The sequence below is a fragment of the Diospyros lotus genome, chromosome 4, assembly GCF_014633365.1.
Source record: "Diospyros lotus cultivar Yz01 chromosome 4, ASM1463336v1, whole genome shotgun sequence".
In the NCBI taxonomy this organism is placed as follows: domain Eukaryota; kingdom Viridiplantae; phylum Streptophyta; class Magnoliopsida; order Ericales; family Ebenaceae; genus Diospyros; species Diospyros lotus.
In genome coordinates, this window is record NC_068341.1 from 12,790,815 (window position 1) to 12,842,825 (window position 52,011).

Genomic DNA, 52,011 nt, shown 5'->3' on the forward strand with positions numbered 1-52,011 from the left:
TGAGCTATTCCAACTATCAATTTGCCTTTCGGACTTCTACCCAATCATTTCAAATCACACCATTTCATGTGGCATGCCTTGTCTAAGGCACATTAAATATGCACATTTCTCGTGGCCGTTTAACCATTATGCTCATGGGCCATATAACTTTACGTGTCATCGTTAGACAATACACACAAAATTTAGAGTGGTTAAACACAATTCGGTTTACTCTGTTAACTTGGCTATCTGTCAAAGATTTTTAGAAAATCTACTATCAACTGTTTATTTAAAAAGGCAAATATTATCTTTTATTATAGTAACTTTTGTTAGGCTCAGTTACAACTTTTTTCAAGCACTTTATAAGAATTAGGCGTTAACTTTTACAATAGTTTGAGAAAAGATAATTAGAAGTAGAAACTCAAAAGATAAACAGTCCTACAAAAAAATATGTAAGGAATATCAAGAGGGATTTCAAAAATACAAAAAAAGTACAAACGATAAAATGGGTAAAGGCTCTCCATTCTCTAAACACGAAGACTTGAATGTAAAAGAAATCACTTAAGATGAAGGATTTGATCAGTTAAAGATTAGGTTATTTTCATTTTTTAATTTTTAATTTTGAGTTTTGAATTTATTTTTAATTTTTTATTTTAATAATTTATTTTTTAAAAAATTAAAAACGTGTTCTCTTTGTCATTTTGAAATACTATTTCTTAAAATAAAAAATAGAAAACGTGTTCTCTTTGAAATTTTGAAAATAAGTTTTTAATGATATTTTATTAAATAAATTTAATTATTCAATAAATTAGAAATATTTAATGTTAATATATTATTAAAAAATATATAAATTTTAAAGTTGATAAATTTTGTAATATCTTTTTCTATTACAATAATAAAATATAAATAAATAAATGCGTTTTGAGTTTATTTTGAATAAAAACATTCAAAATAATTTTTTGTTATTTTGAGCTTTCTGTATAATTTTTTTTTTTGTTTTCAAAATGTATTTTTAAAAATAGTAAGGAGAACGTATTTTTATTATTTTAAGAAATTAAAAATTAAAAATAATTTAAAAACAGTAAAGAGAATGCAAATTTAGCTTCTTTTTTTTTGGATAAATTATATGAAATCTTCATACACTTAGGATCATGTGCAACTTACCTCCTATGCTTTTGATTGTATCAAATAACCCTCTTACACTTTCAAAATGTTGCAATTAGCCACAATTTGTTATTATTTTACATAATTTTATGCAATCTATTGGTTAATTAATGTAAAATTTTATATTTTTTGATATATTAAAATTTTATATGTAAAATTATGTATTTTGTATGTAAATTATTATACAAAATTATGTAAAATAACAACAAATTGTGGTTAATTGCAATATTTTGAAAGTGTAAGGGGGTTATTTGATATAATTGAAAGCATAAAAGGGTAAGTTACACATGACCCTAAATGCAATGGTTTCATATAATTTACTTTTTTATTATTTTTTTTAATCAAAAACCAGGCAATCACACTTGTCTCGTGCGTTCAGTTTTTGTACTTGTAGTTGCTTGAATTTTGAATTTAACCTTAAAAGGCACTCGCAATCCCCAACAACTCTTTTGAAAAACTTTATGGTCAAATCAACTTTTTACACACACAAATATATATATGTATATATATATATATGGGTAGTAATGTGTAATCTCAATTGAAGCAATCATATGTTTAAGAGAAATATGTCTTGCTTCTGTTTGGACAGCATTAAAGGCAGTTAGACACTTTGATTTATGTTTCAAAATTTATATTTTTTAAATTCTTGAGACTACTATTCGAGTAAGAATAAGTGTTAATCTAATAATTTTAATACTTAATCAATTAAGTAATATATTACATGACTAAATAATTTTACTTGATTAAGCTTATCAGATACATAAATTATTACTCGACTATTTAAAGTTGTAACTCAACAAAAATGAATAATACTCGATTAATAATAATTTTTAGTCAATTAATCTTTCTTAATAACTTTCAATCCAAAAATATTACTCGATTAAACGATCATGTTATTTAACTAAAAAAAATAATACTCAATTAAGAATATATGTTAGTCGATTAAATATTTAAATATCATTCTGCTGACTAATTATTATTCAATTAAGAAATTAGTTTACTTGACTAAGTAAAATATTACTCGATTATTGAATAATTCTTAGTTAATTAATTCTTTGAGTCTTTTTTTATTTCAATAATTATTACTTGATTAAAAAATCCTATTATTCAACTAAGTAAGATGTTGCTCAAAAGACTAACTCGTGTAATTTTTTCCATCTTTTTTGAATTGTCTCTCTTTTCTTTTTTTCTTTTTTTTTATCTTTTTTTTCTTTTCTTCTGACGCATGCATAACATGTGCCTTACCTTACGTGTGTTTCATGCACACTTGGGGTGTGTGCTGCCCACCCAGCATCCCCTCCCTGCCTCGGGTCGTCTTTGTATTTTCTTCATTTTCTCTCTCTTCCTCTCTTTTACCTCTTCTCTTTCATTTTCCTTTCTTGCAAATTTTGATCAGAAGAGATTTTAAATAAAAAAGATAATTAAATATAATTTTTATATTTTTTTAATAAAAAGATATTACACAACTGATAATATGGTCATCAATTACAACTCTCACTATTGTTGTTAGGATTTGTGATTCAAAATGATTTGAATTGGGCTTGCTTATTTAAAGCCCAACAAACCCAAGCATGTGTCTTGCTCACTTTCTTGTTATTCTCATTCATGTCCCTTGCCTTATGTATATAAAGCAATAAATTGGGGGAAATCAGCAAGCAACATTCACACGAACGAATGCTTTAATCGAGCAAGAAAAAGAACAGTGCACGCGAACAGCAGGATCGAAGATCGGACGAAGGCGCTTGACAATCAGAACAGACGAACGAGCCGCAAGGCATTTCCAATCTTGTCTCACGATTAGTATGTATCACTTGGGGTGGTTTTTGTAAGAGATTGGTGAGCTATGAGTGCTGGGTTGCTCGAGTTTTGAGCATTGTACTCTGTTGTATTTCTCGTTGTTATAGTTTTTGATTTGTGAGTTGTTGAGATAATCTTGTGCGTATATGTATTATGTAAATCCCTTAAATATATGTATTATGTAAATCCCTTGATTATTCTAGTAGATTGACTAGAGGCAGAGCCTATGCCATGAGTAGGATTCTTTCGAATCCAAACAAGTATATGAGCTGTTTATTTTCTGTTCTTGCGTGTGTGCGTTGTGTTCTTCGTTTTCTTTCATTTAGTGTGGTTATGTTATGGGTATTTTTCGCTCTACTCTTTATGAGCTGGGCTCAACTCAACCGACCGGCCCAATCACATGAGGCTTAGTAAACCTCGAGCTGAACTCGTTGAAGCAAGCTCGCACATTGCTGGGGCCTGAGCTCGGATCGCAGGCCAAGCGAGCTCCCAACAATGCCTCAAGCGAGCTCCCAACAATGCCTCTAGCTCGCCAGCCTATCTGAGCGAACTCCCAACTACACTTCGAGCAAAATCTAGCGACTCTTGTTGTTCGTCGGCCTAGCCAATTAACTCGCATAATGAGAAGGTCATGTGCCAGAGAATATTAATGGGCTAGGGGTCGTCCCAGCTAGGCCATCCAACCCAATCTGGCCCTATCTTCTCGGCCCATTTGATCGGTCCATGACAGTCCCATCTTGGCCCCTTGCAACAACATCATTACAGTCGCGTCTGGATTTTCGCGCGTCCACCTTAGATCTCATCCTCATTAATGACGGATCTCATCTACATTAATGAGGGTCCCATCAGCACCTTGCTGCAGCATGGGCATTTCTGCCGGTGCCGGATATTTTGTCCCATCACCTTGCAGACGTACAACACATGCAGGAGGACATCTTCTCCTCCCACATATCAACCAATTCTTTCAAGAGCCCTGGTATGTTTTTCTGCCAACTTGCTGATACTCTGCATTTACTTACTCGTTTACTCACTTGAGCATCGGAGTACTCTGCAAGTACTAGCCGACGGGTCAACAAACCGAATCAGATAACCCATTCTCTCTCTCTCAAATTCATTATACCAGTATGGGCCAACGAATCACGGTTGAGCAATTCCAAACGTCGACAGGTTATTTGTGGATCTTGACACTTCTCTTGATCTTGGCTGTGTAACTATGTGATTGTTTTTACATGCGAGATTTCTCAACAATTAATTTTTTTTACTTGCTAAGCATCAAAAAAACCCTAAAAATATACTATTTTCTTTCTATTTTCTCCTAATCCAACTCTCTTAAACTTTGAAACAAAAATCACTAAATTCATTTAATGAGTGTTTTTTTAATTTTCTCTAGGACTAACATGCCAACTGAGCTTCATGCATTTAAAGTAATTTATTAAATATATTTAATAGAATTTACAAAAAATATTTATATAAATAAATTCATTTATTAGTGTCATTTTATTTTTCATATCTATTATTGGAATGAACTAAATTAATTGAATTTGTAAAATTTTATTAACTCAAATAAATTCATTTAATGATTGTTATTTTATTGTTTTATTTCTGTTAGTGAAAGGAGATTGAAGAGTTTAAAATAATTTAACAGAATTTTCAAATTTTACTAATATAAATAAATTTATTTAATGGGATAACACTTCATTTCTTTTTATTTTTGTTATTTAAAGGAATTTGTAAATTATAAATAAATTGAATTATTATTATTATTATTATTATTATTATTATTATTATTATTGTTATTATGAGCTTCTTTCTCTAAAAAATATGAAAATATTAAAGATATTAGAAGGGTCTAATTTAATGGAAAAGGAAAAAAATTATTTGATTGTTCAAACCCTTAAAATATGACTCTTAAAATTCTACATCGAATTTGAATATATTAATATAAAGGTACATAATTGATAAACATTTTTTTGCATGGAATTGGAGTTTTTTTTTATCTTTTTTTATCTTTACTATAAAATTGTAGATTTTAATAATTTTAACTGAACTTTTTAAGTTTTTAGTAATCTAAATAAATTCAGTTAAGAAGTGTTATTTCATTTTGCCATTTTTCTTATTAAATGAAATATGTATTGTTTAAATAAAGTCATTATCATTTTTAAAATTTTATGCATGCAGATAAATTGATTTAATGGGTGCTCTTTTATTTTTACTTTTTTATTGACAAAATTGTAAGATTCAATAAAATTTGTAAAATTTATTAATATGAACAAATGAGTGTCATTTCATTGTAAATAAGGTCATTTATGAGTGTTATTTTATTTTTTAGTTTTTCGTTTTTCAAAAGGAACTAAATGAATAGAATTTTTGAAATTTTATATTTCTAAAGGAATAAAGTATCTTGTTGGAAAACAAGTCACGTCTATTGCTACTTAACCATTAGTTTAAGAATTTGTAAATTTAAATCAATTTAATAGAATTTGTAAACTTTATTAATACAAATAAATTTAGTCAGCTAGAGAATCCTTTTATTTTTTATGTTTTCTTTTATTAACACAAAATTTAAAGGTTTAAATATATTCAATAAAATTGTAAATTTATAATCTAAATAAGTTCATTTAGTAGATATAGAGAAAGATTATGTTACTAATTAATTATTTAAATAAAATTATTAATGGTGTATAATGCATTTTATGTATATTTCTAAATATATGAATATATAGATATGTAATTAATGAATAATGTTATAGGGTTAATCTTTACATATATATATATATATATATCAATACATCCAAAATAGTACAATAAAATATTACCAACAATACAACAATCCAATTGCATATAGTGATTCGTAGATCCTTTTTATAATAATAATAATAATAATAATAATAATAATAATAAATCTCAGCGAGAGAAGGCAAGCAAATTCCATAAATTGACTTGGAAGAGTAAATTCACACGGCATCTCAGTTCTTAAATGAGTTTCAGAGTTTTAAAAAAACAGGGTGGGTCAAATACTCATTGTTTGATGCCTGCTGCCTGCCGTCTGCCGTCTGCTCTCTGCTGATTGTTTCCCACAAGTTATTGCCAATTTACTCCCTTTCACTACGAAGCACCAACCCAACACCATGACCCACTACTGGCCACTGCCTAAAACATGAAACTATAACAGCAGTCAACTATCATTTTCAGCTGTATCCATCCATGCTGGAAAATCTTCATACTCTCTTCAGTTTCTTCACAATGCTTTCTGCATCAGACATTCTATCATATCTGAAATATCAACAATGGCCTTGTTCTGAAAACTATATATTAAAAAAATGTATTCCAGTGCACAAGACTCCCGCTGTGCCAAAACTGTAATTGTATGCAACCATCAACCCCCCCCAAAAGAAGTTGTTACCACAATTCAAACTCTGTAATCTTTCGATCACAAAAGAATAACTTTTAACATTGCTACCAATGTTACTATCACATGGAAATGAAAAGGTGCCTGATTCCTATATGACAAAACACCATAACTTCGGTCATGTGTACTGGAAGTTAGGTGTCACTTGTGTTGATTGGCTGATCTGGGAACTGTATGAAATTATTCCCTTCAAAGGCGACCTGAACGAAGTTGCTTCCCATATCATGGAGTCCTCACACCATCTAAAGAAAGATATAATGACTATGGTTGTGGTCGACTCTCCAGCTACCAAAGCAGGTATCTAATATTCGAATGCCAAACAAGTGTTTGCACGTATCACAGCCATGGATTTACTAAAATATCAATGTTTTCAAGCGTACAACCTTCCTTTCAAATCTCAGAGTATCTCAATATCTGTCCATGAATCTTTGAACTGTATTTACTAGTTCAGAAGTCAGTAACCAAATCACGATTACTGAAGCATATCTCAGTATATGATGCACAAAAGTTATCCCCCCCATCAATCACATAGCCTGTCCTTGTTAGAGTGCAATCCCATGTGTGCCAAGAAGAAAGGATGTAAAGAAACTCAATTTTCCAAGGGCAAATCTACGGGTGATATTGTAGGGTGATATAGAATCATGGCAGGAACACCTTGATATGAACCAATGAATATAAGCCAAAACATTTTCCAGTTACCAAGTATCATACTCATCTCTACATAAACTGAATAATCAGAGACCAATTTCAAGCATTGTTAACATTCCCTTCAGATGTGGCCAACAAAAGTAATCCTGTAATTTTTCACTAGGCAACTTCACCAAGCTACATAAGCTAGAAAGGGCAGGCAATTGGAATAAAAAGAACAACTGTGAACCCTAGCAGCAACGACTGAAATAACAAACTAAACATGTAGAGGTAGATGCTACATGTTAACAATATATGGTAAAAGATGCAAAAAGTAACAGTTAAAATGCTCCATCATGAGGCAACAGATTGATAAATGAGCACAGCAAAACTATAAAGTATGCATCAAGACCATGCAACAGATTGATAAATGAGCACAACAATCTTATTCTGCATCATTTTAGGAAGGCAAAAAAGACCTAGTAAGATGGTACTACAACACTGCCAATATATGCCTGCCTCAATGATTTGTTTTTTCCATCTGTCCAGTCCGAAAGGAAATGATTCAGATTTCACCAAAATGGCACTCAACCAAAATCTGGTCAGTATGGGATTGATATCCAGCTCCATTTGAAATGAAAGCATATTAGGTTCATCACGTTTGCCAGAGCTTAAACTCCTGCAGTTACACATTGAATTCATGTCTTTCCTTAAAGAAACTCTTTCATGGTAAATCTACATCAAGCTATATATGAAGAAAGAGGAAATAGGACATACCAACACATATGATAAGGAAGTATGACTGACAAGATCAAGCATGTAAAGGTGATACTGATCTTCCCATAAAAAAAAAAAAAAAAAAAAAGATAATACCGATGTCAAAGCAGAGCATCTGAAGTGGCAAAGACTATACAGCCATTACCATCAAGATGTAACTCTATTCAGGACCATAGAACCACTTCAGTAGCTTTTTAGGCTTGACATTTTTCTACTGCGTGTTGACTGCCTTATCAATAATAAGACTAAATTGGAAATTCCAGAGCCTCGTGAAATTTTACTAACAAAACAGATGTTCTATCATTATCAGTCTATCAGCACTAAAATAAGAATGCCAAGCAAAACTCAGCACCGCATCAAATGTATCTTACATTAAATCATATGCCTAGGTGATGCAAACTAGGAGCTCACAAATGATGTGGAAGTGGAAAAATTACCTATAAATCCAATATTTGGTAGAAATGCATGAAACCTTTGACATCCAGTCAAGAACTTTAATAGTTAAAGGACTAGAATGAAACAGAACAAACTGTTTCATAGTCTCTAACAGATACAAGGACCCAATAGGCCAATATGCAAATGGTTTTCTATGCCTATGTTAATGGCTACTGATTGAACTTGAACTCTCTCATCATTTCAAGTTTGGCACCGTAAAACCCAGTTGACAATTTATAGTCACACTGAAAATCCATTTCATCCCATGCACTTACTATTTGATTCGTTGATGGTTCCCAGAAATATAAAGCAAAGGACTAGCTGCTCACAAGAAAAATCACTGCTATATGGGAAAAAAAAAAAAGAGCAGAAAGTGGCTCAACTATATCAAACATGGAAGTCCTCTAGTTAGTGCTCAACATGATTCGCCTATAGTCAAATACATTTCAGGAAAGAATTTGGAAATTCCATATATGGTATTTTGAACTAGGATTTTACCAATGAAAATGAAATTACCTAATTCGAACTTTCCAAACAAAGGATTCGCTTGACAAAAATCTACTAATTATTTTTCCTTCTTAATCCAACCCAATATATAAATAATTAGCATCAATATCTTCATTTTATTTTGCTATATTATCCATTTCCTTCTCTTTTCCTTCCATACGTCCTGGTTCCAAACATAGCATTTGTTTTTGTCAAATTCAGGCGTTCCACATCGGATCTTATTAGACTAAAAGGTGGAAAAAACAAAATAAATATCAAAAGTCGTGAATCTAAACAAATGTAACCTTTTATAGTCAACACCAGTAGATGTGAACATTTTGTTCAACCCCACCCCTAATCTGAACAGAAAAGGAGTGCAGTAAACCGTTGTCTCGTAATAGCCATGCACACAAGCTAAACAATTGAACTGGATTTTTTTGCATATATGTCAAATAAAGATAAAGCCTATTTCCTGGAAGACATGAAGGCAGTCCAGAAAATTTAAAAAAAAAAAAAAAAGAAGATAAAATGGAAGTGCAGGTGTCCTTTCAATATATCCAGAGAAACATAAATACCACGAGAATGCTTCAATCACTGTAGTTCTTTTCACCTCTTCTAAAATAGGGGGAAAATTGTTCAGGAGAAAACGAAAAGCAGCGAAAGGTGTGAAGGATTTGATTAAGCGAGCGAAAACTATATTTACAGAGATTTTTTGTATAATATTTGTAATGCCTGGCTCCATTCTGTCTGCCCTTCCTTCCACGCAATGAGTGAGAGACCTACATTTGAACGCACTCACCGGCGAATGCGCAAAAACGACCTTCGATTGGCACGGCGATGGTCGGAAGGGAACTTCCTCCGGCCACGGGCAGTTCGGCCATTGCCGATGCAGCTGGAACTCGCCTTGCCGATGGTAGAAGAAGAAGGAAATCGCAGCCTTGTCGCAATAAAGGCCATTGCTAGGGTTTGCCGGAGGAGTTCTGTGCTTGGAGCTGGCGCGTTGTTTGGTTTCAGAGGCCGTTCTAGAGAGGGAAATGAGACGGAGAGAGGGAGAGAGAGATATAAACGGTGGCTGGGCAATTTGATTGGTGGTGGCGTCCGGAGTAAGTGTACGCTGTTTGCGAAATTACGTTTTACCTCCTCTTTGGGTTCAAACCAAAAAAAAAATGTTAAAAAAAAAATATAATTAAAAGAGATTATTTATTATTTTTTTTATTTAATATTTCTTCTTAATATACGACTAATGATACCATTATCAATAATGACTCCTAACATTACTTAAATAAAAAACACCCAAATTGTTTAATTACATTAAATTATTTTAGTTTAGTGGTTAAATTGATTTGAGTTTTAATTATAAGTTTTTGATAAAATACTAAAACTCATTTAATGTATTAAAATATTTAAGTTAAGTTTAAGATTTGAGTTATTTTCTAACGCAACTTACTGATACCTTTTTTTATTGTGTTTAATTATGAACTTACCTTAACATAAAAAAGGCTTCAACAATAATAGTTATTTGTTTCCTTATTTAAATGAGAATGACTTGATGACACTCTTTACATCTTCCCAAATGTTGTAGATGACTAGGGCATTTACCCCCCCATTAGCTTACACTATGCCCTTAATCACCCCAAATTTGTTCTTTTAATAATAATATATTAAACCTTAATACCATAAATATCAAATTTAAGTATCTCATATCAACTTTTTTCTTAATCTTGGAAAGGCCATCTTTTTACTCCCAAAAGAAAGAAAAAAAAACTCACACATTAACTCTTTCATCTAATTTAACATAATAAATTTTAAATGAAAGGGTTACATGTTTTTGTAAAACTTATATGGGTTATGAAAGGGTTACAAACCCATATAACTTATATGGGTTATATATATATATATATATATTTGTCAAATTATGAGATAGGGAGGGGAGGGGAGGGGGCATTTGGACAATTAGAAATTAGGCCGCCCAATGGGCCATTTTCTCGTTACTTTTTGTGGATAGACCCCTCTGAGTGGGCTCTCTTTTGTCACGTGCCCTTCCCCAATTTGTCGTATTCAATTTTATAACAATAACAAGACAAAAACAGGAATAATAATGTCAAGCCTCCAATTAATAATTGTTTTCTTCTTGTGTTTTAATTTACAAAGGAAATCACGTGAAGAAACAAGCTTAATAGTCCACTTCTTTTTCCTGAACGAGCCAAAAAGTATATATAGCTGACTGGTGTGGTGGGTTGCTGTGAATTGCTTGAACTGAACTTGGATTTTCATGCTTGGTTGCCAGAAAGCTGTTTATTTGAATGTAGATTTTCAGGAGGGTTGCAATTGATCTACAGCTTTGATCGCCGTGATTCCAGTGGGTCGTCTTGGGGTTGGCTGAATTTTAGTACAACATATTGTCGTCAACCTGTTTGTGAAATTGCCTAAATGGATTGACGCGCTTTGACAATTGACGGGGGTGTAGTTTACGTGCAGTGTGGTTACGTTAACTTGCTATTTTGCTTCACTATGCAACGGGAATGCCAGTTATGCATTAGGATGGTGTCCCGACACTCATAGCTCTGTCATTAATGCTAAGGTGTAAGTTAGAATTTTTATTATCGTTACGTAAAATCCCTGTGACTATCACCAGATTATTGGTAGGGCAAATCATATGATAGTTAAAATGCTCGAAAATTTTCATGAATAGTCTTTATTTGCCCTTAAGAGCTTAACTGACTACATGACATACTGAGTATTCTACTAGTTTAAGGGTGAATAAATTAATTAGTTAATATTGAAGCCTAAGCTAGCAAGGAATATTATTGTCCCCCCATAAATGACACATAACACATAAGTAAAGCAGGAGAAGATGAATGTGGCAGGATCCTGCCAAAGCTAACTTCGGTTGAGTTTTTTTTCACATACCTGTCCTTACCCCTTGTTAAAGTCCATGTCGTGATTAAGTGGAATGACGTGGCCTATGTAGCTGTCACATCAGGGAGAACATTAGGAGGAATGGTCCATATGCATATGGGTAGAGCCCATAAAAGCCATTTAATGCTAAATTGCCATTTCAAGCAGTGAAATGGCACCAACACTGGTAATCTTTTGCGTTACAGAAAGATACACTTTTGTGTACCTAAAATAGTAGTCGCCTGGCTATGAAATTCAGTGATGGTCATGATGATACACTTTAGGCTTCCACTGAAAATTTGGTGGAAAGAATGAAAGAAATGCTGAAAGTTTGGTCCTTTTGTGGATATTTGAATTTTGGAGGGCATATCTGTCCTCAAGAGTACTTCCAAGTTCCAATAGCTTAAAGCTTTCTTGGCTGGTTCTGTCCTTTTGGGTTGGAGAACTATTCCTTCGTTGAAAGGTTGTTGAAGTACCTTTATTTATGGACTCTCCACCCTTCCAAAAGAAAAATAAAATACTTGTCTCCATGGATCTCAAATTTTGATAAGGACCCCTCCCACTACTCAAAAACTTGCAACTTAGACAAGCACAAGCCCTCATGCTGCTTGCACACATTTACCCAAATGCATTCATGCCTATCTTGGTAACTCTCCCTACAAGTTGAGACCTTGAGTTGTGGTTCGTAACGCTATGAGTTTTTCAATTTCTCTTCCTGCTAAAGAAAATGGAACTCGAACCCATTATGTAACAGTGATTGGTGGTGGTAATATATCAAATTACTAGAATAATTTGGGAAGATATAGAAGTTGTGCTTCTAGTTTTGGTGGAACTTGGAAGATTAATCCTTCTGTCTCTTTTGTTTCTGAACACCTTGGATATGAAAGAGGATTCAATTAGCAAGTGGGGTTCAATGGCACACTATCAATGGTGAAACGAGCTCGATTATTTTTCATCCCGATTGCACTCTCATTCCAACAAAACAATCAAACCCGGGATGGAAAAAGAAGAAAACACAGAAAAAAGATAAAGAAGAGGCTTTATGCTTTCTCCATTGTCCCTTAGCTAAAATGGAGACAGAGATGCTCTAGCATCCAAGCACAGCACGTTCATCTTTTTCCAGTGGATTTCTAATCTGGTCCCTTAACAACAAATCACACTCAAATGTAAAATTCAGAATCGGAACCCACTTTGACTCAAAAGAAGTCTCCTCCCAATGGCTACCTTCCTTTTCCCGGGAACCTCCTTTTTATTTTGGATCACTTGTGAAGAAAGAGCACAGATAAGGGGTAACAAAACAGAACTCCAAAAGCTAGAAAATTATTTCCAATCAGTGGGTCTAGAAAGAGAAAAAAAAGAAGAAGAAGAAGAAAAAAACAAGCAGATGCTGTGCGTTGCCTTAAAGCAGATGCATTTATTAGTTTCCTCATACGCTTTACAATAGGCCAAGAAAAAAGGGGAAAATATACTAAAAGAAAACAATTGATGCAGACCCCCCATCAACTACTTTTGAAAGGTAGCAAAATAGAGGGAAATTCTTTACTCTCAATAGTTCGAGAGCTAGTACATATCTATATATGCTATAGGACTCCACGTTAAACCCCCAACAAAATCCCTCCTACCATCATAATTCACTTGGAATCTTTGTCTTTGTGACATTTGCCATTTACTTTGTCTTATTTGACTTGCAAGAATCGAATCTGCAGGGGTCTGCCTCAATCAGCAACTGGACGACCTCTTTCATGGTTGGGCGACTGGCCGGTGTCTTGTATGTACACTGGATAGCAATCCTGAGCACCTTAATCATCTCATCTTTGAATAACCCTGCTAGTTGTTTGTCTAAAACCTCCATAACCCCTTCTTTTTTCTCTACCTTTGTGGCAACCCAGTATATAATGTTTTTGCTCTCTCCAAATTCTGCTTCCACTGGCTTCCTTCCAGTTATTAGTTCCATCAGTACCACTCCGAAGCTGTAGACATCACACTTGGTTGTTGCCTTGGAAGAATATGCATATTCTGTCCCAGGCATTATCAAAGAAGATGAATTGTTAAGAAGATGAACATATAGAAGAAGTGCAATGTAAGATGTTGATACAAAATGGACAGCGTGGTGTGCGTGAAGTGCAATTGCTAAAATGGAAACTTCAACGGTAAAATATGATCACAAAATTGGACTTGCTTAAATTAAATGTTGCAACAAGAGTATGTTTTTGTTGGTGCTACGTGTGTCTGCATGCGCTTATATGTAATCAACTTAGAACTCGGTTGGTTCATAAAATTACCTGGAGCTATGTATCCATAAGTCCCTGCTATTACAGTAGTGCTGGAATCTTTGCCTCCTCTTGCTTGCAAAACTTTGGCTATGCCAAAGTCTGCAACCTTGGGATGGTAATTGATATCCAGCAGAATGTTAGTTGACTTGATGTCTCTATGAATGATGGATGGCTTGAGATCATGGTGGAGGTAGGCCAAACCCTGAGCTATTCCTAGGGCAATCTGATGGCGCGTTGGCCAATCCAAAAGGATCTTTCGTCTGTGAAGTGCATCCCAGAGGTTTCCATTAGGCATGTATTCATAAACCAACAAACTGCAATCCAAGCTTGAGAAGCAGCTGTACAACTTCACAATATTCTTGTGCCTTACGCTTCCCAGAGTCTCAACCTCTGTTTTCAACTCCTTGTCCAAAACCAGTTGGTCCTCTGAAGCAGAACCTTTCATTCTGCGACTCCATAGTTTCTTCACAGCAATGACTTCCCCATTGCTCAATTCAATTTTATACACCGTCCCAGATCCTCCTTGTCCCACTATGTTCTCGTCAACCATGGCCTCAATGATTTCTCGGTGATCGTAGCTTATTCTATGGAAGCTTTTCACGTCATATGAGAAAAAGGAGGAAGAATAGGTCTCCTCATGTTCCATTGTTGAACCTTTCCGACTGAACCATCGCTTAAGAAACAAAGTAATCCCAACTATAACAATCCCTACTGAAAGTCCAACTACCCAGATACAGTTTCTTTTCTTTCGGTTATGAGATTGTGAACAGATTGGAAATTTTGGATCTGATGAATTGAGGTAGACTGGAACACAGAGACCTTGATTACCTGAAAAACTTTCCAGTAAACCTCCCTTTATAAATGAGGGAGGAATTGGGCCAGAAAGTAGATTGTTGGAGAAGTTCATTGAATTTGGTAGCAGTTCAGAAAGACTCTGCGGGATGTTCCCCATCAAGAGGTTGTTTGAGAGATCAAGAACATTCAGAGATTTTAGTGAAGAGAGTGAGTCAGGGATGGAAGAATTGAACTTGTTACCTTGCAGCATCAGTAAGTTAAGGTTTCTCAGATTACCAATTTCAGAAGGTAATGGACCAGAAAGGAGATTGTTGCTCAGATCAATCTTCACCAGATAGTCAGCTTGTGAGATTTCCGGAGGCAGGACACCTGAAATCCTGTTGCTCTGTATGAAAAGTTCTGACAAGTTTTTAGCATTTCCAATTGATTTTGCAATGGATCCGTTCAAACGATTGTACCCCAGATCAATGATTGAAGCATGTGGAAGAGCAAAAAGTCCCTCCGGTACAGATCCCTCCAACTTGTTATAACTAACTCGAAAGCGTATAAGAGACTCACATCTTGCATAACTTTCTGGCAGTTTCCCAGTAAACATGTTTTCCAGGACAAGAAAGTATAGCAGCTTGCCTTCCTTGCAGACCTCCCCCGGCAGCTCTCCAGAGAATTGATTTTCGGATAACTCCAGAACAACCATGGGTGATGATCGGCCAAGACCTCGAGGAACTTCTCCTGTTAAGAGATTGTCATAAATTGACAAGGTGTTCAAAGTTGTTGAGTTTGCAATTGCATCAGGAAGTTCTCCAGTCAGTGTATTGTTGTAGAGCTGCAATACTTGAAGATTTGGAAGGCTGCATATAGATTCTGGGATTGTTCCAGTTAACTTGTTCACTGATATGTCCAACTCTCTGAGTTCTGTGAGATTCCCTAGCTCTCCAGGTATTACACCATCAAGCTGGTTGTAGTAAAGCTCAAGCTGTCTCAAATTGACCAGCATCCCAAGCTCTGCTGGAATCTGGCCCACCAAGAAATTTCCGCTCAATTCAAGATCAACCAGGGATGTGATGTTTCCTAAAGATCCCGGGATGAAACCTTGAACCATGCAGGTTGTCATGATCATGGATTTGAGCTTTGTCAGCCTGGGAAAGCTCTCTGGAAGTTGCCATAAATTGAACCCATCATTTTCATTGAAGTTGAGCTCCTCAAGATTGGTGAGGTTGGTGATGGAAATGGGGAAGTCACCTGTAAAAAGATTGTATGAGAGATCAAGTATCATCAGAGCCTTCATTTGATCAAACTCTGGCAGCTTTCCTGTGAGGTATGCAGAGCTCATGTTGAGTTCTTGTAGGAGAGAGCAGTTGGTGATACTGGCAGGGAAATCTCCATGGAAGTTGTTGTAGCCGAGGCGAAGAATGCGGATCCCGGGGAGGTAAGAGCAAACATCTTCAGGGAAGTGGCCGGATAATGACCAGCCACTGATGTCAATCTTCTCCACATACCCTCTTTGGTTGCAACCAATTCCCTTGTAGTTGCAGAAGGGTTCTGCTTCATTCCAATCAGACAGGGGTTTTCCTATGAGGCTCTTCTTCATGAGAGTGAAGAATTGAGACTGGTTGGCTACTGCAGCTTGGGAAGAGTTGACTAGAGAAGCCTGCAGCAACATGAGAAGAAAGAAGCAGCAGTAAAAATGAAAAGCCATGGTAGCAATAGATTATGGGAAGTAGAAGAGAGAGGATGGAGCTTGGGAAGTTATATTTGGTTGTTGCAGTGGAGGAGGTGAGGAAGGGAAGAAGTTTATAAATTGCATGCTGAGGGGATCATTGGCTGCATTGGTAATAAGCTGCGATGATTCAAAGGGAGGTTCCTGTAGTGTTATACTGTGTGTGTGTGTGTGTGTGTGTGTGTGTGAGAGAGAGAGAGAGAGAGAGAGAGCATATTGCATAAAGAAGCTTTATGTTCATGCCCCACCAAACACTAGTAGAGAATAACATCGCATTGCATCAGCGTGCAACTCTTTATGCTGATCATGTCTCAATAAACTGTATTAGAAGGCCGGTTTGTTCACATAGTTTCAGACACTGTATTTTAGTTCCACAACCATATAATCACACAAGGTTAATTTGTTCATTCACCAAGTTAAAATGTTATCCGGGTTTGAACTCCCTCTCTAACTAGAGGTTTAAACTCTGATCACAAAATAAATTACTATAGCATGAATGTTATTACTAGAATTCATGCAAGTCTAGAATTTATGTAGTCGATCCTACATAATGGGATAAAGACTGGATATGTTGTTATTTATACATGTTATTACTAAAGTAACATATCTTTAGTGGGCCATCCCTTGAATAACAACAAGTTAACAACCCAATTTTTTTTTTTTAGTTAAGTAGTCTACAATTAGTTTTGAAATTAGAAGAACGTCCTCTTTTTGGAATGCAATCTTATCTAAGCAGTCACGCATAATAATGCAACCTTTGTGATCCATGTGATTGAGCTTCAAAGTTGAATGCATTTCTAAGGTACTTTAAATTTGTAAGTGTTCACTATGTCAGTTTTTTGGCCATCCAATCATTCACGTTTCGGCAATGCTACTATTAGTGCATTATTATTTCATGCTTTCTTCCTGCTTCAGACAGTAGTGATAATGGTGGCCCAGCCTACCAACTAAACTGGAAACAGCTAAATTGTAGTTTTCTTTTTTTTTTTTTTTTTTGGGGGGGGGGTGGTGGGGGGGTGGGGGGGGGGGGGTTAATTATTAAGAAAATTCAATTTTTACTGGATTCTTAATAATGTTTAACATTCTTTTAGGTAACATGAGTATTTAAGAATTTGATCTCGAGATCTCCAACACTTATCCAACCACTTAAAACTACATCCAATGGTAGCTAATTAGTATTTACTCACCACTTTAAACTCTTTGATTGGTTTCATATTGAAAGAATTTTCATAAAAAAACTCTACTAAAAATTCTCCAATATTCGTTTAATGTTAACATATTAAGAATTAAGAAACACAAAGAAAGTTGATGATATCTTATAGTTATATTATTCTCATATATATATATATAATAGTTTTTGTGTGGCATCCGATATGAACCAACAAAATGGCATTAATCATTCTGTATATTGGCTTATTAGAAGACACAAGTAGTCTGTTATGATAACTTTTAGTTACAAAAATGTCAGTACTATGTTGGTAATCTTTGAATAACAATATTTTACGTACAAAAACTTTACAATCTTTCTCTGTTAGTAATCTTTTGCTTAAATACCTTTTTTTCCACCTAAATAAATAAATAAAAACTTTGCAAATCCTCGCATGTTACTTGTACAACGTGTACGGAAGTGAAGTGTTAATTATATTTTGTGTTAACGGCTAGGCAGTGGATCGATGAAAGTGGATATATAGATAAGCTTGGAACCCCTTTTTTAAGCTAACTGATAAACTTGGAATCTACTTCCACATTGTCCCTAGGTTGCAAAAAAATGTAACATAATTTTTCCACAAAAATGACATTTAGGACTTGCAATGGTAAAGAATATGTGAAAATATTCTTCTAATAAGGTATAATACATAATTAGAGTTAAACTGAGAATGCATCAAACACCAGTTTTAAGCTATTATTAGTAACTGATCAGGAAGAGCCCATAAAATCCTTGCATGTCAACTTGAATGAGATGGAATTAAAAATAACGACTGTTAGTGAAGCTATTTTAAGAGTGGAGTCATGTTATTGGTATATTATTTATGTATATTTTGGATTTTACAATGCATACAAATGATAAAAATATTTTTCGCGTCTCACTACGTCTCTGCATCATGTCCTGTGTCTCACCGTCTTTAATAAAGAATATTTTAGATATTTTAATATTATTATGTAATCTAAGGTATATACAATACTCTTCTTGTGCGCAATGAACACTGATCTAATCATTGTACCCGACTGAATCACCATGATTAACTTCCTCACATTTTATCAGGCCAAATATGAGGACACTTGAGGCGAGCGATTCACCTTTTGGACAAGGTATATACAATACTCTACTAATATCACTTTTCTTGAGAGTAAAGGGGGTGTTGACTTTAGAAGCAATGGTTGGATGGGAATCTTCGATTAGATAAGGTTCTCCAATGATGAAATGCAATTGCATGGGCAAAGATGCCCACTGTTGAGGAGAAAAGGCACTGGATGTTGATTGGGCATCTGGATGTTAAGGATTATGACATGGCAGATGCTCATTGTTTGCTTTTCTCCCTTTTGCTTAATCTAATTTCTCATTCAGTATTGTATTGAAGCAATTGCTAACCCCTAACAAGAGTTTGGTTTGTATTCCCTTCCAGAGAAAATCAGAATTAAGACATGGTAATTAAGGGCTAATCTAAAGATTTTTATTCTACTTCTTTTAGAAAAGAAAGATATTTGTACAGTTTAAGTTTGAAACCTATATACAACTTTTTCAATAGTTAGGCATAAATCATTAAAAAGTAAAATGTTTAATCTATAATTACTATATTTTATTAATGATAGAAATATAGTCGAACTCGAACAATCGTGACAAGAAGACGAGTGTATTAAGTGTTCAATAAAGAAAAAAATTGATCAGAAATTTAGTTGAAAAAAAGGGAGAAAGAACAAAAAAATGATGAAATAGTAAGGTTGACATTTTTAATTTTCAACTTTAATTTTATAATTGAACGTGTCTTAATATTTTATATTTTAAAAATTCATAGATAATTTTTAATTAATAATATAAAATTAAAAAACCAAAAATGTTATGCACAACTTAACAACCCCAACCCCAAAACTTTTGACTCCCTTTTCTAAGAGAATGAAAGGGGTATAGCAAATAGACAACGCTTAGTGGAGGCTGGTTGGTATTCACTTGAGAGAGGGAATGAGAATCACAAGATGGTAGTTAAGGTCTAGTATGTTAAGAAAGATTTTGTATGATTTCTAAAATTTTATTATACATCTTTTTAAGAAATAATGGTATATTTGAGATATAGATATATAATCAAACAATCTGGCACCAATAATACAGGTGTACTAGTGTTTCCTAAGAAATTAATTTAATCCTAATCTTAATCACAAGAAGAGAGGAGAAAAAGCAAAAAAAAGAATTGAAGAACAATTATTTGTTTTTTTTTTTTTTTATGGTGGCTATGGATATATTCTTTTATAGTTAGTAGGCATGAAAACTATAATGTTTGTTTTGCTAATTAAACTATAACATGGGTGGGTCAAGATAAAAGAATTTTAAAATCAGCATTAATTTAGTGCTGATCTCATGAATCCAAAGGGTTAATGATGAACACCGGATGATAGGAAAGCAAAGCAAAGCATGATAGGAAAGGCATATGTGCCAGAGTGAAGTGGAGACAAGAAAACTGCAACAAACAACCTTGGATGGTTGTCATGAGCTTTTAATCTAGTGGTAAAAGCAAAAGCAGGGGAACAAACTTAAATGGGCTCCAATTTTTTATTAGGGCACAATGGATTATCGACTATTTAGATCAATTAATTTAATTTAACCCTTCTATTGCAAGAACAAGAAGCAATATATAATTAAAAATATTACGGAAAGCAGCAAACTTTTCAAACATTGATTACTGTTTGTGTTCGCTAAACTTTGGGGTAAATTTAATGAAAAGCGTAATTATAGATGAGAAAAGTTTTGTTTTATGAAAGACGAAGGATAGTAATTCAAACAAACAAAATCATATGCTCCTTTGAAAGATAATTAGCCACAAATTTATTCATTATTTTGGGTGGTGCATGAGAAGATTCAACAAAGTGAAAATGATTTGAAAGGAAAAAAAGAACAGAGAAAAATGACGACTTCTTGTTTATGATACCCAAAAACAAAAAACATCAAAGAAAAGGACCGACTTCATTAAGAAGTGGAATCGACCAACGCCAAACATAATGCAGAATAGCAGAAATCATCATCAATTAGCAGCTAACTCAGCAAGGATGGAGTTGATGTGGTGACTTTACGTGGCCAATGCCCCAAAATTTGGTAATTATGACCTATTTTTTACCCATTAATTGTTACATATCCAAGCCAATATTTCATAATATTGTCAACTTCTTAATCCTAGCTTGGAACTGAAAGAGCATTAACATAATAGGATAAATTCCTCGGGACCTCTTCGTTTGGGTTATCTAATTTGGCTTGCACCTTCTGTGGTTTACTTTTAATATTTCACAAAGATAAACATATATTTTACCTTAATGAAGAGTTTGGTTTTAACTTTTAAAAACAAACAAACAAACAAACAAAAGAAAAAAAACTATATCAACCTGAAATATTAAAAATAAATCATAGAAAATGTCTCTATGAAATTTACCCAACTCAATATAGTCATACCAGTTTATACAAACATCTCATCTCTATGCATTAGTCTCTGGATCTTAGGTTGCTCACGTGCAGTTGCAGGCTCCACGACATTTGGTCCAATTTGACCCACATCCATAGCAGAATTCATATCCACACCTGCAAGTCATGTGCACACAGCCCTCTGTCTTCTCCACGTATGTTTTGCAGTTGGAGCATTTCCTCCAGCTCTTCTTCTTAGCAAGTTCCTTCACCATGGCATCATCCTTCCCCTTTCTCTTTGCACTCAGCTTCCTGAACTCCTTGCATGTGAATTCCAAATGCCACGGGACTCGACATCGCGCGCAGATTGATCGCCGGCAGGCAGGGCAGTCGATCTGATTTATGACATTCCCGGAGTCATTAACCAGCATGGATGAACAATCTCGGAAAGGGCAGTACAGTTTCTGGGACTCGGGGATCAGTGATTTGCAAAGGGACTCGTCCCACTGGACAAGGATGTGTTTCGGGATGATCCTTCTGCAAGCATCAAAATCTAACTGGGTTTTACAATCTACTCCAGGGCATGGGATCTTGTTTATGTTATCTTGGATCTTTGCTATTATGTGTTTGCTTGTGCAATTGTAGCAAAAGGAGTGAGAGCAACTTATGTTCCTGAACATTTGGCGATTTTGTTTCTCTTCGAAGCAAATGCCACAGACGCTTCGGCATCGCTCACTATTCAAAATGTTTCTTGTTTGGATGGAAGAGGATGCGGCGTTTTCTAGGGAAGCCAAGAGTGCTTCTTGAACCTGCAAATTTTCTGCATACTGGGCATCTGATTCTGGAACAATTCCACCTACTTTAGCATTTAGAAATGCTGAAAAGGAAAAACATTCTAGCAGATTGATTCAATTTCATAGCATCCTAGTAGAGAGAGAGAGAGAGAGAGAGGGGGGGGGGGGGGGGGGGGGATCATGTCCAAACTGAAGCTAATGAAAGAAACAAGACAAGATTATATGCCCGAAATGTTAGTTTTTTGAGGAAAAGTAGCCCATCTCTTGTGTTTCTTTTTTCTTTATGTTTGGAGATCTAATTTCTTTTCTTTTCAAGGTAACAACATTTGAGCATTCTCGACTCTTGACAAACACATCAATCCTTGTAGGTATCAATGGCAGCTTTTACATACAATAGTATGCACGAGCCAAATGCAGCTGGTCTAGTAATACTGGTTTAATCAATACAAGGAAGTTGGCCTTAATCTGAGACTTTCATTGGATTTGTCTCAATAAAATCTAGATACAAACAAAGCATTGAGTTCAAAGTTCAAACTTAAAAAGTATGGGTTTATTAGTTTACAGTACCAAACTAGGAGTTTCATTTTTTCTTTTTTTGGGCTCTAGAGCCATAAGCAGGCCCAACCCCTTGCCCCACTCAATAGGTTAGGCTCAGTTCAAGTCCCCACTAAACTACTGGAGCACTCTCAAGCAACCATCCACACTCTATCCTTCTTACCACCCTTAAACTGGAGATAACTTTATGGCGAACAACCATCTAGTCATCAGATGACAAAGCATGGTTGTTCAAACTTAAACTTGAGAACTCCTGAGCCGGAGTACCACCCCGGCGGTCTAAGCTCCGAATACATAGTTGAGTATGTAGGTGTTTTACTGGTCAAACAAAATTTAGAACATCTAGATTGCAATTTCCCGAGGAGTTCTAAATTTCAGCATCTACATACTTAACTATGCATCTGAATTTTGATTGCCCTTCAACAATTCTCAAGCTGCTTCATCATTAAGCAGTCGATGTATTATCATAAAGCCTACTTTATCATAAAGAGTTCCTAAAAGAGGACATAAAAAAGCAGAATTCACATGAAAGTTAATTGATCCATCTTTTTCAGTTTTGGAAACTTTTCAGGATCAATTGGGAAAGGCACAATCAATGAACAAGATAAAAATGTGATAATTGAATGCAATTTGGAAATCAGGTTGCATTTGCAAAATCTCTGTTCAATTTCGTGTCTTGATTTTGGAATAAAGACTAATAAATTCTCGCTGTACCACGTGATGTTTGGAAACTTTTTCCTGGAAAATACAGAGTATGGTTAATCTATAAATTTTATTTATCCATTTCTGTTTGTAAACGTGATCCAGAGATTTTTTTTTTTTTTTTTTTTTTCAGGAAGAACACAAAGTACGATCAATTACAAATAAACAGCACTAGTTAGAAAAATCACCATCATTGAAGAGAAGCGTCGAGGCCAACACCGCCGATTCGGCCTCAAATTCCAGCAATTCCTCGTCCCTTAACTTAGCACAACCGCTTCCGCGCTTTCCCGCGTCCTTCAATTCCGAGTAATGCGACCAAGCGATTAAACCGATCGTGATGGCTACGCCAACTTCGACCGACCAGATCACGAGCGTGCGCCAATCGGATCCCAACCAACGTTGGCGGAGGAAAGCAAGGCCGCGAGGAAATACACTGGAATCTGGAAACGTTCCGAGAGAAAAACTCCTCAAACTCACTGGAATTCTATCGAAGAATTCGTACTCAAATAAGTTGACAGAAGTGAATCCTAGCTTTATGCCGGAAAACATGTCGCCTGGAAGGAGATTGGACTAACGAAGACCTAAATCATGAACGGCGCCACTGAGCTCCTTCTGTTCTGTAGATGAAGAGTTTATATGGATGTATCAACTGGGTCTTGACTCTTGCTTCGTTTGGAAGAAGTGAAAAAGTAATTAGTATATAAGATAAAACAATAAACCCGTAAACAATAGAGTCTGGTAATTATGAATCAAAATTCTTATTTATCTGTGATTCGCTTTCTAATTTGATTGTGATTATAATTTTAAATTTAATTATAATTATAATATTATTAAATTTAATATAAAATTTATTTTATCTAAAAAAATATTCTCATATATCATTTTCTGATCAGAATATAATTTTATATGTTTATTTATAAATAATTTTAAATTTATAAATAAGTGTTCAGATCACATAAAATCAAACACAAAGAGATATAAAGTGTGTGTTTTAATATTATTTTTGTATTATCATTTTTAGTTAGTGATATTTTATTATTTTTGTTTATAATTTCTTCTGATATAAGTTTTTCACATAAATTCTGTGTTTGTAAATAGTTGATTGATTTAATTATAATTTGTATTCGATCCAATTTCATAAGGAAGTTGCTTTAATTAATTAATTAAAGCCAAATATATATATATATATAAGAACTAAAGTATAAATACAAATATTGAGGGACAATTGCGGTTTACTTAAACAGTGTTTTGTGGTCGTCTTATGCTGCCTGCTACAAGTAAAATAAACTCTGGAAATAGTATTTTTTTGGAGACCTTGGGATGAATTAATATTCTGTCTTATTTTTGCTACCCTTCTCTCTCTCTCTCCCGTATGCTTCCAACGAGAGAAGGTAACATAACATCGCATGAACCCAGGGTACTAGGATTGTTGGTAGATTAGCTTTGTTAGAGTTCTACATAAACTTATATTTGATTTAATCATAATCTTAATGGATTTAAGCGATAACCCCATCCTAAAAATAGTTATTAAGGACTGTAATTAATAAATTTAAACAATAATTCCATTTTAGAAGAAAAAATTATAGATAAAGGGTTGTTTAGTTGTAAAAACAAAAATATTTTTACTTTTATATATATAATATCTTCTTTATAAAATCTTTAGTTTTCATTTTTCATAAAATATTGAAAAATACATTTAAATCAAGAAAATAATAATTTTCAATATAGAAAACTAAAACATTTATTCAAAAAATAGCGATATAAGTTTTTTTTTAAATCTCCAAATTAGTAACTGAAACAAGCAAAAACAGAATGCTTGATTAATTTGAAACTGAGTGGGCTAAGAAATATATATAAGATACAACTCTATATCTTTCCTATAAAATAGGAAAGGATTGGAATAATCTAATTTTAAAAACTAGAAAAAAAAAACTATCTCCTAAAGTTTAGGAGATAAAACACATATAAAATATAAACTTAAATTAACTTAAATACAATTGTGTAACAATCAGATAATACTAAGCATCCGGATAATCTGCAAGGATAATTCTTTATCCTTTAATCTATTTTGAATCTTCTTATTCTCGTTCAATACTCCCCCTCAATCTGAGAAATAGATGTAGGTCATTCTCAACTTACTAATCAAGGATTCAAATCTTGGTTTAAACATGACTTTTGTGAACACATCTACTAGTTGATCAACAGTTAGAATATAGGATAGACTTATCCCTCCTTCATCAATTTCTCGTTTTATAAAATTTATGTCTATTCTTACATGTTTCATACGATCATGTTGGATTAGATTTCATATAATGTTGATTGCAGATTTATTATTACTATATACCTTTGTAGGTTGAGTCAAGGGTATCCTTAGATCCCCCATTAGCCTTTCTAACCAAATAACCTTACAAATTCTTTAGGTTATGGCCCGAAATTCAGCCTCGGCATTGATTGTTTTTTACTTCTCCATATTACCACATTTCTCCACACTTTAGTGCAATAGCCGGTTGTAGACCTACTATCCTCTAAAGAACTTGCCAAATCTACATCAATAAACCCTTCAATTCCTCGGTCATTGGACTTTTTAAACATCAAACATTTCTCGAGTGTCCTTTTAAGGTATCTTAATACATGAAAAACAACATTCATATGTCTTTTGGTAGGATAATGCATATTGAACCATCCAGACTGAATCTCGGCCCTTTCCTAAGGCTTAATCTCAGTTCTCTTCTCAGGCCCAATCTCGGCCCCCTCCTCAAACCCAATCTCAACCCCCTCCTCAAGCCCAATCTGGTCTTCCTTCTGGACCCAACCTTGGCCCAAAACTAACCTGCCACAGCATCATTGCAATCCCACTAGATATCCAAGCAGCAGTCTCAGACCCTGTCTTCATTAATGGCGGATCTCATCCATATTAATGAAGGTCCCGTCGCCACCATACCACCACCTGGGAACCTCCACCGACGCCGAATAGTCATTCCCATCACCTGCAAACCCACGACGCATGCATGTAGGAGGACATCTCTTCATTCTATATCAATCAGCTCTCTTCAGAGCTAAAATATATTCTGATCTATGACCTACTGATACACTACCTAGCCTTACTCTTTTACTGACCTGATGGTCGGAGTGCTTGCAGGTTCCAGCTGCCCCCCAGACGGACCCGTCGCCGAAGCCCACTCTCCGCCTCCGATTGTCCTCTTTTGGTCAGGAAGGAACACATATATTGACTAATCAAACTTGCATAGGCTATGTCTGGCCTAGTAAAAGATAAATAGATTAATCTTCGTACTAGCCTTTGATACCTTTCTTTTTCCACTGGGATATCATCATCCTTCTCCTCATATTTCCAACCTTTGTTTAATGGTGTTCCAGCTGGTCTGCATGCATTATCCCAGTATCTTTGAGTAAATTCATAATATATTTCCTTTGAGAGATAAACAGGCCCGTTCTACTTCTTGCCACCTCTATTCCTACGAAGTATTGCATATGCCCTAGGTCTTTAATCTCAAATTCAGCCCTTAGTTGCTTCTTTAATGCCTCAATTCTCTGCATATCATCCCCTGTCACAATAATATCATCAACATAGACAATTAATATAGACTTACTTCCATCTTTAGTGGATTTAATAAACAAAGTATGCTTAGATTTCCTTTGTTCATATCCTAGTTGGATTAAGGACATGCTAAATTTCTGGAACCAAGCCTTAGGAGATTGTTTTAACCCATATAAAGATTTCTTGAGTCTACAAACCTTTCTATTGTTCACCTTATTTTCAAAATCGGGGGGAATTCTCATGTAGATCTCATCACTAAATCCCTAGTAAGGAACGCATTTTTAATATCAAACTAAAACAAAAGCCAATCAAGATTAACAATTATAGAAAAAAGTACTCAAATAGAGTTGAGTTTAGCTACAGGAGCAAAAGTCTCCCCATAGTCTATCCCATAGGTTTGAGTAAACTCTTGGGCCACCAATTGAGCCTTATACCTTTCAATATTTCCATCGGAATTGTGTTTGATAGTAAAAACTCACTTACATCCAACTATTTTCTTACCTAGGGGCAACTCAACAATCTCCCAAGTATGATTCCAAATAAAGGCCTTCATTTCTTCCAAAACTAAATATTTCCACTTAGGATCATCCAAAACTCCTTAGATATTTTTTAGAATCTCTATACTATCAAGTCTGGCAATAAAACCTCTAAAGTTGGGAGATAATTTTGCATAAGACAGATGATTTGACATAGGGTATTTAACACATGACCTTACCCTTTTTCTTAAAGTTATAAGAATTGCCTAATCGAGACCATCTCCTTGAGAAGCATGACTATCAGTGTTGTTTTTAGTCTCCTCCCTACCTCCAATGTTATCCCCTGATGATGCATCCCATGAATAACTGTCACCTTCCGTTGGACTAGCTTCAAAGGTTGATGATTGACCATGTTGAGTTTGTGAAAGTTCTTTAGGTCTACTCGAATACACAAACAGTGGGGAATTTTGATTTAGGGGCTTAGGAGAGAAAAAAGGAACAGTCTTAGGCTAAGGAGAATGAGCAGGAACCGAGTTTGAGAAAATGGGAACTATAGGGCTTGATTCTGCCAGTACATTGTTAGAGATAAATACCAGTTCTCCCCTTTGACAAGATGTTTGCAGAGGAGTTGGAAGATGTAAAAGGAGAGGCAAAGGGTCATGAGAGTTGGTGGAAGAAGCCATACCCCGAATAATAAGAGAGGTTCTCATAGAATGTGACATTGGTAGAAACATAAAATCAGCGGGTAACGAGACAATAGCACTTGTATCATTTTTGAAAATGAGAGTACCCAACAAAGGCACACTTGAGGGCTTTGGGATCTAATTTTGTGCGGGATATATTATGGTTATGAACATACACCACACACCTAAAGATTTTAGGATCAAGAGATGGTAGAAATGGTGCATGAGGATAGATGTCACAAAGAGTATCAAGAAGGGTTCTAAATTGTAAAGTTTTAGAGGGAAGACGATTTATCAAATAAGTGGCTGTAAAAACAACATTTCCCTAATATGAATGAGGAATATGGGAGCTAAACATCATAGCGCTAGCCACTTTTAATAGATGTCTATTTTTCCTTTCAGCCACACCATTTTTGTTGTGGTGTGTAAGGAAAGAATTTTGATGCAAAATACCATGTTCATACAAATAATTAGTCAAGTCATAGGAAAAGTATTCACAACCATTATCAGTACGCAAGATAGGAATATGAGCTTGAAACATATTCAAAACAAATTTGTGAAAACGTTTGAATATACAGCTAGCTTCTGAAATGGTCCCCAAATATCACTATGGATCAAATGAAATGGTGTGGAGGGCTTATAAGGGTGAATAGAATGATGAGTTTTGGACTATTTTGCAAGAATACATTGCTCACAAGAAAAACTTTGGTCTTTGTTGATAAAAATTTGAGGATACAAGAATCAAAGATAAGGAAAACTAGGATGTCCCAACCGTTTATGCCATAACATAGCCTTGGCATTGGTTGTAATAGTTAGAACAGGTTTATTCAAAGAGAAAGAATTTGAAATGTTTCCAGTCAACCAGTAAAGTCCATCCTTAGTTTTAGCACTTCCAATCATCATCCTCGATGCTTAGTCCTGAAACAAACAGTAGGAAGGGAAAAATATCACACTATAGTTCATGTCATTAGTTGTGATGACCTGGTCCCATTTACGGGTGTCACTAGTGAACAATCACCCAAATTGCTCACATGCCCGGCCATTTGTGAAGGACGAACTATAATTCAACATGAAACGCCCTATGTGAGAACTAAGTTTCGTCATTTCTTTCCCTCAATCCCAGAATCAACTAACAGATTTGGGCTTTAATTATACTACACTTGGCTAATTAATTTCCATTAAGTTTGTCCAATCATCATTTTTAATTCTTCTTCTTTCTAAGAATTCCACTGAGCTCCATATAATTCAAAATTCCAATCAACCCATTGATTTTACCAATTTCGAGAAAAAATTCATATAATTTAAATTTTTAAAAAATTTGGCATGTTCTCTAAAAATACCCAAAATCCCTTTACTTTTGAAAATTCATCCGAAGCCCATAATCAACCAAGAAATGCCCCAAAATTTTCAAATTTTTTTAAAAAAATTAGCCTTGCGGGCCCCACAGTACACTGCCTGGCAGTGCCCCCGCGCGCCCCAGCGGGCCCGCCTGAGCGCCCCAACCGCACTTGCTGCCCACTGTGGCCCTTTCAAGGCCACTTAGTGGCCCTAGCTGCTGCCACTGCCATCATTTTTCTTTTTTCTTTTCTTTCTTCCCTTAGGCTTTTTAACCCAAATTTTTCAGAATTATTCATACAATAAATATACTTCACAACTATTCAATTTTGCCTCCATTTTTCCATAAATAAGACTTACACAAAACTCTTGATGCTTTCACAACATACATCAAATACCCACTTTTTTTCCACAAAAGCTTACACAACAAAAAGAAAAATAATTTTTCTTACACCCACTCATGGTGCTTATTATAACATAAATCAACACAACAAAAATAGGCTTTCATAAACCATATAATGGTCTTGAATCTTCATTCTCATACATCCACATACTATCCCATCTTTGCCTTGATTTTCCCATGCCTTGACAATTTATATGGAAGGATAAAAACCTCATGAACTATTAAGCTCAGTAAGGGTGCAATGACAATAAGTATGAACATGAATATAAAATGTGATGTCAATGCATGCAATGCAACAAGTTAGGGCTTCTACATCCTCACAACCACATTAGTTTAAGGCTTTAACCTACCCTACCCCACACAATCTCCTGACCATAGGTCCTTGAACACAAACAACATGCCAATGCACACATAAAAATTCATAAATCATACTTGCAACCTTGCTAGCCACCATCCCATGGGACTATCCCTTACCTCTTATCTTTTAAGTGTTTCAACATTTTTAACTTTCAAGACTTTCTTGCTTTCCATCCCCCTAAGACAAAATAGAAATTTTGATCATTGAAGCTTTCTTGAAAACTAGAAAAATAAGGAAACCATTTCTTTTTACTTGAAACTAACCAAGTTAAGAGCTTACCTCTTGCTCTATCTTTCTTCTTTTTCTCCATTCTTTCTTTCTTTCTTTCTCTCTTCAAATGGCCAAAGAAGACAAGTCTTCTTTACACTTGTCTATTTATATTAACTCCCCCATCTTTCAAGAACAAATTCTAACCTTTGGATCTTTATGGATTTAAGAAAATAAATCTTAGCCTTTCACCAAAAGCACAATCTATATGCTTTGTAAGGAATAAATCTTAACCATTGATCTCTTTAGATTAAATTCATTTCTCTTGGGAAAAACACGATTCATGCCATTTACTTTCTTTAAATCCCAACTCTTGGATCAATTCTTTCTCCAAGAACAAATCTCATCCATTAGACTTATTAATTTCTCACCATTTAATAAATTGAGACAATTTTCACACATCAAGAATGAAATACATAATTCATTTCTTTTCCTTTTAAATAAATCCCACAATTTTAAAGCATTAATGGGAGACAATTTTTCATTTCATTTGAATTTTCTTTTAATACGACACCATCATTACATAAATGACTAATTCCCATTAACATTTGGATTTATTTAATCCCACCATTTTACTTGAATAAGACTTTGCCAAGTGTTATCTCTAAACACTAACATTGGCTTCCAAGTTTCCATCCAAGCCATCCATGTGTCTCCACGACATTTATTCACCAAATTTAGGGAAAATCAATTATTTTCTCTCATAATTGAATATTCTCTATTTTTCATAATTTAATTTCTTTATGGAATTTTACTCCAAATTACTAAAATGCCCTTTGTGAATTATTAATCTCATTTATCTCCACATAAATACAAAAGTGGGAAATTAATTCACTTCCATACTTAATTTCACCTAGGAATTATTTTCAATTTACCAAATTACCCTTTTATTGGACTTCACTATCCAAATTATCAAAATGCCCTCTCATATGGCACCATTATTCTCAAAGATCTATCACCTTCTCGAGGGTATTTTTGAAAGTTTTTCACTTCTTTTCTCATTCTTTTAACACCAGCAACACTGGGTGTTACATTAGTGACAACAGATTGTAACTCAATCCAGGGACATATAACACTGATTTAAGCTTTAGTTTTGAAAGACCAATAGTCTCACATCCTATGGCATGAGAGGTTGTTTCATTAGCCATTTTAACCTCAATTAATGTATCACATGGCTTGTATTCAGTCATATGCCTTTTGGAATTGGACATATGATCAGATGCACTTGTGTCTATTATCCAAACATCCTTAGAAAGTCTTTGTGATAGCAAAGAAATATGAGAATTACCTTTCTGGACTATTGATGCAATGGATTGATGAGTAGAAGGACTGGTAGGGGGTGATTCCTTGGTTTAACAGTCTATAAAGGACTTGAATCTGATCTTTTGTCAGATTCAGATTAGTCTTGCTTCCAATTTCACCAGCTGTTTTAGCAACATATGTTGATCAGGTGTTTTCTCTTTTGTTTTTAGGTTTCCAATTGGTAGGTTTGTCATGGATCTTCCAACAAGTGTTTTTTGTATGGTAGGGTCCGTTACAGTGGTCACACCATTACTTCTCATTTCCTACCCCTTTTGGAAAAATGTCCCCCTGTTAGAGCAAAATTCTGATGGGTTAGATTTGTATTATCGAGTTGGTTGAGCAGTTACCTTTCGCCAGCTTTCTTCCCTTCTTATTTCAATAAAAACTTCCTTGAGAGATGGAAAGGGTTTAGTGCCCAAAATCCAATCTCTTACTTCATCCAAATCAGTGATAAGCCCATGGAGAAAGTCAAATATCTTATCATTTTCAATCATCTTATTATATTTTATGCTATTAGCAATACATTCCCAACTAATGTTCTGGAACAAATCTATTTCATGCCATAACTCAACCAAAATATTAAAATATTCTATAACACTTAAGTTACCTTGTTTGGTTGTTCTGGTGACTGACTTTATTTCAAAGTTTTGAGATGAATTTTCCAAGTCAAAATACATCTCCTAGATCAAATAGCAAATCTCCTTGGCTATTTTGTGGAATTTTCCAATCCTAGACTCCATAGAATTGATTAATCATGCCATTATGGTTGAGTTTTTGGCCTCCCAAGTGCCATAGGTAACAGCTGTAGCAGGGGGAGCAAGAGTTTCACCAGTTAGATAATCAAATTTTCCTTTCCTTTTGATCACTAGTAACACAGATTGGAACTATTTTCTAAAATTACTATCATTAAATTTATGGTGAGTAATTTGTAGAAGATGATAATCAATTGGGGTAGTTGGTAGATTTGGAAAAGAAGAAATCGGACCAGATAAAGGTAGACGGCTTGAAGATCTGGTAGTAGATGCCTCTATTGGGGTAAGGTTTTGGTGAACATCGGCCATGATCTTGAGAGATGGAGAAAAAAAAGAATGATGATGATTATACTGCTTTTGATTGAGCCTAATGATATGATACTATGAAACAAGTAAAAACAGAATGCTTGATTAATTTGAAATCGAGAGGGCTAGGAAATATATACAAGATACAACTCTATTTCTTTCCTATAGAGTAGGAAATGATTGGAATAATCTAATCCTAAAAACTAGAAAAAAAAACTATCTCCTAAATTTTAGAAAATAAAATAAATATAAAATATAAACTTAAATACAACTGTGTAACAACCAGATAATATAGAGCATCCGGATAATCTATAAGGATAATTCTTTATCCTTTAATCTATTTTGAATCTTCTTATTCTCGTCCAACAATAACAAAATTAGAAATTTAATTTTAAATTCAATTGAGTTTTGGAGAGCATCATTTTCCAAATCTCCATTTCCAATTTACAAAATTTTTGTATTTTCCAATTTTCTGTATTTCGTAAAGTGGTTTTCTAAGTTTGCATAATTTTAATTAAACAATTCCCAAACAGTTATTTTATTAATTGATATGGGGTGTAAGTGTAAGGTCTAATTTTATTTACAGGAAAAAAAAGTGTAAGGTCCAATTTTCCATTGAGGCTGGCTCCCATGCCAAATCAGCCCAAAGGTACACTAAGTTGAGGCTATGCTATGCCTATGCCAGACCTTTTGGGCCCCAACCCAGCATTTTGGATTCTGGCCCACAAAGCAATACGTATTGATATGTAGAGCCTCTTTAGATTTTTTTTTTTTTAAATTCAGCATCAGATACGATCAAAAAATCATGTTTCATTTTGACGGAGGAGCTTAAAAATTAGTCCAAAAACCACCATTGCTTTGGATAGCAGCAAAAGAATTATTATCATATGAAAAATAAAGATTATAATGTTCTTATAAAATCTTATTATTTTTGGTTATTGAAACACTTCCAACAAAGAAATTAGGCAGGAGGTCACATCCAAACAACCAAACTTGCCCCCGAAAAACACATCCAAGCTACCAATCTCATATGCCTAACCTGCCATTGATTCTTTAATGAATCCACACGGAAATTAGGTATTGATTTCCATGAATTCTTTCAACGAATCCATACTGAAATGGCTACCCTTAAAAGAGCTGAATTTTTGTTTTTTGTTTTTTGCTTTTTGTTTTTTCTTAGTCACAAAAACCCTTATTTATCATCGTACAAAAATAATACAATTTCCAATACAAAAACTCTCAATCTTTATTCATCTTACACATCAAAAAGCATGATTAAGAGGTCATCAATTGGCACTAGTTAGCCTCATACTAAATAAGAAATTCTTTCGTGCCATGTATACACCACATCAATAAAAAAAAATTTGATGTCCTAAACCGGTGAGATATTGAGCCGTGTTAGTGATAATGTTAAATTCGTAAAATATTTTTACGAATTTGACATTATCACTAATACGTGCCCTCACTTCATTGATTCAGAACATCAAATTTTTTTTATTAATGTGGTGTCTTGAGGCTCAAAATAATTTTCGTTGTGATTTCGAGTAACCGTAAAACAGAATAAAATTTGGTTGCAAACCCTAATCCCGATTAATTAGGGTGAGCATCCCCAAACTTTGTGGTATCTTTGTTGGCAGCACCATCTTTGCCGATGATGATGCCCACCAATTTACAAGGGGCTGGGGCAGCTTCTTCAAGCATCTGAACCACGCTTCTCATTGTAGGCCTATGGGTTGGAAGCCTGGCTGTGCTGAGAATGGCAATTCTCAACACCTTGATTGCGTCTTCGCTATAATCTGCAGGGATTTGGGAGTCCACCAGGCCTAGCACACTCTCTCTACTCTTCAATTTGCTTGATACCCAGTGCACAATGTCATTATCCTCCCCGTACTCTGCCTCAATAGGCCTCTTCCCGGTCACAAGCTCCATCAAAACCACCCCGAAGCTATAAACATCGCACTTCTCGTTCACCTTGCGGGCATACCCATACTCTGCAAATTAAACAGAAGCGTTTATTGTTATAGAATCTCTATACAAAATGAGGTGAGTAATCAAAACGGGCAGGCACTTACCGGGAGCGATATAGCCGGGCGTTCCAGCGATCACTTGGGTGGAGTCCTTGATTGCATTTGCCTGAACAATCCTGGCCAGCCCAAAGTCGGCGATCCGGGGCCTCATGTCTTCATCCAGCAAGATGTTACTCGACTTGACGTCTCGGTGGATCACCGGCCGATCGCAGCCGAGGTGCAGGTACTCTAGCCCCTTGGCCGCCCCAAGAGCTATCTCATATCTGGTTTCCCAATCCATTGCCAACTTCCTGTTAGCATGCAGCTGATCCCACAGGCTCCCATTAGGCAAGTACTCGTAAACCAAGAAGCTCGAGTCATCGCTGGTTATGCTGCAGTATAGCTTCACCACGTTAACGTGCCTTATGGAGCTCAGTGTTTCTACCTCTGCGTCGAATTCCCGACACTTCCGGGCACCTTTCGACAGCATCGGCTTGGCGCTTCCGACCTTCCGGCCACAGGAATCCGAGGTCCAAATGTGCTTCACGGCCAGCTCTGTGCCATTAGGCAACACAACCTTATACACATCTCCAGACCCACCTTTTCCGATTACGTTCTCCTTCTTGATTGAATCAAGAACCTCATCCTCCGTGAAGGTCAAGACATGGAAAGATTTCACGTCCCAGGAATCATCCTTGAATGATCTTTCTCGATCTTTTTGGCTCTTCTTCATGTACAAGAAACATGAAACTGAGAGAAGCAACACAACGGCACCCACTGCCACGCCGAGCACAATTATCCAGTTCTCCTGGGAGCTGCCGGAGCCCGACGAACATCGCCGGAAATTCTTGATGTTCTCACTGCAGAGGCCGCTATTTCCTGCGAAGCTACCGTTATTGGCCTGAAACGAAAGGGAACGGGGTATGGGTCCGGTTAACCGGTTGTAGGAGAGATCAAGAAGGCTTAGTCTTAAAGATGACAGGCTCGGCGGAATTTGACCGGAGAGTTCATTTCTGGACAGGTTGAACGCGTTTAGAGAAGGTAATGATCCAATGGAGGCCGGGACCTCTCCCGAAAGTGAATTTTCCGCCATGCTTAAGTCGGCGAGAGCTCTACAAGAGCCAACACTGTCCGGAATTGGACCCGAGAAATTGTTGCTCTGTAAATGAAGTTTGTATAGTTCTTCGAGTTGGCCGATTTCCGCCGGAATACGGCCGGAAAATAGATTATAACTCAGATCAATCTCACCCAACGATTTGGCTCTACAAATCTCCGGCGGCAATTCACCGGATAATCGATTGTTATTGACAACTAGCTGCGCCAAAGACTTCGCCTTCCCGATATCGGACGTAATCGGACCTTCAAATTTATTGAACGCAATATCGATCAATCCGACGTTTGGTAGCGCCCATAATTGGCTCGGAACCACGCCGGAGAGCAAGTTGTTGCTGACCCGGAAACGAGTCAACGACGTACAGTTACCGTACGTAGCTGGAATCTCGCCGGTGAAGCTGTTCTGAAGCATCAAGAGCTTTTTCATCGTCCCTCTTTTACACATCCACGGCGGAATTGGACCCGTCAGGTTATTCTCCGACACGTCGATGTAATCAAACTCTGCCCACGAGCCGAGCCGCTCGGGAAGCAAGCCAATGAAGTTATTCGTGTAAAGCGACAAGTTTACGAGCTTCTTGAAGTCCCCAAACTCCGCCGGCACCTCGCCGGAAAACTGGTTCTCGAAAAGTTGCAGAGTCACCAGCTCGGTCATCGACTTGAGCTCTGACAAATCGCCTTCCAGACGGTTCTGCGAGGCGTCGAACATCTGAAGCTTCGTGAGGTTACCGAACCCGGGTGGGAATTTTCCCGTGAAGTCGTTGTTGTACAGTTCGAGCATCCTCAGCTTCGAAAGCTTCGAAATTTCCGCGGGGATTTCACCGGAGAGGTAGTTGTCGGAGAGCTCCAAGTTCACGAGCTCCTTCAGGTTTCCGATTTTCCAAGGAATCCGACCTTCGATGCTACAATTTGCTAAGTAAAGCCAATTCAGCTGATTCAATTCCGCCACCACGTCGGGAAAAGGGGTCCGATCAAACGGGTTGTCCCCAACACTCAAATCGATCAAACCCGTCATATTGGTCAGCGAATTCCACGGAAAAACGCCGGAAAATCCACTGGAATTCATGTACAGATAATTCAATCCATTCAGCGGCGAGATATCCGGAACCGAACCGGAGAACAAATTGTTGCCGATATCCAAGTACTTCAACTTCACGCAGTTTCTCAAATCATCGGAGACAATTCCGTGGAGTGAATTGCAGCCGAGAGAGAGCTTTTCGATGGATTTGAGCTGGCAAATCGAATCGAACGGGACGGTGCCAGAGAGGCCTTGGTTGGATAGCTCGATTCCTTGGACGGAGCCGTCGGGGTGGCAGGTGATTCCGGTGAAATGGCAGACTGAATTGGTGGTCTGCCAGGAATCAAACACATTATTGGTGGTTTGCAGGGCGGCTTTGATGGTGAGAAGGGTGTGGCGTTCGTCGGAGGAGGCGCGGGAGAGGAGGGAGATGAAGGAGAAGAGGACGAGGAAGTGGAAGCTCCGGCGGGAAGTGATTAACGGGGACATGTTGGCCGGTTGTTATTGATTGATAAGAGAGATTCGTGAAGGTGAAGGTGCTTGAGAGTGAGATGAGGATGGAAGCAAGCAATGGAAGATACAGAGAACCATTTGAACGGAAGCATCCTGGTTGGTTGCTTTCTGGAACAGTACGTGTGTTTGTTGGAGGAGGCTTGGAGCAGTTTAATCATGTGCTTATTATTATTATTATTATTCTGTTATTAAACAATTTGGGTGTTACTAAACTAAGCTTAAAACAAACAAAACTAAATGCTACGATCCGTAAAATTGAGCCCTTTTTTTTTTTTCTTTTTTAATCAAAGTCTAAATAACGAAGTGACGACCTTCTTTGTCCTCCATATAATTAAGCCCTTACTAGAGATGTATTGTTTTATTTAATTTAATTGAAAGGAGGGGGTGTGTAACTTTCTTGACTATGTTAAAATTGCTCCGTGTTTGGGTAAGGTTGTCTGTCCCTTTGTTAAAAGGATAAAAACAATAAGGTTGCATATAATTTCGTTACTCCAACGTTTCAACAGAATGTTCGTATAAAATATTCAACATTACAATGATTTTTTGTTTACTAATAAAGCTGATCACTTTTGTTCATGAATCATTAATTTTTTTTATTCCTTGAATATTCAACGACAATAATAAGATAAGACAAAATTAACATAGTGTTATCTTCAAATAGTACAAGTTATTAAGTTTTAAAGTTTTTTTAAGAAAAAATAATATGAGATTAACTCTTAATAAAAATAAAAATATTTTATTTAATAAAAACTAATTATATATTCACTTTAAAATATATAAATTTACGATTGTATTCGATTTACTAAAACGTCGAGTCAATAGGTTTCCTCTAAAACTAAGGTGACAAAGTTCAAACGCTTAAGTTATAAAAAAAAATAAAAAATTATATAATATAATGATAATAATAATATATCAGATTAATATTATTCTAATAAGATAATATATATATTTTTGATAAGATAGACGCGTGTGATTTTGGCATCATTTATATTTCACGGATTCTGTCGAGGACAGTAGCGTTGACGAACCTAACGGTGTGGAAAATCAGAACCCCGGCCGCCGAGTTTGACGATTCTAATTCAGAACGTGCCACCACTATGCTTGTCCTTTTCTATAAACTACGCCACTCTCGATTCCCGCGCGTGGAGGGAGCCCTGCCCTTCTAGAAAGAATTATTTATCCTATCATAATAATATCATGCCGCGGCCGCCCCAAATTTAATTTATAAATAAATTCATTGTCCACTCTTCTTTGGCTGGCAGTGGACAAGAAGGGTCTTCCGCGAAACTACTACAACTCTTTAAGATATATACTGTGCTTTGGCTTGCCTTAGAACACATTGGTGCATGCACAACCAATTTATGTTAAATGGAAAATATTATTTAAATATTTAATTGTGATATTATTAATAATATCCATGTATTGATGTGTTTTAATTTTTATTGATGTATTATAAAATAAAATATAACAAATTAATGTACAAGTGTGACCCAAAAAAAAAAAATATGATAAATAACATTTACTATATGAAAAAGAGTGTTGTTCCCGCGTTGCATTTCTGACCCATAAGTCAGTGAAGTAGAATTGAGCTTTTTGGAACATGAGTCAAATCAATGTGGAAAAAATCGCACATGCATGAAATTCAAATGCTTTGAAAGATAGGATTGTGATGCATCCATACCCAAATATATGGTTTAACCCATCAATTAAAATTTCTGTTTTCTTCCAACCGATGAAATTAAGAAGTTGGTATATTACAGGGCGGAACACTCTTAAGAATTAGTTAAGAGATGCCCATCACTCTTTTATTTTTAGAAATATTACTAATTTCTGTTAAAATTTATTATCGTGTAACATGTTAGAGACATGTCTTAATACTATACTTGAATAATATTTATTGGGTAATATGATTTATTCTTATAAATTAATAAAATAGTCATATCTTTATTTATACATCTTCACTTTTATATGAATAAGTTTTTAAATCTTATGTTGAAAACCTCATTCTTTAAGTTGTTAAAGCATATTGTGATGAAATTCTTTGATGTATGATTTTTAAAGTGTTCATAGTTCTTAGATTTCTCAAATCGAGATTTTGATTAATTAATTATGGATTAACACATGATTTACTATATTTAATTAACGTGAAATACTAATGATAAATGATAGTAAATCGCATGTCATATTACATGAAATGTAAATAGTAAACATGTGAGTGGGGTGTTGGTTATGTTAGATATAAGCCCTTAAGACCAGTTTTAATGACACAATAGGGTTTGATCTTATAATTCTTTAAACCTTATTTAATGGCAAGTTTTATGTTTAATTTAAATTGCAATATGATTTGAATTGAACATATAAATATCAACATAATAAGGAGTGGATACCATTCTTAATTGTTAAGAATAATCAAGACGGATAATCCACAATACGTTATACTATAAATATGTTCTTGGCTGTAGAGTTTCTAACTTGGATAATTAGTAACTCGCAAAAGCTGGCACATCGTCTTCCTCCTTGTTCGGTATAAGATACCGAAAGACAAAATTGGTGGGTCTCGTACCACTCTGTATAAGATACAGAAGGAAGATGAGTGGGTGCTCGTTATAAGAACGAGTTTACTGAACGGGACTGTTAATATTGAATCACATAGGTTTTATCTCACAGGTCAATGATTCAATATTAACTACGGATTTGCATTAGTCCTTAGACTTGAGATGACATGGATATCTGTGTGTTGGTGGATTAGGATATCAGCGATATTATATGGTTGTCCTAATCAGGGATAGCCGTACGTATCTATGTGCCTAGTTCAGTGACACACGAGGTATGTGTGCATCAGACATGGAATCTATCACCTCGAGATATATGAGGAGGATTTCCTATGCAATCTAGTGGTCACTTGACGATAAATTCTTGATCGAGGTAATATGACAACGGATTTGGATTCCGTAGAGGTTGTGTCATATTAGTCAAGTGTGATTATTGGATTTGGTCATATGACGAGATCGAGAGATTTAACCTGCTGACCGTGATCTCATATCTCGTCGAGATATAGTATGATAGAGGGACTGTATTGTAGGGCACCGTAGTGTAAGGTTCACATTCCCGCTTCACATTAAATTGGGTAATCATGACATATTGTTAGATGTCACTCATGATTTACGAGAATTAATAATTGTTTAATTCTCGTTACCAATTTAATTATGAACCCAGAAAGTCTCACCCAATAGAAATCGTTTTAAAAGAAAAAAATAGGACAAATTTAGTAATTATGGAATTACTAAATTATAAGTGTAATTATTTAAGAAATAAGAATAATTAAATAAGTAATATAATTATTTATTTAATTATTAATTTGGATCGGGCTTTTTGCTAGCACCTAAAGCCCAGCCCAATAACACTTAGGGTTTTAGAGTTTCTTGTCTATAAATATAACATTAAACCCAGAATCTGTTTAATCAATCAGTTGGATCAAAACGAAAATTTTAGAGAAAATTTTCGTATCCTTTTTTCTCTCAAGTCTATTGGAGTCTTGACGGTTTCGGGTGGACAGACTCGGCATCTCACACGTGGGAGATATCAGGCGGATTATTGGGTACGAAATCAGATTTCATTTCGAGATAACTTTCCGTTTTATGTCTTCGATTTAACGGTAAGATTTGAAAAACGTGATACCAATAAAATCAAATTTTTTTTTTCGCTGCTTTAATCAGATCATGTTTTCTGACAGATTAAACATTCAATGATTGTAACATAAATAACATATCACATGATTAAGAGAATAAATGATCTCTTATTAATTGTAATTGTGTAACTGATTCTCAAATTTGAGACGATATAGTTATCTTGTATGTTGGTGAGCGAAACCATTTAATGGTAAGGTAAGAATATTCAATTTGTGGTATTTCTTCTACCATAATATGAAAGCAAATAATTGCTAGATAGCGTCCATTAACTTTCGGTGTGAATTAAACATTCTATGTAATATTTTATTAGTAGTTGATTGATAAAACCCAATAATTGGAAAGAAGTTTCTAATGTATTATCTCAATCACATCAAATTAGATTTTGACATAGTTATCAAGTCTAATGAACTTAATGTCTATGGCTTTTACTCGATCAAGATGTCAACTAATAAAAGAATTGTATTATATGGTAATCGTCAGCTGAAATAAGCTCACATGAAGTATGACTTTATTTTCTTATAGGATCGTCTTGATATAATACTAGTTGTCATTCAAGACATTTTGAAATATTTGAGAAAATTGAAAGATTTTCAAAATAAGTCAAAGAATTTGATCGACATCAAAAGGGTTTAACGTTTCATGATTGCCATTTGGCAATAAATCTAGAAAATCACACACCCAAACACAAACCATTGAATTATCGATACTTAGCTGACATTGTGTTCTTGATCATCATTAAGAGTTAATGAGATTAAACATTATTAAAAGTTAACAAAAAGATCAAATTGTTAAGAGTTAACAAAAGGGTCGAGGTGTTGTTAAAAGTTAACGGTGATATCATTAAGGAGTTAATGGGGTTAGAGTTTGTTAAAAGTTAATGAAAGTGTTATTAAGAGTAAATAGTGGGCTTTAAGTGCAATTAGATAGAAGTTTTAATGAGAGACACAAAATTGTCAACCAATTATTTAAACTAGTTGATCAGTCAAACGTTTTGAGAAAAATGTCAACTGCTCCTTAGAAACAATCAACAATTTTGTTCAGTGAAATTTCCAGAAACGAGGTCATTCTTCCATCTCTTCTATTTATATAGCATTAAAGTCTCTTAGAAGCTGATTAAATGTATTGAAAAATGTAATTAATGAAGAGAGAAAGAAAGAAAGAAGAGTAGAAAAGGAAGGAGAAAGGAGAATGGTCCTCCATGCTCGTGTGTTTTGAACTCTCGAGAGACTACATTTTGAGATTCTTGGCTGTTTCTTCCTTATGCATACTTCATCTTTTTCCCTCATGCATTTTTCATCCTTTTCTTATTTCTTTCTTCTTTACTATTGACCCTTGCTCGCATGATGGGCAGATTTTGTTGAAAAAGACAAAAAAAAACTAAGAGCCAACTTAATATCACATTTGCTTTAGTAGGATTGCTTGGTGTGGATTGACTTATCTAAATTTGTGGAGGAAATTTGGTCAACTAAGGTCAACTAAAAGTTATTCGTGAAAGAGACACAAGACTATTCGTGGAAAAATTTCGAAAGGTCAAAATTGCGTACAAAAGGCAATACAACTTATTCTCCATTAAGTGACCGTTATCGTTTTTTTTTTTTTTTTTTCATTGTGAATGAAAAAATACTTACATAATTGAAACATCTTAGTTTGCAAGATATTTTGTTCCATTTCTATTGCATTTTTATTTTTGAAGAACGTTTTCGAAAACTCTAATGAATCTTCAAAACATATAATCCTTTATCAAATAATATGGCTTAATTTTCCTAAAATTCTTAAAATATCCTCTCTTTATTATTTTTCTTTCTTTTAAAATAAAAAAAATAAAAAATTACACAATGAAACCCATCTCGACAGTTTCTAAATTAGAACCCACCAACAAATCAATTAGAGCTCACACCCATCCTCGCTAGTCGGTTTAAACCCAATGACAAAGCAACCAATGGGCTTGTGATAACTATAACATTGTGTTGGGTTCAAGATAAGAAAGTGAGTAAAGAACCACCATTTTAGGTTACATTGCTAGTTGTTGCCAATTCTCGTTTCTCGAATCCCCATCGTCCTCCGTGACTCTTAGTTATTTTCTTACCGTCATCTTTCATGACTCAATTCTCAGCTTGATCTCATTGTTCTCTGATACATCCTCAACACCAAGTTTTCATCTGGGGTTTAATTGGAGACCATTTGGGTTTTTAATCAAAAACCCAGATGATTGATTTTTTATGGAACAAAGAGAGAAGAAAAAACGAAAGAGGAGTGAAAGAGAGTTGATCAATTGGTGACAGCTAGAGATTATCTCTGTCTATTATATAGAAAGAAATTAGGGGAAGGGGAAAGGAGAGAGAAGGGGATAAGAATTAATCTAAATAAGGGGGCAAGATGATTAACTCTCAGTATTTTTTATTTCCAGAAAAAAAACTCTCAGTGTGTGTTAATATAAGTGAAGTGTATGTCATTTTAAAAAATATACAAGAATAGAATAGTGGGTGTAATTTATGTAAACTAGAGGAAATTTATCCTAAACTCTAATATCTTTGATTTCTACTTTATTATGAATCTTTCAGAGTCATCTTATTTATAAAAATAAGTAATAACCAATTATTGCTTACATAATTATCAAACACTGGATTGTATAGTTTCTAAAACTTTCCTTTTTTTTTTTTCTATGTTAAGCAAGGCATTCAGCAGGGCGAAACAAAATCAAACAATTCAGCGTGCGTTCAGACAGGCCAAGGAGGATGATTGGCACTTTTTGCAAAGTGCATGCCATGTGTTCGAGATAAGTCCACACGCTACTGACGCAGTGAAAGGAGGACAAATAATGAATGCAATGCCAGGGTGGGCACGCAATGGGCGTCGCTTTGTTTTGCGCGCACGGAGGCAGTGCTCGTCTGCCTTTTGGGTGTGCATGTCCCCCAATTCAGATCCCCTGGGGTCCGCTTCCATTACAACCCCCATATTCGCCACAATTAATAAAAAGATCGATATTTTATAATAACGCGAAGCATATTTTTGTGTAATATAAAAATACATATTTTATTATATAATACGTATATTCTATTATAAGGAAAAAAAAAATTATGTTATATAAAACATTAATTAATACCTTTTAACTATCATAGTTAAAATGGAACGTCTTGAAGCAAATTGCGTCATTTCTCTCTTATAGGTTGCAATTATAAATTTATAACAGTTTGGATGAAAATTAAAATAATTTGGTTTAAAAGATTTACGTCATAATAAGTTAAATTATCTCGGAAGCATGCAATGCATCAACTTATACAAATGTAAAATTATAATAAGATAAATATTATATACTGATGGGTGGGGTGGGTATGCCTTCAGCTCCCTTCCAGAAACAATAAATAATATTGACATAATGATATGAATACCCATTGGAGCTTGATTTTAATATTCTTTTCTTCTTCTTCTTTAACGAACGAGCATGTAAGTATATTGCAGATAAGACACGCAAGAAAGCACTTGTTTTTTTGGAGAAAGTCCAACCACCGGGGCATATCTTTTATTTATATGAATACATAAATATACAATAATTGTTACTCAGTCATTTAAAAATGGTTACTCTGGTAATTAAAAAGCTATATCTTGGATAATGTATCATGTGCCGCTTCTTTAAATACTCGAATATTTCTTTTCGTCAAATTGCTGACAGATAGACATTAGGAACAGTTCGAGCAGCCACCAGCTCATTCTAGAAGGAACGGCGTGTGCATGATTGAATTGACCTTGTATTAAGAGTGAATAAAAATCGAAATGAAATTAAATTGCTTGGTTTGTTGTTTTTTTTTTTTTCTTTTTCTTTTTTCTATTCAAGTTTTTGAAAAGTTATTTCTGTTTTAAAACCAAAATTTAGAAAAACAAATATGTCATTAAGTTAGCTCACATGTTGATGGTGTTGGGAAGGGCACTAGGCACACCAAACATCATACTCCTACAAGAGTGAGCTTTCTTCTCCCCAAATAACTTTTGATTATCAAATTAGTACTCGAGAATGAGATAGTACAAGTACTATAATGTTATGTAGGTCAAAGAACATGTTTGTGTATATCTGTTAAGAGTGTATCATTTATATAGGTCGAACCTTCTAACAGTAAATAGGTTACTTGGCACAATCACTCCCCAAAATCCTCTAACAAGATCCATCCATCCCAAGATTCTGGAGTTGTGAAACAAGGTATCTATCTAGGGAACACTAGGGAACAGACAACTCGTTTAGGTAGTAAAGAATAGAGCGTGACATGTGATACTCTCTTGTAGGTGGAACACATGTCACGCGGTCCATTAACTTTTTCTAGAAATGAGTTATAAAGGTAACTTCATAAATGAGGAACCACCAAACACTTCCCCCCCCCCCCCCCCTCAAGTTGAACTTGTGAGAGGTCAAATAGTGGAATGTTAAAAGTATGGGTTCTTTTGTCTCTTTCTTCATCTTGCCTATGTTCTCTTCCTAAAAGAACTATCAAGATGGATACCCAAGATTTTGCCATGACATTAGTCCATGGAAGGTTGAAAGAGATTGGGGGTTGATTTGTGTTCTTGCTCGAGATATAAATTTTTGCCCTTTTTTCCTTATTTCATTTTTTCTTATAAATCTTTGGGTAAAGAAAGAAATAGAGAGTTCATGTCCAATGTCCTCTTGTTTAGTATCCAGTATTCAATCCGCTGTGCTTAATCCTCCATCCAACCTCGCATTACTCCTTTCATAAATGTTTTCTTCTAGCCATCCATTCTCAAAATTGACCATTTGAGAGGTCTTATAACAATAGTAGTAGTAACTTTAGTAGTAACACAAATTCAGTTAGGGGATAGGTCCTTAAAAGGCCTCTTATAAAGATAGTGGAGGAAGTTGAGGTTTCCTCCCATCTTGCCCACCTCTAGGTCGAGGTGCCTACAATGGCCAAGTCTAATAACCTTCCTAATGATCTGATTGAGGACCACTCGATTTTAACTAGTGAAAGAATCAAGTCTTTGGTCAAGAAATTCAACCTCCTCATTGAGGGTTACAAATACTTTGTGCCTAAACAACTCATAACCCATTAGGCCTCAACAAATAACTAGATTATTTACGAGCATGCCTTGGAGGTGGGTCAGTGTTTACCTTTAACCCATCTCATCACCACTATCTTCAAGTTTCTTGGCCTATGCCTTTCCCATGTTTTACCAAATAGGTGGAGGAATTTACTTATGTTACTGAACAAAGCCTATCATTCTTCATACTCAACTTTTATAAGTGTACTAAGCCTTGTTAGGAACAAGGCTTAGTACACTTATATGGTTATTCCTTAGAAGAAGTTCATCATCACCAACCCTTTTTCATTTAAGGGGTAAAAGGATAGGTATTTTTTTCATGCAAAAAGAGCATTCCTTTTCTCGACTAGGTCGTCCTCAAGCAATATATGTGATCCAAATATCAAACTAACCAAGTTTGAGAGGAAGAGCATGGCAATCTTGGTTGTGATAGAGCATGCAATGCTCTCAAAGTGATATTTGAACAATTTTGGTCTTAAATCTCCTCACTTTGAGGTTGTTATCGAGCCTAAAAAGACCTTAGGTTGTTCAATTGCCTTGTTTATTTTCTTTAATTTATGCAAAGTTTTGTTTGGTCAAGACTAACTTTGATACGCTTCTCCTATGGGTACCTCAAAGGCCTAGCAAGAGAACACTAACAACAACCATTGGTATGCTCAACAACTAGGAGAAAATATGCCACCCCTAAAGAAAAAGAAGGTTGTGACCTTAGCTCAACTTCTAGAGTTACCCCTAAGAACGGATGCCCTTACCAACTTGGAGCGTGGACCTGCCAACCCTTCTTTAACCCCTACCAACATTTAAATCAATATGTTTTTGGGGGGTTTAAATCCCTTAAGGCCTATTCTCTTTGTTGTTTTCGAGCCGTTCTCTGTTTTCAATTTTTCAAAACACCCAAAACTCATTTACTTACCCATTTTCAAAAATACATTTTTCAAAACACAAAAAAAAATTTACACACAAAACTCAAAACAACAAAATCGCGTTTTGGCCATTTTTAGCCAAAACCAACGAGTGATTCTAAAACACAGAAAACACCTCTTTTCTTCTAGCTCTATTCTCCCTTCTCTTTCTCTTCAAGCTCGGTTGACGCTGCCATCACTGTCATCCACGCCCGCCATTGCCATCATCGCCAAGCCCAAATCCTCCACTGCGGGCCCGTCATGCCCAAATCGGCCCACCATCGCCATGCCCAAATCCGTCGTCCATGCCCGCTACTGCTACCACCCTCTGCCATTTCTTCCTTCCTTCACCGCCCCACACGCCCATTGAATATGTAATATAATTTTGTTATTACTTTTTTCTTTTCAATGATATTTTTAAAATTTTAAATAAATAATATTTTACAAAATTTCAAAATAAACGTGTTTTCTAGTTTTTATTTTGAGAAATATTTTTTCAGAATGACAAAAAGAACACATTTTTAAAAATTCAAAATAGACACTCAAAATACAAAACTGAAAATGAATTCAAAACTCAAAACTGAAAATTGAAACACGAAATGAACACCACCCTAGCCCTTAGCAAGACCAAGGACCTATTTATGCACCTCACTAGAAAGTTTAAAAGGATAACGTGAGCACCAATTGCTTTATTGCCTAGAAGTTAATAAACAAACTACCTATTCTCGATACCCATGAGGTAATAACTGACCTAGCCCTAAAGACCATCAAGATTGCACTATGCAAGAATGTCACCTAACTATGTTTTTAGGTAGATTTTACTATACCTCCATTGTTTCATGAGGCTCAATTGCTCTTCCTTGTTTAATTCCTGTAAAACATCTTCCATTCGCTAACTTCTTCAAAAAGTTAGCGAATAACTCTCACAAAGTCATGGAGCTCAACTAGAATTTATTTTTAAGGCAAAATAGATAGAAAAAACAAAGCTTGAGTTGATCAAGATCAAGTACAAGACCAACAAGGTCCCTACCCTTGAGAAGAAGTGGGTTGAGCTGCAAAGTCAAAAGTTGTTGAAGATGCCTTATTTACCAAGGAGAACAAGCTTAGTTAGTTGAAGGGTTGGGCTGATGGGTTAAAGCATAAAGTTGCGATCCTTTGGCTCAATTGTAATACTTTGAAGACCAACTTGTTGATCTTACCATCCTCCTTGAAGTGTAAGATGTCCTTTGGGTCAAGCTAAAGTAGGTTTGAAAATAAGATTCGCCTAAGAAATGTAAAAAGTAGCAAAAGCCTTCCTAAGCCTAGATCTTGCCAAGTACACTCAACTGAAAAAGCTACCAATGATATAGAGGCAACAATAGCAACCTAAGAATAGCTCAACGAAGTTTAGACTACTAAGGAGGCAAGCACCCCTATTTGAGGGAATGGATGGTGCCATGTGGTGGAGCAACTAAAGAAGGGGGTTCCGAGCAATAGATATAAGATTTTTACTTTCTTTTATCCTTCTTATTTTGTAAAACTCACTTGCAATGAATAAAATAGAAATATTTATTCAGGTCTATTTGGTCAAATGCTCATGTCAACATACTTTCTATTTGCTATTGTATTTCCTTGCTATCAGTTATTACATTTCCCTTCAAATTTTCGTTGCTTAGTAAACACATACTATAGCTAAGTAATTTTTCAAGTTTCTCTACCTCAAAGATCACCCAAGGTGGGAAACTTAGGATGTTCAACAACCATCTTACATTACTTAGAGATGTTGAGTGCAACTAACGATCAAACCATCTTATCGAGTCTCCAAGCACCCCACAACAAATGGGGATTTAAGGCTTCTCTTCCTCTAATACGTGCAAAATGCCAACAAGCAAACAAAATGGAATTAGGCTATATGGGTTAATAAGGATCAATAGCAAGACTTGGTCAATTTCCTTTTCCTTTTGATTTTATATAAGATCAGTTGGTTGTTCTTTAGATCCTATTTTCTAGTTTAGTTGGTTTGGTTGTTCTTCTAATAGTGTTTTCCTATCTTCTAGTTTAGTGGGTTTGGTTGTTTTTCATGTAGTGTTTTCCTATTTTCTATTTTAGTGGGTTTGTGTATAATCTATTTAATAAACATTTGGACTTGTATTATGTCGACGTTCAAATTCAGCCGACCATGATTTGTAGGCCCGCAATAAGGAGATAAGCCAAAATGCAATATAGAAGAAAAAAATAGAAAGGACACAAGGAATTTTTACGTGGTTCGACCAGAAAAATGCCTACTACATGACTATACTCTGAGTATCTCGACAGAGTAACAATATGTTATTATTCTTGTTCTTCTCATTTACAAAGGTATTTCAACCCCTATTTATAGTGAGGGGTGTTTACAATTGCATAAAATACAAAAGTATAAAGATGATATAATGGGGGACAAGTCGTCCTTATCATCTGCATAAAATCGGGAGTAGGATCCTCATTACGAGGGATCTGGTTTGCTTTAGATAAAGTGAGTGGGTCCATGCCTCTGGTTGTTCAGTAGTTTTCTTATCTATGCGAGCTGAATAGTTTGACCGATCAGCTGAACTATTGGTCAACGAGCTAGAAGCATTGTTGAGAACTCGTTAGATATATCGCTGAGAGCTTGCTGGAAGCCTTGCTGAGAGCTTGCTAGGAGCTCGCTTAATCTGAGTTCAAATTTCAACAATGTATGAGCTTGCCTTGACGAGTTAGGCTGAGCCTACTAGGGTTTAGGCGATCAGGCCGGCCTATTGGACTGAGTCTAGTCCATAAGAAGTGATGCGGGAAAAATGTATAACATATTGATTATCATGAAGAAAATTGTTATCCCTTTGTCTCTTAACTGCATTTCATCTTCTTCTTCTCTATAGTTTTACAAAATTTCTCCTTCCCATAAATTTCTATCCCTATCATTTGGTATTAGAGCCAAGTTATGACCATGGACACTCTCGGCAAAACCAATGCTGAATTTCGTAATGAAGTTCGCAAAATCTTGGCCTGACACGAGTCAAGCATCGACGAGATTCACGCTCCCTTGCAAACAGTGTTAACTGAGCTTCAAGCTTTCCAACACTCAATAAACCTATTTTCACCATACAATCTCAAATAATGGGATAAGTTTGATGACGATGGTACTTATGATGGTCCTCCAATCTTTGACGAGTAACATGTTGTCACAACCCACAAGCTAGTCAAAAATCAGTTAGATGGAATTGTTGTCTACAAGCCAATTTGGTGTAGCAACATTTCATCAATTTCTCTTTGTTGGAAAGAATCCATTTTTGTTGAAGATGGTTTCAAAGTGGATATACTGAATTTCCTTGGTAATCTCTTGGCCAAACAAATTCAGAAATGGATTGGTACAACGATAGGACTATGAAGAATGATTATTATATTATCAAGCTGTCAAAACTACTTTGGGCACTGTAAAATAATCCTTGCGGACAAGGAACCTTAAGGGGGAGGAATGATACGTCCAAAATGCCAACAAGCTCACGAAATGGAATTAGGCTACGTGGGTTGATGAGGATCAACAGTAAGACTTGGCCAATTTCATTTTCCTTTTGTTTTTAGATAAGATCAGTTGGTTGTTCTTCTGGTAGTGCTTTCCTATTTTCTAGTTTAGTGGGTTTGGTTGTTTTCTAGTAGTGTTTTCCTATCTTCTAGTGTAATGAGTTTGGTTGTTCTTCTGGTAGTGTTTTCTTGTTTTCTAGTTTAGTGGGTATGTTTACAGTCTATTTAATAGACGTTTGGACTTGTACTAATTATCATACAGAAAATTATTATTCCTTTGTCTCTTGATTGCCTTTCATCTTCTTCTTCTTTGTAGTTTTACAGAATTTCTCCTTCCCATAAATTTTTATCCCCATCATCCTTGTAAATCATTCAAGGCAAAAGACCTAGTGTCTTCCATAACCTTTATGCAAGCCTCATTTTCATGAGATTAATCGATTAGGTGGATCGTCTTCTCAAGTTTTTGAGCGCCCTACTTAGAATTTTGTCTTAATTAGTTAGGGGTGGCCCTCAAATCTTCTAGGTTAGCCAAGTGCACCAGAAAGAATACGGAACAATGGGTTAAGAGGCTTCTTGAACACAACATTAGAAAGTAGAGATGAAACACATCGCTGCTAGTAAAATTTCCTTAAGTTTTGTACATTTCACGTGGAGTGATTGGTCGACCTTCCAAGTCTTCCAATTTGTATTCTCATGGGTTGAAGGCTTCGACTACTTGATACGGTCTTTTTGAATTAGGGGTTAGTTTTCTTTAACACCTTTGGATTGCCAACACTTGCTCACCTAAGGACAAAACCTCCCAATAGAAAATTATGAGCTTAGACCCATGCATTCACTATAAGAAAAATCAGTTTTAGTGATGGAAAAATTCGTCACTAAAAATATAAAATCCGTCACTAAATTTTTCTGTGACGGGTTTAGTGACAGGATAATGAACCGTCACAAAAAGGGGTGTGACAGAATTTTAGTGATGGGTTGAGAGTAACTCATCACAAATCTGTGATGGGCAGTACCCCCGTCACAAATCTATGACGGGTAATCTACGACGGGACTCCCCGTCACAAATATTCTTAAATAAAAAAAATAATATTAATTTTATTTAAAAATAATAAAATTAATACGACCAATCTACGACGGGATAACCCGTAGCAAATATTTTTAAATAAAAAATAATAATTTTAAAAAAATATTAAAATTAATATTAATATTTTAAATCAATAATATATTTTTATGAAATTAATATATTTTTATAAAATTAGTGTTTAATTTTAAATAAAAATATTAAAATTCATTAGTGTACTTATTTCATTTTATAACAATAAATTATACTTTTTTATTACATTTTATTTTTAATATTACATTCCTTATATATTTTAATTTAAATATTTATCTAATTAATTTCTCATGTTATTTTTAATTTTTAGTGTTTTATTTTAAATAAAAATCTTAAAATCTATACCTTTTTAATTTTAATTTTAATTTTTAAAATAATTATCTAATTTATTTCATATGTTAGTTTTAAAAATTTTAATTAAAATTTTATGTATTATTTATTATTTTTTATATTTTAAATATATATTTTTTATATTTTTAATAGAATTTTTAAAATTTTTTAATGTATGCACTTAAATATTTTCTTATGACAATAAAATATATGCTTTCTTAAATAGTAAGTTTATTTTTAGTATATAATTTTTTACATATTTTATTTAAAATTACAGTATTTTTCATTAAAAATATATCTTAAATTAAAAATAAAAAA

At 35.1% G+C, this 52,011-nt stretch overlaps 4 protein-coding genes across 7 annotated transcripts; all 4 read right to left on the reverse strand.

Moving 5' to 3' along the window:
- Window positions 1–5,915: 5,915 nt before the first annotated feature.
- LOC127799039 (uncharacterized) lies at window positions 5,916–9,734 on the reverse strand. 3 transcript variants are annotated; one of them, XM_052332736.1, is made up of 3 exons: window positions 9,474–9,734; window positions 7,456–7,655; window positions 5,933–6,190 (listed from the first exon to the last, which is right to left on the reverse strand). In XM_052332736.1, the coding sequence occupies exons 1-3, from the start codon at window positions 9,629–9,631 to the stop codon at window positions 6,159–6,161; spliced, it is 390 nt and encodes a 129-aa protein (XP_052188696.1). In that variant the 5' UTR covers window positions 9,632–9,734; the 3' UTR covers window positions 5,933–6,158. The 3 variants fall into 3 exon arrangements, 2 of the variants coding, with proteins under 2 accessions (XP_052188696.1, XP_052188695.1); XR_008022522.1 differs by lacking the exon at window positions 7,456–7,655 and having other exon boundaries at window positions 5,916–6,190; XM_052332735.1 differs by lacking the exon at window positions 5,933–6,190 and having other exon boundaries at window positions 6,200–7,655.
- Window positions 9,735–12,966: 3,232 nt separating this feature from the next.
- LOC127798715 (receptor protein-tyrosine kinase CEPR1-like) lies at window positions 12,967–16,489 on the reverse strand. Its single transcript, XM_052332268.1, has 2 exons — window positions 13,855–16,489; window positions 12,967–13,588 (listed from the first exon to the last, which is right to left on the reverse strand). The coding sequence occupies exons 1-2, from the start codon at window positions 16,334–16,336 to the stop codon at window positions 13,239–13,241; spliced, it is 2,832 nt and encodes a 943-aa protein (XP_052188228.1). The 5' UTR covers window positions 16,337–16,489; the 3' UTR covers window positions 12,967–13,238.
- Window positions 16,490–20,959: 4,470 nt separating this feature from the next.
- LOC127798693 (E3 ubiquitin-protein ligase RSL1-like) lies at window positions 20,960–23,681 on the reverse strand. Of its 2 annotated transcripts, none has more exons than XM_052332238.1 (2): window positions 23,200–23,681; window positions 20,960–21,837 (listed from the first exon to the last, which is right to left on the reverse strand). In XM_052332238.1, the coding sequence occupies exons 1-2, from the start codon at window positions 23,558–23,560 to the stop codon at window positions 21,065–21,067; spliced, it is 1,134 nt and encodes a 377-aa protein (XP_052188198.1). In that variant the 5' UTR covers window positions 23,561–23,681; the 3' UTR covers window positions 20,960–21,064. The 2 variants fall into 2 exon arrangements, with proteins under 2 accessions (XP_052188198.1, XP_052188200.1); XM_052332240.1 differs by having other exon boundaries at window positions 20,960–21,801; window positions 23,200–23,679.
- A 9,910-nt stretch (window positions 23,682–33,591) lies between these two features.
- LOC127800226 (receptor-like protein kinase 7) lies at window positions 33,592–37,230 on the reverse strand. Its single transcript, XM_052334716.1, has 2 exons — window positions 34,522–37,230; window positions 33,592–34,440 (listed from the first exon to the last, which is right to left on the reverse strand). The coding sequence occupies exons 1-2, from the start codon at window positions 37,070–37,072 to the stop codon at window positions 34,040–34,042; spliced, it is 2,952 nt and encodes a 983-aa protein (XP_052190676.1). The 5' UTR covers window positions 37,073–37,230; the 3' UTR covers window positions 33,592–34,039.
- Window positions 37,231–52,011: the final 14,781 nt, after the last annotated feature.

Excerpts from the sequence above, each read along its gene's own strand:
- LOC127799039 (XM_052332735.1), bottom strand. The coding sequence starts at position 9,631 with ATGGCCTTTATTGCGACAAGGCTGCGATTTCCTTCTTCTTCTACCATC. Across the intron at positions 7,656-9,473 it reads TCGTTTTTGCGCATTCGCCG|GAGTTTAAGCTCTGGCAAAC; the intron begins GTGAGTGCGTTC and ends GTGTAACTGCAG.
- LOC127798715 (XM_052332268.1), bottom strand. The coding sequence starts at position 16,336 with ATGGCTTTTCATTTTTACTGCTGCTTCTTTCTTCTCATGTTGCTGCAG. Across the intron at positions 13,589-13,854 it reads TTATGGATACATAGCTCCAG|AATATGCATATTCTTCCAAG; the intron begins GTAATTTTATGA and ends TGCCTGGGACAG.
- LOC127798693 (XM_052332238.1), bottom strand. The coding sequence starts at position 23,560 with ATGTTTTCCGGCATAAAGCTAGGATTCACTTCTGTCAACTTATTTGAG. Across the intron at positions 21,838-23,199 it reads GACGCTTCTCTTCAATGATG|CATTTCTAAATGCTAAAGTA; the intron begins GTGATTTTTCTA and ends TTTCCTTTTCAG.
- LOC127800226 (XM_052334716.1), bottom strand. The coding sequence starts at position 37,072 with ATGTCCCCGTTAATCACTTCCCGCCGGAGCTTCCACTTCCTCGTCCTC. Across the intron at positions 34,441-34,521 it reads GCCCGGCTATATCGCTCCCG|AGTATGGGTATGCCCGCAAG; the intron begins GTAAGTGCCTGC and ends TTTAATTTGCAG.